At 44.2% G+C, this 71,661-nt stretch overlaps 2 protein-coding genes and 3 long non-coding RNA genes across 8 annotated transcripts in view; 4 read left to right on the top strand and 1 right to left on the bottom strand.

Moving 5' to 3' along the window:
* Positions 1-8,060, top strand: part of LOC126993729 (uncharacterized) — a 10,685-nt gene extending 2,625 nt beyond the window's left edge. The window contains exons 4-8 of one of the 2 annotated variants that reach the window (XR_007748209.1): positions 96-355; positions 762-842; positions 5,642-5,761; positions 6,325-6,585; positions 7,914-8,060. This is a non-coding gene — a long non-coding RNA (uncharacterized LOC126993729). Of the gene's footprint in view, positions 1-95; positions 356-761; positions 843-3,744; positions 3,826-5,641; positions 5,762-6,324; positions 6,586-7,913 lie in introns of both variants that reach the window. The other variant, XR_007748210.1, reaches the window with a different exon arrangement.
* Positions 8,061-11,812: 3,752 nt separating this feature from the next.
* Positions 11,813-13,850, top strand: LOC126993730 (uncharacterized). Its single transcript, XR_007748211.1, has 4 exons — positions 11,813-11,923; positions 12,144-12,198; positions 12,309-13,472; positions 13,518-13,850. It is a non-coding gene; the product is annotated as an uncharacterized LOC126993730 (long non-coding RNA).
* On the bottom strand, positions 12,662-28,700 carry LOC126993728 (lysosomal alpha-glucosidase-like). 2 transcript variants are annotated; one of them, XM_050852904.1, is made up of 6 exons: positions 28,053-28,700; positions 26,225-26,363; positions 24,562-24,647; positions 23,808-23,922; positions 20,808-21,010; positions 12,662-12,800 (listed from the first exon to the last, which is right to left on the bottom strand). In XM_050852904.1, exons 2-6 carry the CDS (start codon positions 26,252-26,254, stop codon positions 12,788-12,790), a joined length of 447 nt encoding a protein of 148 aa, XP_050708861.1. In that variant the 5' UTR covers positions 26,255-26,363; positions 28,053-28,700; the 3' UTR covers positions 12,662-12,787. The 2 variants fall into 2 exon arrangements, with proteins under 2 accessions (XP_050708861.1, XP_050708860.1); XM_050852903.1 differs by lacking the exon at positions 12,662-12,800 and adding an exon at positions 16,453-16,876.
* Positions 18,286-20,034, top strand: LOC126993731 (uncharacterized). Its single transcript, XR_007748212.1, has 4 exons — positions 18,286-18,451; positions 18,494-18,911; positions 19,119-19,445; positions 19,488-20,034. It is a non-coding gene; the product is annotated as an uncharacterized LOC126993731 (long non-coding RNA).
* A 27,133-nt stretch (positions 28,701-55,833) lies between the features above and the next one.
* Positions 55,834-71,563, top strand: LOC126993732 (uncharacterized). Of its 2 annotated transcripts, none has more exons than XM_050852906.1 (2): positions 55,834-57,406; positions 71,217-71,563. In XM_050852906.1, the coding sequence occupies exons 1-2, from the start codon at positions 55,834-55,836 to the stop codon at positions 71,261-71,263; spliced, it is 1,620 nt and encodes a 539-aa protein (XP_050708863.1). In that variant the 3' UTR covers positions 71,264-71,563. The 2 variants fall into 2 exon arrangements, with proteins under 2 accessions (XP_050708863.1, XP_050708864.1); XM_050852907.1 differs by lacking the exon at positions 71,217-71,563 and adding an exon at positions 64,887-65,251.
* The last annotated feature ends 98 nt before the right edge of the window (positions 71,564-71,661 follow it).

Here is a 71,661-nt window from a genome sequence, read left to right on the forward strand (position 1 = left end):
CCTTTCTTGGATCTCAGAAACAATGTCTTTTTCCTATAGTTAACCTGCTCTTTTTCTCAACATTGACCTTCCTCTCCCTTCCCTGTCCTCCCCAGCCTTCAGGAGACACTGCTGAGCCTGGTGTATGTCCAACGGGCACACTGGCGCTGCTTCCAGTACCAGGGGTCCTTATGCCAGCAGGAGGTGCGGGGCGAGGCTGACCCCAGCACCTTCACCCCGAGCCTCTCCTTCCAAGGCCTGGTGGGTGTCTGGCCCTTACGCCTCCAGACCAGAGACGCCATGCAGCTCCTGACACCACAGACACAGCAGCTCAGGGAGAGGATTGGTGAGAAACTGCTGCAGCTGAGGAGGGAAGGTATGTAGGAAGGAAGGGGAGGAGGAGAAAGAGGGAGCGGGAGGGAAGGAAGAGAAGAAAGGGAAAAATGGAAAGGAGGAGGAGGAAGGAAAGGAAAGGGAAGGCAAAGAGGAAGAGGGAGAGAGAAAGGGGGGGGTTGAGAGGGAAAGAAAAGGAAGCAGGGAGGAAGGGAGAGGGAGGTAAAGAAAGGGAAAGGAAGGAGGGGAAAGGAGAGTTAAGGGAAGGGAGGGAGTGAAGGAGATGTGAGGGAGGTTGGGAACATTAGGAAATGCCTTTGTACTGCAGTGGACCAATAATAATGGCTGAGGAGGAGGAGGAGAAGGAAGAGGGAGGGATGGACACCTTTCATAGGAAGCTCAGTCACAGCAAACAGGAGTCACTGAGGAGCTCTGTGCCTTGTCTTCAGAGGCCGTGGTGCTGAGTGAGTCTCCGAGGCTGTGTCTGGTGTGTGACGAGCAGGTGGAGCAACACGCAGCCTTACGGAAGGGTAAGTGCACTACACACTAAGGTGTTTTTTCATTCACAGACAAAACATAATGAAGATAGTCTAAGTACCCTGATGTACCCGAGGCAGCTCTTGGTACCTGCCAGAGTTTTTACCTCAAGAAGACCAAGTTTCCCTCACATATATATCTACTTGGACCGAATTTCTTGTCCACACCAAACCCACTTAGGCAACACATGGCATCTTTTTACCAGAGCTTTTACTTCAAAAAGACTCAGAGTTTCCCTCAAACATACCATTTATAGAGGACTTCGTGGTGCAGTGGTTAGCACACTCAGCTCACAACCGAGAGAGCCCGGTTTTCGATTCCTGGGTGGAGTGGAAAAATTTGGGCGGCTTTACCGATACCCCACGCCCCTGTCCAGCCAGCAGTGAATGGGTACCAGGTATTAATCGGGGGTTGTGTCCCGTCTCCTGGGATCTGTTCCCTTCTCCTATAATTCCTTCCCTTCTGTCTCTCTGGCATATGACCACAGATGTTGCACCGACTAAACGAAACTTTCCAACTTTCTGCATACCATTTATTTATTTTCACCCAATTCCTTGTTACATATGTCACCCATTCAGGCAGCTTTAATACTCTTTACCAGAGCTAGAAGACAAAGCTTTCCTCACTTATCTAACCAACACTTAACTACCATAACTTTGACCACACATAACCCCTTGAGGCAGCTTTCTACCCTCGTACTAGAGCAACCTTTTTTACCAGACAAGTTTCCCTCACACCACAACACACAGAGGTACACACTAATTCACCCTCTTTCCCCCTCTCCCCCCCACACAAAGGGAACATCCAGAGCAGCCAGAGTGCATCCAGTGGGTGGGAGATGCTGAGGCGTGCCGGGGTGCTGGGACGAGGCCAGCGGCTGCAGGTGGGTGGTGGAGGCACTGTCTGTATGATGTGTTTGTTCATGTTTATGTCACTGTTCCGTCGTTCACTGTTCCGTTGTTTACTTCTCCTTGTTCGCCTTGCTTAGTATGAGTCTCCCTTCACACCTGCACTGGCTAACACCTGTATAGCCACCCATAGTAAAGCATAGAGGGTATGCAGCTCTCTCTATTCCTTGGACCTGCTTTATAAACATGATGCAGTGTCAGCCAGTAGGATCAGTTGGGTTGAGTTGAGGCAAAGAAGTTGTTCTCATTGTTGGAATTAGAATTGAGGAAGGAGAGAGAGAGAGAGAGAGAGAGAGAGAGAGAGAGAGAGAGAGAGAGAGAGAGAGAGAGAGAGAGAGAGAGATATATAGATATATATATATATATATATATATATATATATATATATATATATATATATATATATATATGATGCAAAACAGATTCTGGATAAAGGAAGGAGAGATGGAGAGAGTAAATGAGAAATAGAGAGATTGATAGCTGATGTCAAAGAGATATTGATAAAGAAAGAGTCTAATCCTAATCTAACCCTTTTCTCCCTCCCTCTATCCATCCTTGCACAGCCTCGGTGGCCCAGGGGGAGGAGGTGGAGCTCATGCACAGCCAGGAACACATGGCCTTCATGTTCAGCCTCCAGGCCCAGCGAGAGGAGGAGCTGCAGACCCTTCAGGAGAACTACAATTCTGTCTACCTCCCCGCCACCAACGTCTGTGCCCTGCTCTCGGCCGGCTCACTGCTGCAGGTACGAGGGGGAGAAAGAAGTACCATAAGTGCATGTAGGAGAGAGTAATGTTGTGTTCACATTGGTAGAGAAAGAAGGAGGAGGAGGAGGTGTGTGAGACAGGAGATGAAAAGGAATGGCATTGAGTCACTCCTCTAGTCTCTGCTCATGGTTGGGTCGTTAGATTGGAGTAGGAGGAGGAGGAAGGAAAAGGAGGAGAGAAATTATAGTAAAAGCCTGTAATAGAAAATAATGCTGTATTCAAATTGGAGGAAGAAGAGGATAAGGAGGAGGAGGAGAAAGAGGAGAGGGAGAGGAAGGAAGAGGAGAAAGGAAACAATGGAAGAGAGGGAGGGAACATAAGAACATAAGAACGCAGGAGTCTACAAGAGGCCGGTAGGCCTGTACGAGGCAGCTCCTTTGACCCTAAGCTCCCGTGTATCTAACCCCACCTAATATCGCTGTCCATGAATTTATCTGGTCTATTTTTTAATGTGACAATTGTATTGGCACTCACCACATGACTGCTAAGCCTATTCCACTCATCCACCACCCTGTTAGTAAACCAATTTTTGCCTATGTCCCTGTTGAATCTGAATTTATCCAGTTTAAACCCATTACTTCGTGTCCTACCCGGTTCTCTTACCAACAAAACCTTATGAATGTCTCCCTTATTAAAGCCCTTCATCCATTTATAAACCTCGATCATGTCTCCACGCACCCTTCGCCTTTCTAGAGAATGCAAGTTTAACTGTTTGAGTCTTTCCTCGTATGGCAAGTTTCTCAACCCCTGAATCATCTTAGTCATCCTCCTCTGCACCGATTCTAAAATTTTGATATCCATTCTGTAGTAAGGTGACCAGAACTGAACCGCATAGTCAAGATGAGGTCTAACTAATGTTATATATAGTTTGAGGAAGACTTCGGGGCTTCTGTTGCTTACGCTCCTTATGTTGCTTACGCAAGGCAAAGAGGAAGAGGGAGAGAGAGAGGGGGTTGAGAGGGAAAGAAAAGGAAGCAGGGAGGAAGGGAGAGGGAGGTAAAGAAAGGGAAAGGAAGGAGGGGAAAGGAGAGTTAAGGGAAGGGAGGGAGTGAAGGAGATGTGAGGGAGGTTGGGAACATTAGGAAATGCCTTTGTACTGCAGTGGACCAATAATAATGGCTGAGGAGGAGGAGGAGAAGGAAGAGGGAGGGATGTACACCTTTCATAGGAAGCTCAGTCACAGCAAACAGGAGTCACTGAGGAGCTCTGTGCCTTGTCTTCAGAGGCCGTGGTGCTGAGTGAGTCTCCGAGGCTGTGTCTGGTGTGTGACGAGCAGGTGGAGCAACACGCAGCCTTACAGAAGGGTAAGTGCACTACACACTAAGGTGTTTTTTCATTCACAGACAAAACATAATGAAGATAGTCTAAGTACTCTGATGTACCTGAGGCAGCTCTTGGTACCTCCCAGGACTTTCTCTGCCTCTGTGGTGGATAGTGGAGTGTTTCCCATGTGGTATTGGTGTGCTGGATATCCCTTCACTGGTAGCCTGGTAACATACACTCCCATGTCTTTTTCTGCCTCTGTGGTGGATAGTGGAGTGTTTCCCGTGTGGTATTGGTGTGCTAGATATCCCCTCCCAGGGTGCAGGACTTTACATTTTTCTTCATTGAATTGTAGCAGACATTTTCGTTCCACTCCTGTAGCTTGGTGAGGTCTGTCTTCTGGCTGGAAATCTGCAGCCAAGGGGTTAACAAGTGTGCTGCACCTTCATGGGACCAAGTTTCCCTTGACCCTTTTTTGGAATTACTTTTACACAGACATTGTTGCAGTTTGAGAATGCTGCTCACTGGTCGCTTGCTTCATGTCCTACTCTCTGACCCTCACCGGACCTGCCTTTGACGTGAGAGCTCTTCATGTCCAAATACTATGCCTAGATAGATAGATAGAGAGACAGATAGATAGTGTGATAGGTAGGTACTCCCAGTTATCTCCTGACATTTGCTGTATTACCTTTCATGAATTGATAAGTTTATCTGTACTGTGTTCATTGACCTGGTAGTGAAGATGTCAGATGGAGTCTTTCAATGCTGCATCTTTTAAGGTTAATCAGATGATGACAACTATGAGCCAGGTGCCCAGAGTTTGTTTTTTCCCAAATAAATGAACAGCTATTTCGAGAGAGGTTGTTTCCCTCAACAGACAGGAACCATTCAGGAAAAGGGAGAGAAGGAAGAGGGAGAGGAAAGAAATGCAATGCAGTTTGCTTACTGTGAGACAAACAGAATAAATGGACATAACAACAGCATCAGCAAGGTTGTGTTAAAGGGAGGTAAAGTAGATAGAGTCCGTCCTTTCTCCCCCCAAAAATACATAGACACATTACATGGACCAGGAACAATTTTAGCACAATATTTTACTTATCCATAATTGCCTAAGTGGCCAAAAGAGAGATCAGTTTCAGAAGGAGAGGTGTCTTGATTGTTCTAAATACCTATTCAAACACATGCTAACCAACTTGAAATAGTGCTCCAGCCCTCACTTGGAAAGAAAGGAAGGAAGGAAGGAAAAGGAGGCCTGGAAAGATGATAGGAAGGAGGAGGAGAAAGAGGAATAATTAAATGGAGAAAGAAGGGAAGAGTCCAAGGAAATTTAAGGAAAGAAGGAATGATAAAAAGGAAACTAGGCTGGCAGAGAGAGAGAGAGAGAGAGAGAGAGAGAGAGAGAGAGAGAGAGATATATATATAAATATATATATATATATAGATAAATATATATATATATATATATATATATATATATATATATATACCCTTGATTCAGCTATTTCACCACCCCGTGTCTTTCCTCCCAGCTACAAATCAGAAAATTGACCCTCGAATGCTAAGTCCTCTGAGTATTTTTCTCCCCACACTGGTGCCGAAGTATTGCATTTTCATTCATTCACAATTACCTGACACTTTTTTCTTTTCCTGTTATGATTCCCAGTGATCAATGTCTAGATCCACACAGCCCTGTCCAGCACATGAAGGTTCACCCTGCTATCCAAGCTCCCAATGCAAGAATCAGTTATGGTCCTCAGCTCTAGTATTTCATCGTCCAGTGTCCTTCCTCCCAGCCACAGTTCAGGAGGAAGAAGTCGTGTTTACTAAAGCCACAGTGTTTTTCTTGTGTTGTTTCAGAGTGGTATGGGTGACGCAGAGGCTCTCACTCAGGTGGTGCTGCCCGTGGCCTACCAGTTCAACCCACAGCTGGTCCTGGTCACTGCCAGCCTTGATGCTGGTGCGGGGACCCACTTGGAGGTTGGTGGATGGTGTCACTATCTGTATGACTACCTGCTGCTGCCTCTTTCTCTTTTTCTGTCACTATCTGCTCAGTTCAGTTCAGTTCTCTCTCCATAATTATATTTTCAGTTCATGGTCGGGAGTTTTGGCTTCATAACAGCACTCCCTGGTGCACTCCTTCACTGTTTGGGTTTCTTGTTTTCCTCTCTTTATTCCTTTAGTGTTCTTTCTTATCCAAAATTTCTCTGTTGTTCTTTTTTGCTTTTTTTATTTATTTATTTATTTATTTTTATCTGCCTTAATAACACATCTTCAGGGGCTGCCATGTGTATGCAATGAAGCATTTTGTAGTCTCCTTATATTGTATCCTGATGTATTGTCATCTCAGACCATTGCATTCCATAGTGAATAACTCCCTTCCTCTTCCTCACCCCCATTCCTCCCTTCATGCATCTCATACCTAAAGTAACACAGCCTAACCATTGCATTCCATATTGAAGGACTCCCTTTCTCTTCCTCCTCCCTTATTCCTCCCTTCATGCATCTCATACCTAAAGTAACAGCCTCACACACACTCCCAGGTTGCTGCGTGAGTCCCGATTGCTTTGGACATATGATGGCCCTTCTGTCTGGCCTGGCCGAGGGCCGCATGGTTCTGGCACTGGAGGGCGGCTTCAACCTCACCACCATCAGCTGCTGCATGACGCTGTGTGCCAAGGCCTTGCTGGGGGACCCGCTGCCCCCCCCTTGAGCCCCAGCTGGTGCCCAACAAGAGTGCCGTGCAGACCATCAATGACGTCATCCGTACCCACAGCCGCTACTGGCCGGCGCTCTGCTTCAAGGTGAGTGTGGGGGTCTTTAATCCGACCACTGCAATTGGCACGGATTTGGCCTTCACTGGTAGCCTGGTAGCATACAGTCCCAGGTCTTTCTCTGCCTCTGTGGTGATAGTGGAGTGTTTCCCATGTGGTATTGGTGTGCTGGATATCCCCTCCCAAGGTGCAGGACTTTACATTTTTGTTAAGTGAATTGTAGCAGACACTTTTTGTTCCATTGCTGTAGCTTGGTGAGGTCTTCTTGTAGGAAATCCACAGTCAAGGGGTTAAGGGGCAGGACTGGTGAAAGTTATCCCTCATGTCCTGCTGGTGTGTTCTGTGCCTGGTAGTGTTGTCAGTACATAATATAGAAAGCTGCCTCATTTCCAGAACTATATATTGGACATGTATTAGTTATTAGATCTCTCAAAACATTTCTTCAGTTCTCAGTGGCAATAGATATTGTTGTTGTCAGACAGTAAGAAGCAAAACACATTATCCTCTCTATGTTTTGCAGTCTTTTCTTGTGGTTTGAGTCCTTGTGGTGCCTGACCCTGGGCAAGGTTACTTTCTTTACTGCCCTCACACTGCTCCTTGCCTCCCTGGAGCAGAGTCAGGGAGAGGTTGTCTACATCTACCATCAGTATAACAGTCTTGGTGATTAGTAGAAGATAATAGAAGGAATAGAAGGTTAATTTTGATTTATATTAGTTTTTTTCATAATATCTCTTCTTCCTTCTCCTCCTCCTCTCTCTCATTCTTCCTCCCTCTCTTCCTTTCTTCCTCCCTTTCCCTCTCCTCTGTCTCTGCCTTCATTACATTCTTCACCCATTCCTCCTCTCCTCTCCCCTCCAGGATTTATACCTCATCCAAATCTCTCCTTATATTAGAATCGCTTCTCTTTCCTTCCCTCCCTCCTCTCCTCCTTCTCCTCCCACTCTCTCTTCCATTCCCTTCTTTATCCACCTTTTCCCTTCTCTTTCCTTCCCTCCCTCCTCTCCTCCTTCTCCCTCTCCCTCCCACTCTCTCTTCCATTCCCTTCTTTATCCACCTTTTCTCTTCTCTCCTTCCCTCCCTCCTCTCCCTCCCACTCTCTCTTCCATTCTCTTCTTTATCCACCTTTTCCCTCTTTCCTTCCCTCCCTCCTCCTCCCTCTCCCTCCCACTCTCTCTTCCATTCCCTTCTTTATCCACCTTTTCCCTTCTCTTTCTCTCCACCACTCTTTACTTCTCTCTCCTCCCTCACTCTGTCTCCCTTGGTCCACTCTGTTCTCTCTCTCTCCTTCCCTCCATGCCTCCCTCTCCTTCCTCCTCCTCTTCTAGATTTGGATAGTAATATGTTTTAATGTATTGCAGAAAGAAGAAGAAGAAAAGAAGAGAAGGAGAGGGTATATGTCTGTGTGTGTGTTATATGGACAAAATTTAAACTGATTTCTTTCAACATATATTTTATTATTATTATTGAAAGACAAACTTTTCTTCTTCACTTCCTCCTTCTTCTTCTTCTTCTCTTTCATCTTCTTCTTCTTCTCTTTCATCTTCTTCTTCATCTTTTGTCGGGGTTCTGATAGGAAGAGAAATAATAAAAATAATGAGAAAGAATTAGCTCTATAGAGAAAGAGGGGGGGGGACCCATATATGTGTCTGTGGGGGTTGTCAACATACTGTGGGGGGGTCCTGAGAGTGAGAGAGAGAGAGAGAGAGAGAGAGAGAGAGAGAGAGAGAGAGAGAGAGAGAGAGAGAGAGAGAGAGCACAGCCTTCTGTCTCTTTCTCTTCCTTCTCCTTATTCTTTCTCTCTTTCTACTACTACTACTACTACATTTCCTCAGTAGTTAGTCAGTCAGTGTGTGTGTTTGTGTGTGTGTATCTCAATCTCAGAAGTGCCTCCATCTGTCCCTGCTGTGGCACTCTCACTCTTCAATTCCTCTTCTTCTATCTCTTTAAATCTTCACTTATATACCCATGCAGTCTTCTCCTCTTCCTTCTTCTTCTCACTTTCCCTGACAGTCCCTCTCTCAAGCCTTCCCTCATACACTCTCTTCACAAACCCATTCTCATCACGTGTCCAAACTATATCGGCGCAGCACACTCCACTTCTTTCGCTGCCACACCCACACCATACTGCTCATACACGCTTCATTCTGCCTCGTCCTGACACACCACACACACCTCTTGTATAACACCTTTCCACTGCATGTATATCCCCTTGCTCTGCTGCGTGTCATGTACAGTACTTGGCTAAAGCTGTTTCTTGATCCCCTCTTGGTCTCCGTGCTCACACTTCTTCCCTTCCTAACTCTGCCCTTCGCTGCTCTCTTCCTGACCTCACCTCCCTGTGCATCTGGCCGCCCTAAACTCATCTATATATTCCTGCACTATTCACTTCTCTCCCTCCCACGTTCCCATTCATTACAGTTTATTTATCTCCTCATTCCCTCTCACTAGCACTCCATTTCTTGTTACAATTGTCACTTTTCTCCCCTATTTCTCTCCCATTTATCTTGGTGTGTGTGTGTGTGTGTGTGTGTGTGTGTGTGTGTGTGTGTGTGTGTGTGTGTGTGTGTGTGTGTGTGTGTACCTCCTGTAATAATAAAATAATGTAGGAATGCTCAATAAAAATAAATTACAAATATATATTACTATTATTATTACCATTGTTATTATCATTAGACCCAAGAAGGAGGAAGAGGGATAGAGAGAAGGGAAAGGAAGGAAGAGGAGGAGGGAGGGAGAGGAAGGAGGCAAGGGAAAGGGAGAAGAGAAGAGAAGAAGGGAAGGAAGGTGAGGAAGGAAGAGAAGAAGAATGAAGGAAGGGAAGAAGATATGAGAAAGGAGGAGAGATGGAGGAGGAGGAGGAGGAGGAGGTCATAATCTATCTTCCTCTGCACCGTGAACCTAAAAGAACACTTCTTATGACCCTCCCTGCCCTCCTTTTTGGCCTTTGGGAACAGCTGATGTGCGGGGCAAATGCTTCCGACCTTAGGAGGGAGGTGAAAGGGAGGAGAAGAACTGGAGAGGAGGAGATAAAATGGAGAAGTGGAGGAGAAAGGGGAAGACCAGCAGCAAGAAGACATGAAATAATGACGAGGAAAACAAAAGTAACGAGGAAAAATAACAGGTTAGGGAAAGAAAACAAGGAAAGTAACAAATAAAAAAGTTAAGAAAAACTGAAATAAAACAAGAATATTAAGTAAAGGAAATAAAGAAAAGGACACTGGCCGAATCACTCCCCCAGCCGCCCCTGAGGCCTTAACACACACACACACACACACACACACAATAATTCCCTAAACAGACCCCACAGTTACAGGGCCAATGCAACATGTTTTCAGCCCCCAAACAGCCCCTTCCAAGCCCTCTAGTGTGCCCAGACCTTCCTGTAGAGGCCAGGGCAGCTCAACAGACTCTAGCCCCAGCCCAGGGACGGGTTTTAATAACACTAACAGACGTATTTTGACAACAATGACAGTCACCAAGAACCTGTAGAGTGGACAGGAGGAGGAGAGAGGAGGGAAGGAAGGGAGCAGAGGAGGAGGAGCAGAGAAAGAAAAATTGAAAGAGGAGGAGAAGGAAGAAATGATGATGAAAAGATGGAAGAAAATAAAGAAAATAAAAGGAGAAAAAATGAATAAAAAAGAAATTATGTGCTATTTTTTACCTTTGTTCCTAAGTCTTCTTCTTTTCTTCTTCTTCTTCATCTCATTCCATGGAAGAAGTTAAGCTGAATTAGTATTCGTATACTAAAAATAAGAAAACTCTGTGTCCCTGCCTCCCTGATACGTTCCCTGCCTTCTAGCACTATAGTCCTGCCGCCTCGTCCTGCCTCCCTGTTATATGTTTAAGGCCGAGATTTTTCTCTCTTTTCTACTACACCCGGTCCCACACGTCCTCTGCGTGTATTGAAACACACGAGACATTAATCAAGACAAGGAGAGGGTTTTGTTGGCTGCCCGGGATTGAACCTGTGACCAGCGTGACGGGAGAGCCACTACCTTATCAGTCGGCCAAAGAGGTACCCTGCTGGCTGAGTGGGTTATGGGAGGCTTGCCCATCAGGCCTAGTCGCTGCACTACATATGCATTAAAACAACTCTGAAAACAATTACAATTACGAAGAAAAGAATGGAATTGACGACATTCCCTCATCACATCTTAATCCTCCCTTTCAATGCCTCCTCATGTATTCCCTCCTCTCCAAACTGTAACAGGCAAGTGACAAGGGCCAGGAGGAGGAGGAGGAGGAATTAGTGATAAGGGGAGGCATGCCTGACACCACAAAACCTCAAAACTGCCAACTCTCTGAATAAGCTGAAAAACTAAAATACTGGAGCCTACATTATTCCCTCACCTCCTCTCCATCTCCTGGTTCCTTCCGTCCAGGAGAGAGCAGCGGAGTTCCTTGAGCAGGCCCTTCCACTTGTAAACCTGGGACTTCTTGGACGTGAGGCATCTTGGACAGCTCTGTGGTGAGGTGCTCAGGCTGGGAGGAGGAGAATGTGTAGGGAATGTGTTGGGGAGGGAAGGGAGGAGGGGAAGGAGGAGAGAAGAGAAGCTAGCAAGATTTTACTGTATATTAACCAGACATGGGGCGATTACTTATGTTATGTAATCAATTACGATTATGATTACTTCATATTTTCACGATTGCGATTACAATTACAATAAAATTAAGTGTAATCAATTACGATTACGATTATATGATGTATTAATCGTGACTACAGGAAGGACTGAAAGGTGAACTTGCAAATTTCACACATGTACCATACTGAATATTTAATTGGTTGAATTACTATAGATATTTAGAGTACATACTTGCTGTACGAGAAACTATTAACTAAACTTTGCTAATGTAATCACAAAAGTAATCACAATTACAGTTGTACTTTTATAATGTATTCGATTACGATTACGATTATTTTAAAAAAATAAGAGGGTAATCGATTAAGATTACTTGAAAAACTGTAAACGATTGTAATTGATTACGATTACTTGAAAAACTGTAAACGATTGTAATTGATTACGATTACTTGAAAAACTGTAAACAATTGTAATTGATTACGATTACTTGATTACGATTACTTGAAAAACTGTAAACAATTGTAATTGATTAAGATTACTTGAAAAACTGTAAACAATTGTAATTGATTACGATTACTTGAAAAACTGTAAACAATTGTAATTGATTACGATTACTTGAAAAACTGTAAACAATTGTAATTGATTACGATTACTTGAAAAACTGTAAACAATTGTAATTGATTACGATTACCCCATGTCTGATATGAACATGATTCATAACGCAGCATGACTAAAGTAAAAAGAAAGGATATATTAATTAACATGATTCATAACGCAGCATGACTAAGGTAAAGAAGAAGAGGATATATTAAGTAACATGATTCATAACGCAGCATGACTAAGGTAAAGAAGAAGAGGATATATTAATTAACATGATTCATAATGCAGCATGACTAAGGTAAAGAAGAAGAGGATATATTAAGTAACATGATTCATAACGCAGCATGACTAAGGTAAAGAAGAAGAGGATATATTAAGTAACATGATTCATAATGCAGCATGACTAAGGTAAAGAAGAAGAGGATATATTAATTAACATGATTCATAACGCAGCATGACTAAGGTAAAGAAGAAGAGGATATATTAAGTAACATGATTCATAACGCAGCATGACTAAGGTAAAGAAGAAGAGGATATATAAATTAACATGATTCATAACACAGCATGACTAAGGTAAAGAAGAAGAGGATATATTAATTAACATGATTCATAACGCAGCATGACTAAGGTAAAGAAGAAGAGGATATATTAAGTAACATGATTCATAACGCAGCATGACTAAGGTAAAGAAGAAGAGGATATATTAATTAACATGATTCATAACACAGTATGACTAAGGTAAAGAAGAAGAGGATATATTAAGTAACATGATTCATAACGCAGCATGACTAAGGTAAAGAAGAAGAGGATATATTAATTAACATGATTCATAACGCAGCATGACTAAGGTAAAGAGGAAGAGGAAGAAGAACAAGAAGAAGAAGAGGAACAAGACCAGGAGCATTATCCAGGGTCTGTGTAAAGCCTTTCTCTAAGCCCGCCCTGCACGCGGAGTTGTTGGTTGTGGCGCCACACGTCTCAGAGCCGGAGGGCTTCCTGGCCCGCCGCTGCCCCTCCATCTCCGGGGCCAGGCTCTGGAGCTTCTTCTCAGCCTACTGGAGGGATCTGAGGGGAGGAAAAAGGAAATCAATCAAAGTTCTTCCTCACTAAAGATGTCACTTAATATGAACTAAATACTGGCAGCCTCTTTGCTATTTTTTGCCTTCATTAAATTCCTGGAGGGTCTGAGAGGAGGAAAAAGGAGTATGAGTAACAGCAAAGGCACAGCTCTGCCTCACCATAAGATGTCATTTAGAGCAACTAAAAACACTGCGGCCAGCTTCCTAACTATTTCTGGCCTTTGTTGAATAATTCCTGGAGGGTCTGGGAGGAGGGAGGGGAGAAGGGGCAGAGGGAAAGGAGGAAAGAAGGGAACAGGAGAGAAGGAAGAAAGAAGGGAAGGAGTGGCAAAATCACAGCTCTTCCTCACCAATAGATGTCATTTATACCAACTAAAAAATGCTGGCAGGTTCCTAACTATTTCTTGCCCCCGACATATTTCTGATGCTGGCAGGTTCCCAACTATTTCTTGCCCCTGACATATTTCTGATGCTGGCAGGTTCCTACTATTTCTTGCCCCCGACATATTTCTGATGCTGGCAGGTTCCTAACTATTTCTTGCCCCTGACATATTTCTGATGCTGGCAGGTTCCCAACTATTTCTTGCCCCTGACATATTTCTGATGCTGGCAGGTTCCCAACTATTTCTTGCCCCTGACATATTTCTGATGCTGGCAGGTTCCTAACTATTTCTTGCCCCTGACATATTTCTGATGCTGGCAGGTTCCCAACTATTTCTTGCCCCTGACATATTTCTGATGCTGGCAGGTTCCCAACTATTTCTTGCCCCTGACATATTTCTGATGCTGGCAGGTTCCCAACTATTTCTTGCCCCTGACATATTTCTGATGCTGGCAGGTTCCCAACTATTTCTTGCCCCTGACATATTTCTGAAGTGTTCTGGGGGGAGGAAAAAGGTGACAGGAGCACTGGAGAAAGTGAAGCTCTTCCTTACTAAAAGATGTTGATTAATAATAACAAAAAAAAATCATTGGCAGCTTCTATGTTATTTCCTGCCTCTGTTAAATTGGTAGGGAGGAGGAAGAAGGTGGTGTGTGTGTGTGTGTGTGTGTGTGTGTGTGTGGCTGGAGGGAGGCAGCTATTAGCAAGTTCAGAACAGCAGTGACTATGAAATTAAGGCACTGAAGATAGGAATTAAAGAAGAATGAGTGTGATGGCAGTGACTTAGAGAGGACTGAGTGAAGCAAATGGCAGTCAGGACAAAATGCAGAATTAAGGAAGGACAAGTATTTCAGAGTTTACCAGGGAAAGGGATGGAAAAAAGTGATGATTTTGGTTAACTCAGGCATTAGGAAGTTAAATAGCAGAGGAATGAGCTTGAGCAGAAAGCCTCGGGCACTGCAGAAGGCAGGAAGGAAGCAGCTGTTAGCAAGTTCAGAACAGCAGTGACAATGAAATGAGGGCACAGAAGACAGCACAGGAAGGGAAGAATTTGAGTGTGGTGACAGGGACTTAGGAAGATGAGTTAGGACAGATTGTAAATGCTTCATGTGGAAGAGTGCAGCAGCTGAGTATTGTAAAGGATAGGGAAAAGTTGCGTGAAAGGCTGCGTCAAGTTGGCAGACGATGAAGTTAAGGTCCATATTGTCAAACTCCTCACAGACTTGCTCCATCTATTTCAAAAGGCTCTCGCAGAGGTTGTTGGGGTTTCCATGGGCGGTTTCCTGAGCCTGGTGGTAGTTTTGCATGGCTTCTGTGCCTTGAAGGAGAAAACACCCAAGACAACCCAGTTACTCTTCCCTGTGGGCTTGGGAAATAGGTGCAGTGGGAGCCTGATACATTTAGGAAGACAGGGACACAGAGATACAGACAAACAGAGATGCAGGCTGATGCTGCTGATAGTTTGACACGGCTTTTGCACCCTGAACGGAAAAACACCACCCAGGAAAACACGGTTAGCCTTCTCTGTGGCCTTGGGGAATAGTAACAGTGGGAGCCTGATATGCTTAGGACCATAGGCTGACTTACAGCACCTCATTTTGGGTGTTGATGACATAGAATCTCTCTCTCTCTCTCTCTCTCTCTCTCTCTCTCTCACACACACACACACACACACACACACACACACACACACACACACACACACACACACACAATTACACTGGAGTGAAAAACAGTATGCACATGGAGGAAGAAGAGGAGGAGGAAAAGGAGGTGAAAAATTGATAATATGAACTCCAAAAATATATCATCCATGTAAAAGTTAATCTAAATTCAGCCTTTAAAAATTGTAACAATTCTGCCATACATCAATGCACTCATGTTATATTAAGTGTTCTCTTCACAGTGTCCTCATGATATCAGGCTGTGTGGTGGACCGTCCCTTCCTGAGTGGACAATAGTCACGTGGCAGGCTGGGCCAAGGTGCCAGAAGAAGACATTAAGTTTTTGAGAGATGGGATGAGAAGTTTTCAGGTAACAACTTGAGATAAGGACAGAGCAAGGGTGTTTGCTGTAGAGGAGAGGGCACAGCTGCATGTCACCAAAGAATAATCTTGATAGGGGAATGCTTTGCCTGGGATTCTTACACACTACTGACCCTCACACACCAGCTATTTCTTAAGGCAAAAAGAGAGGTAAAATGCATTCTCAGGAGTGGTTACTAGAGTTCATGGCACAGCAGCCTTGTCAAACTACCACCAGGGTCACAAAACTACCCACGGAAAGGCCCACAACTCCTATAAAAGTCAAATCACATGTGTGTTTGGGCGCTGGAATCTCGAAATAACATGGCCCATTGCTCGCTCAGAATAGATGGCATCACTGTAGACACTCGCCTGCCCTGTGCCATGACGGGCTCGGGCTGATCATCAGGCCCCTAAAGAAAGCCTACCAGCTGTAGGCCAGGATGTAAAATAAATAAATAAATAAATAAATAAATAATTAATAATAATAATAATAATAATAATAATAATAACAATAATAATAACAATAACAATAATAATAACAATAACAATAATAATAATAACAGTAATAATAATAATAATAATAATAATAATAATAATGATAATAATAATAAAACTAAATAAATAGATCAATTGATAAATCAATAAATAAATTCCAGCAGCTGCGGTGGAGTGCCACGTGTTGAAGCAGTGAGAGCACACGTGGCCCGTCCAGTGGCCCCCTTAGTGGCCCTGGCCGGGGAAGGACGAGCGGGAAGTGATGAACGGCCGCCTGGCTCCCACACCCTGCAGGGGTCTGGCAACAAGTAATGGCCATATTGATAGTAATAATAAACAAGTATTGGTATGTTATAAGAAAGAGGACTGGCGGGCACTCCTGAACTTGGTAGCTGCATGCCTCAACCCCTACCGTCCATAATTTTAAACACTGGCTCATCCCTATGCTGCCCTAATCCCTTATGCAAGAGTCAGCCAGCCAGCATCTTCATTCTTTCATCCCTTTGGCTGGTAAACTCTGAAAGAAAAACAGCCTTCCTTCATCTGTATTTCCTCTTGCCAATGACTTGGGTATATCATTAATACACTGTAACGATGCTGTGAAGGAAACGAAAGTGCAGGGGCCCCAAGACTGTTCCGGGCTAACAGTTCTCCTTCTGAGCCAGGTGTTTTGCTCCCCCCCCTTTCACAGTGTAGTCGGGAGAAGCGATACACAAGATGTTAACTCCGTCTTTAATATGCACTTCAGCTCGCACAGCCCACGGGAGACAGGTAGGCAGGCCGGCGTGGTAAGGCCATCAAGGGCGGCCCGGGTATTTGGTCTCGGGGCCAACAGTGTCTTCCCCGGGTAGACCGCGGCGGTGCTACGGCTGAGTGATGGAGGGCAGTGCCGGGCCGGGCGTAACGCGGCAGCAGCCTCGTCAGGTGGAGGACTCGTTAGGTGGTGAAGGGGAGCCAGTGCCTAGCGAGCTGGCTCGACCGAGTCCTGGAGTCGTCTCCCGTCCTCAGCGCACCAACGTCCGAGGTTGCTTCGGCTGCTGACGTCAGGGCCCCCCCACTCGCGCCGGTGGAGCTCGGGCAGGGCGTTCGAGGCGTTCCGCTGCGGGTAGTGTGAAGCCTCGCTCGGGATGAGTGTAGGTCGAGCGAGGTGTTCCGGGGCTATGTTGGAGTTGAGGAGTTAATAGTGGTCTTCCCTTTACAGATGCTAAATGCACACCACAAACTTACTGCAAGCCAGTGGTGGGCACCGATCACTTTTTTGCTGTTCCGATCCCCGATCATCCGATCAGTTTTGGGAACTGATCCGATTCCGATCATCCGATCATTTTTTAAGTACTGCTGTTCCGATCACCATTCTGATCATCCGATCACTAAAACTTATTATAATTACTATTATTTTTTAAATAATAATTACAAGAAACACCTATTATAGGCATTCTTTAAGTAATAATTTCCAATAAGTAATAACTTAATTATTTGCAGATAAATATTTTTATTTTTCCTCTTTCTTCTGGTATATAGGACATGGTAAAGAAAAAATGTGATCTTAACGTCTTATTTAATGCATTTATATAAGCCTACTTTTTTATTCAATTTCTGAATGTATGAAAAGGGAATTATGTTCGCTATTTTAACTTTTGTTTGAAGTTGATTTAGATTTTTGACAAACATTTTTCAACTTTATAAATTTTATCATCGATATCTAGGAAATATTTTTTACTATTCTATAATAAAACGAGCGATAGTGATCATTAATCTCCTATCCTTCCTGATTAAATAGCTTTCTGAATAAAAGATATTGGTCCATAAATAAATTAATTACAAGAAAAACATTAGCAATAAGGTTTTGATTATAAGTGAGCCGGTGCTGTGTCATCTGCCGTCCACGTATCCTAAAACGTCCCATCCTGATTAGCGCATGCGCAGAACACAATGTTTACAGACACAGTGTTGATATCGTAGTTTGTCCAGGCAAGATGGCGGCAAGACAGCATGGCAGCTTTTATGGGAAAATGGCCAAATTCATTAATGACATGGACCCCATAATTCAGATAGCCTACCATTAAATGGAGAGAATCTGAGAAACATGACCATCAATCAGAAGAGAGTGTAGGTTATCTCATTTATCACATTTACCGACATACAAGGGGTGTAGGTTATCTCATTTATCACATATACTGACATACAAGGGGTGTAGGTTATCTCATTTATCACATTTACCGACATACAAGGGGTGTAGGTTACCTCATTTATCACATATACTGACATACAAAGGGTGCAGGTTATCTCATTTATCACATTTACTGACATACAAGGCTTCAGGTTACCTGATTTATCACATTTACTGACATACAAGGGGTGCAGGTCATCTCATTTATCACATTTACCGACTTATAAGGGGTATAGGTTATCACATTTACTGACATACAAGGGATTCAGGTTATCTCATTTATCACATTTACCGACTTATAAGGGGTGTAGGTTATCTCATTTTACACATTTACCGACATACAAGGGGTGTAGGTTATCTCATTTATCACATTTACCGACTTATAAGGGGTGTAGGTTATCTCATTTTACACATTTACCGACATACAAGGGGTGTAGGTTATCTCATTTATCACATTTACCGACTTATAAGGGGTGTAGGTTATCTCATTTATCACATTTACTGACATACAAGGGGTGTAGGTTATCTCATTCATCACATTTACCGACATACAAGGGGTGTAGGTTATCTCATTCATCACATTTACTGACATACAAGGGGTGGAGGTTATCTCATTCATCACATTTACTGACATACAAGGGGTGTAGGTTATCTCATTCATCACATTTACTGACATACAAGGGGTGTAGGTTATCTCATTCATCACATTTACTGACATACAAGGGGTGTAGGTTATCTCATTCATCACATTTACTGACATACAAGGGGTGTAGGTTATCTCATTCATCACATTTACTGACATACAAGGGGTGGAGGTTATCTCATTCATCACATTTACTGACATACAAGGGGTGCAGGTTATCTCATTCATCACATTTACTGACATACAAGGGTGTAGGTTATCTCATTCATCACATTTACTGACATACAAGGGTGTAGGTTATCTCATTCATCACATTTACTGACATACAAGGGGTGCAGGTTATCTCATTCATCACATTTACTGACATACAAGGGGTGTAGGTTATCTCATTCATCACATTTACTGACATACAAGGGTGTAGGTTATCTCATTCATCACATTTACTGACATACAAGGGTGTAGGTTATCTCATTCATCACATTTACTGACATACAAGGGGTGCAGGTTATCTCATTCATCACATTTACTGACATACAAGGGTGTAGGTTATCTCATTCATCACATTTACTGACATACAAGGGGTGCAGGTTATCTCATTCATCACATTTACCGACATACAAGGGGTGTAGGTTATCTCATTCATCACATTTACTGACATACAAGGGGTGCAGGTTATCTCATTCATCACATTTACTGACATACAAGGGGTGTAGGTTATCTCATTCATCACATTTACCGACATACAAGGGGTGCAGGTTATCTCATTCATCACATTTACCGACATACAAGGGTGTAGGTTATCTCATTCATCACATTTACCGACATACAAGGGGTGTAGGTTATCTCATTCATCACATTTACCGACATACAAGGGGTGTAGGTTATCTCATTCATCACATTTACCGACATACAAGGTGAACAGGTTATCTCATTTATCACATTTACCGACATACAAGGTGAACAGGTTATCTCATTTATCACATTTACCGACATACCTCATTTGCCTCATTTACTGACATACAAAGGGTGCAGGAAGAAACTTTCATATTTCAAGCAATTTTCAAATTAAAAACATACGTCAACATTTACTTTTAAAAAGATAAAAAAAAAACTCAGGTGGGACATATCGCGATAGGCAGTCGACAAAGACACGGTACTGTGTCGCAAATCATCCACCCTTTGTTTGCAAACAAATCCCGAGCATGAGCAGATTGGATGGGGTGTCTTAGGATACGTGGATGGCAGATGACACCACACCGGTTAAGACACGTAGCAATGAGCTTAAGTTGGATAAGTTCAGGTTCAACAAAGACATAGGCAAGAATTGGTTTACCAACAGTGAAGTGGTGGATGAGTGGAACAGACTTAGAAGTCATGTGGTGAGCGCCAACACGATAGATACATTCAAGAAGAGGTTAGATAAGTTCTTGGATGGGAGGGGTATAGGACGTTAGTTTGGTGCCGTGGTCTGGGCGGCTTGTTGCGTTGTCTCACGAGACCTCCTTCCTCCTCCTCCTCTTGTTGCGGGGGCCGGGAGCCCGACGGGTGGGTGGGTGGGGGGTCAAGGGAAGGCAAAGCCCTTCCCCCAGTTAAGAAGGTGGGGGGATCGAGGCGGGGCGAGGCTCCCCTTTAGCTTAGGTCTTGTTGGTTTCGAAAAGGTACTGACGCTGCCGCCATTAGAGGGTGGTAACACTGCAGCAGAAAATGCATAACGGACAACTGGGGCAGGTCACTCGGTTACTGGAGTGAGCGGAAGCCCACTACTGCAGCCCACTCCACACTCTCATGGCATCGTGTAACAAGTCCCGCCATGCAAATAAAGCGACTTTGCGCTTGCGCGTCTCGTTCGCGATACCTTACCAGAATTAAATAAATTAACGATCAATAATTATCGCTTAATTTTATAAATAAAGACGCTTATTGAAGTAGCTATTTAGCAACGTGTATAAAAATAATTGTAAGAAGTCCGCAGTCACTTGTTGCCATGACAACGCTGACCACTTTCTTTTTGTGATTGGTAATCGGAAGTTAGTTTGTGAAGTTCCGATCTCCACAGTCCGATTACCTTTTACAAAGATGATCCAATCTTTGCATTCCGATCGCCAATTGCTGTTCCGATCAGATCGGAAGATCGGACGATCGGACTGATGATCGGAAGTGCCCAGCTCTGCTGCAAGCACATCACTAATGTACTGTGCCCATACTGAATGCATACCACAAACTTACTGTGAGCATATCCCTCCCTGCACCTAAAACTCTGAGCATCATAGACTTACGCGTTGGTGGCACTCGTCTCTGACAATCCGTAGAGGTTGTGGAGGTTGTAGTGGAGTCCGATGTAGTGCCTTGCCGACATGCAGACCGTGTGGCAGAAGAGAGAGTCTCTGACCACTGGCGGCAGGAAGGGCGGACGCTCCAAGTTGTTCTGCTGACAGCTGTGGTGACTCCTGGACCAGAGGTTTGAGGGTTCATTCATGTCCTGAGAGTGAGGAGTGAGGAGGAGTGGAGTGAGGAGGAGTGAGGAGGAGTGAGTGAGTGAGTGAGAGAGAGTGAGAGTGAGTGAGAGAGAGAGAGAGAGAGAGAGAGAGAGAGAGAGAGAGAGAGAGAGAGAGAGAGAGAGAGAGAGAGAGAGAGAGAGAGAGAGAGAGAGAGAGAGAGAGAGAGAGAGAGAGAGAGAGAGAGAGAGAGAGAGAGAGAGAGAGAGATTTGAAACATTTATTTATAGCTATTAGTTATACAAAATTATATATGTTATATGCATATATATATGGACAGAGCTTTAAGCTGTACAACTAAAGCTAGCCTGTCTAAAGCATAGCTTTTTAGGCAAGACATATATAATTTATTTGAAAATTAGTGGCTGTGACAACATTAATAATAATTGTAGTTAAGATGAAATGATTATGATAACTTTACATAATGTTAAAGTAATAGAATCATATATTGAGCATGCGAGATAACACAATAGAATAAACGTGTACATACATACATACACACACACAGACCTATATATACTCATACACACACACACACGCATACACACAAGCATACACATATACATATGCGCACACATACACATGCGCACACATACACACGCATACACCCATTCATATACATAAGTAAATTGCACATATGTTGCATTAATTGATTAACATAATATTTTAAAGTACATACACATATGCACATTTATAAGGAAAAAGTGAGTTAGTTAATAGGTCATTATAATATTAGTTTTTGATCGGCTTTTGAATGTGTTGAGGGAAGGAGCTTCTTGAATTTGTGGGGATAGAACTCCAAATTACAGGACCCAAATAAGTAGTTGAATGTTGGAATTTTGAAAGACGATGAATAGGAAAGATCAGATTGTCGCGGTGACGGATACTTAATCATGAGATGGGAGGAGCTCACGCATTTCATTCCTATTTTTGTACATGAGTGTAGCTATTTCCAGTTTAGTTATATCATCCAGTTTTAGAATTTTGGTTTCCTTGAATAGTGGACTAGTGTGTGCTTAATAGTTGCTGTTAGTAATAATTCTTACAATTTTTTGGAGCTGCAATCTTAGGGGGGTTAAATAGGTGGTGTATGTTGTACACCAAATGGGGTTGCAGTAGGTAATTAGTGAATAAATGTGTGCACAGTATATTGACTTTAATACATTTTGAGGCATGAGATCCTTTATTTGATAAAGTAAAGCAATGTGTCGTGATAGTTTCAGTGTAAGGTTATGTATGTGATATTTAAATGATAATGAATCATCATAATCTACACCAAGAAATCTCACTCTATCCATTTTATAAATTATTTCATTATTGATTTTTAAATTAATCAAGTTAGACGCTTTTTTAGTAGTGAATAGCATAAAGCAAGTTTTCTTTGTATTAATTGTAAGTCTGTTACATAGACACCATTGGTATAGTTTTTCGAGTTCATGATTTGCATTTAGTACAAGTTGATCTTGGTTCGGACCTGTTAAGTAGAGTGTCGTGTCATCGGCAAACAATATACTTTTAGCTTTAAAGAAAAGATTTGATATATCATTGATGTATATTAGAAACAAAATTGGGCCTAGAATGCTTCCTTGAGGTACACCAAGTTTTACAGTGGTAGTAGATGATTTTTCGCCGCTAAATACAGTACATTGATGTCTATCTGTTAGGTAATCCTTGAACCAAGAGAGTATTGGGCCTCTGATCCCATAGTGGTACATTTTGTTAATAAGAATGTTATGGTGTACTGTATCAAAGGCTTTAGCAAAATCTATAAATATGGATAAGACATGGAGTTTTTTGTCAATTGCAGAAAGTACATCATTAGAAAATACATTTAAGGCTGTAAAAGTGCTGCAGTTCCACCTAAAACCATACTGAGAAGGGTTTAATATATTCTTAGTTTCAAGATAGTCAAGTAAATAAACCTTCATTAAAGTTTCAAATATTTTAGAGAAAATTGTAAGTTGAGATATTGGTCAATAATTTTTAGGGTCATCATCGGGACCAGACTTGTGGATAGGTGTAATTTTTGCAGTCTTCAACAGAGATGGAAAAGTTCCAGTTGTAACAGATTGATTAAAAAGTATAGCCAAAGGGATTGAAATGAAATGAGAGTTTCTTTTAATATAAGAGGGTGATATATCATTAATGCCTGATTTTTTATTGTTTAATGACTTAATTACTGTAGCCAAATCAAAGGTGGTAACAATAGGGCACATCATAGAATTTGGAAAGTTACCTTTAAGATAGTCTTTCGAGTATCTATTGAAGGCTTCCGATATATCTGACGGATCACTTAATACTGAATTATTATACTGCAATGACTTGATATTGTTTGCTTTGTATGTATTACCTTTTAATTCATTGACTGTTTGACAAATCTTTTTGGTATTTCTGCAAAAATTTGTAAATATTTGGAAATAATAGTTCATTTTGGCAACCCTAATATTCTGAGTAAGGTAATTTCTATATTGTTTAAAGGTCTCATAAGAAACTGTTCCAAGTTTATACATTTTAAACAAGTTACATTTATGTTTGATAGATTTAAGTATTCTGCCTGTAAGCCAAGCATTATGAAGTCTTTTTGTAGTTACATATTTTGTTTTAATGGGGAAACTTTTATTGTAACATTCATAAACTCTTTCATAGAAAAGATTAAAATTATCATTTGAATTTTCTAGATTTAGTAGTTCCTCCTGGTTTATTTCATGTAGCTCATTGGTAAATAGATTATGATTATTGGTGTTGAAGACAGTGATCAAAGTCCCTCTCTCTCTCCCTCACCTTCCACGGCAGCAGGGTGAGGAGGAGGAGGAGGAGGAGGAGGAGCTCAGTGAGTATGGCCCACCAGGGAACACTTGGGGCTGTGGCCAGGGGTGGCCACATCCCTGCTGTGGACCTGTGGAGGGTTACAACAGGTCAGGAAGGGTCAATGTGTGTATGTTTACCTGTGTTTGTATATGGGAAAGGGTTACAATCCTCTACAATACATCTTTAGGGGTGAGAAACTTGCCATATGAGGACAGACCTAAACATTTAAACCTGCATTCTCTAGAAAAGCAAAGGGTGTGAGGAGACTTGACGGAGGTTTACAAATGTATGAAGGGCTTTAATTAATAAGGGGTGTTAATAAGACTTTGGTGGTGTGAGGGTCGGGTAGGACACGTAGCAATGGGTTCAAGTAAGATAAATTCAGGACACAGGAAAGAAATGATTTACTGACAGAGTGGTGGATGAGTGGAACACACCTGGCAGTCATGTGGTGGGTGCCAACACAAGATACATTCAAGAAGAGGTTAGATGAGTTCATGGATAGTGAGGAGCTGCCTTGTATTGGCCTATCAGCCTCTTGCAGACTCCTTATTATCTTGTGTTATGTTATATCTCAAATGCATGAGTAGACTGATGGATGCCTCCTCCTCATCATATGCTAGCCTACTCTTATGGCTTGAAATAACACAAATAATGAATGCCTGACTCAGCGATGGGTTAGCTCAGGCAGGGGTTATGTCCCTCACTGACAGACGGACTGACTAACCGGGACTTCCTTGGGGTCACTGTCGTGCGGTAGAGCGGTGACTCACTGGACCACACGACTGGAGACAATGACGTCCTGATGGGGCACTGGCGGGGCGACGCGGGGCAGCAGAGGACACGGCACAACAGGGCAGGGATGACAGGGAGGATTGAGTTTAGTTATGCACACGGCAGAGGTCAGAGTAAGTGTTCATTGATCCGTTTAATTTGTCAAGCGTAAGACTACCTAAGCCTTTCCTTGGGCATGAAAACAGTATTGCCAGCTCTCCTCACGAAGAAATGCCAACTATTACCAGCTCAAAAACAATGTCAGCTTTTAAACTGTTTTCTGCCTTCCTTACATTCCATAGAGTTCATTTCCATCACTTTTTGGGGTCTGTTTGCTATTACTGACAGGGACAATCAGTGTGTTGGGTGTGGCCATTGACCCACAGCAGAGGTTCATGGGAAGCATGTAGGGAACAGTGCCTGGCTGACTGACATTGCTGGGACTGATCTCAAGGCCTGGGTCAATATCCTCAGAGAGTTCAGGCCTCACACACCAACAATGGATAAGACTCTCTGGGTACTTCCATGGGTAGTGGTACGAGGCTAATTATAATTTGACAGGGCTTTGGTAGAGGTTGTATTAGTAGTAATATTTCCATGGGCAGTTTTATGAGCCAAGTGATAGCATGACAAGGCTTTGGTAGAGGTTGTGTTAGTAGTATTTCCATGGGCAGTTTTAAGAGCAAAGTGATAGTTTGACAAGGCTTTGGTAGAGGTTGTGTTAGTAGTATTTCCATGGGCAGTTTGAAGAGCAAAGTGATAGTTTGACAAGGCTTTGGTAGAGGTTGTGTTAGTAGTATTTCCATGGGCAGTTTGAAGAGCAAAGTGATAGTTTGACAAGGCTTTGGTAGAGGTTGTGTTAGTAGTATTTCCATGGGCAGTTTTAAGAGCAAAGAGATAGTTTGACACAGCTTTGGTAGACTCAAGGATAATTTCTGGTAAACAAGAGAAACTGTTATGTAATGTATCAGTCTTTTTAAAATGCATAATGAAAATAGTTACAAATCACCAAGGATGAAGTATAAAATCACTGTTGAACAACTCAGCTGAGTATGTTGGGGATGTGTCTGGAACAAGAGGTTCACAACACACTGCTTGAAACTTGCTTTCCAAAGGAATGTTAAGGATCACTGGATCTCAGAGTGGCATTCAACAGTAAATCATCATGCAGTACTTATGTGACTTATAAGGACAGTTTCTCTTTTCAAAGCTACTTAATAAGGTTACCAAAGCTGTACAGAATAAGTCTTTGTAAATTTAGAACTAATAACCACAGATTACCCATTGTTGTAAGAGGCAGGTTTACCAGAACCCCCAGAGAGGAGTTTTGTGGCAAATGTGGCAACAAGTCTAGGATTACCCATAGTAAGTAACAATAGTCTAGGATTACCCATAGTAAGTAACAATAGTCTGGGTAGTGATGCCGGGGTGCAGAGATATAACCAACACCATACCTCTTCTTTGGCTCTGAAAGGATATGATGACCTGACTTGGCAACAGAAAATGGGAGTAAAAACATGAGTAGGAGATTGCGAGCTAAGATAGTGGTGCTGATGAGGCCGAATTAATACCAAGAACTCAATTTCTTTTTTACCTCTGAAATGACATATACGTACCGGGTCAACAGTTAGTGATCCCAGTGGCATGGCGGAGTGTCTTGCAAACACTTTTAGCCATATATACACAGCCTCGCCCCCAACCCTTCCTGCAGCTCACCAGATGTCTAATACTCAGTTTTCTTTTATTCTGCCATCTCTGGAAAGAGTTAAGTTGGCTATTGACAATTTGGATAATAACACTAGTATGGGTCCTGATGGCATTCATCCTCTGGTTCTGAAATCTTGTCAATATCATCTGGCTTACCCTTTACACCTTATTTTTACAAAATTATTAAATACTGGACAAGTGCCCTCAGCATGGAAAAGTTCTAACATAGTCCCTATATTTAGGAAAGGTTTGCACTCGGACCCTTTGAATTACCGTCCTGTGAGTCTAACATCTATATGCTGCAAGATGCTTGAAAGAATTATTGTGGAACAACTTAATCTTTACTTGGATAATAATTTAATTTTGTCTGATGCCCAGTTTGGCTTCAGAGCAGGAAGGAGTGTCAAGGATCAGTTACTCTTGACTTATGATGAAATTAGTCAAAAGTGTTGATGCAGGAGGTACAGTTGACCTAATCTTACTTGATTTCTCAAAAGCTTTCGACACAGTTTGCCATTCCATTTTGATCACAAAGCTACATCACTTGGGTATTTCTAGTAACATATTGTCTTGGATTCATAACTTTCTTACCGGCAGGAAAATGTCAGTTGTTGTTGACGGTTAGTACCTGCAAAAGTGTGTTAAGTGGTGTTCTGCAAGGTTCAGTCCTGGGTCTCGTTCTTTTTCTTATTTACATTAACCACCTGACGGCATCACTTAGCTGCCAATATAAGATCTTTGCTGATGACTTGAAAATTTATATGAAGGTTCAGAGTAATAATATTTCCTCCACAATCAACTGTATAGCTACTTTCCAGCAAGATATTGATGTACTGAATGGAATGGCAAAATCATGGGGTCTTAACCTCCACCCAGACAAATGTGTGGCTTTGAGATTTGGCAGAGATCTCCCTCCTGCTGGCCTTTTCGACCAGTACTTCACTAGTGATATTCCTATCCCATTTACCACTCTGAGCAGAGATTTAGGGGTAATGTTTGATACTAAACTGAAATTTCGTGACCATATTCGTTCTGTGGCTTCCAGTTTACTGAGATCAACACTGCGTCGTAGAGGCTTGATCCTTGTTTACCTTTGGTACAGGTGTACACTGCTACCTTACTGTACCCACACCTCACTCATCAGTCGTCTTCTCCAACGAATCCTTTGATAGCCATTCTGAATTTTGCTTTGACTCTCATTCGACCGGCTTAGTCGCCGCACTACACTACCACCTGTCATCCTCGTCCATGTAGCTATCCAGTCTAATCTTAAAACAATCTATCGTCCCTGCACTCACTATGTGATTGCTGAGTCTATTCCATTCCCCATCACCCTATTACTAAACCAATGCTTGCCTATTTCCCTCCTAAATCTATACTTTACTTATTTAAATCCATTACTGCATGTTCTATCCTGCTGGCTAATTCTCAGTACTTTACTTATATCGCCTTTGTTGTAACCCTTGACCCATTTGAATACTTTTATCAGATCTCCCTGCACTCTCTTGAGACATGTCACCTTGTACATGACCTTGTTCTCTCCCTTTACTCCATTCCATCTAAAAGGAAAACTCTAGAAGTGCACTCCACACTCTCTTTCCCTCTCCTCCATTCCATCTACAGATAAAACTCTAGAAGTGCACCCACCCACCCACTCTCTCTCTCCTCCTCCACGAAGGTCTGTGTACACTTGAGGGCCTGGCAGGCAGAGTGGGGCTGAGGGTGTCACAGGCTGACCTGAGGGTGTGGAGCCTGGCTGGGGCTGGTGTGGGGCCCTGAGTGGAGTCGTGGCAGGAAGTGTTCTGCTGTGTGGGGCGCCGCGCCCTGGCCAGGGTGGGGCTGAGGGTGTGGAGCCTGGCTGGGGCTGGTGTGGGGCCCTGAGTGGAGTCGTGGCAGAAAGTGTTCTGCTGTGTGGGGCGCCGCGCCTGGCCAGGGTGGGGATGAGGGTGTGGAGCCTGGCTGGGGCTGGTGTGGGGCCCTGAGTGGAGTCGTGGCCGGAAGTGTTCTGCTGTGTGGGGCGCCGCGCCCTGGCCAGGGTGGGGATGAGGGTGTCACAGACCACGCGGCCAGCCACACACCACTTCTTCTTCTTCTTCGTGGGTGTTTTATGGGGTTAGTTAGGCTGTGGGCCCACAGCCTCTAGAGCCCCGTCAGTGGTAGTTGTTATCAGGAGTCGTTGGTTGTGTTGGCCGTCCTGTCACCTGGGCGGGAGTTAGATACTGTCGAGTTGCCCCGACTTCTGCAGGAAGGTTTTCGTGCACTTGAGGGCGTGGAAGGCAGTGTTGGGGCTGAGGGCGTCGCTGCCCAGCAGGTCCTCTAGGGTTGGCCTGTGAATACGGAGACTGGTTAAAGCCACACACCACTCTGTTTACATGTAGGGCGGCATAGTCCTGATGATGATGATGATGTTGTTGTTGTTCTTGCCTTTGTCCTTGCAACGGCGCCTGCTGAACGATGTTTAGAAAAGAGAGAGAGAGAGAGAGAGAGAGAGAGAGAGAGAGAGAGAGAGAGAGAGAGAGAGAGAGAGAGAGAGAGAGAGAGAGAGAGAGAGAGAGAGAGAGAGAGAGAGAGAGAGAGAGAGAGAGAGAGAGAGATTTACATAGATTTACATAGAAAATCAGACCACACAGACCCCATGGTTCAGACTAGGTGGTCTGTCCTTAAACCTAAGTGAATCTACACTAATCAGATGGCTCCAAAACGTTGCTTTTCTACTCTAGTTAATATTAAGTTCAAGGAAGTGACGGTCGAGCTTGTCTTTAAAGGAGTCAATCGTGTTACACTGGACCACTGATGGTGGAAGCTTATTCCATTCTCGCACTACAACGTTGGTGAAGAAAAATTTGGTGCAGTCTGAATTTACTTGTCTACATTTGAGTTTTGTGCCATTGCTCCTCGTTCGCAAAGTGTCATCGATCATAAACAATTTTGTTCTGTCTACATTCATGAAACCATTAAGTATTTTAAAACATTCGATCAGTTTTCCTCAGAGGCGACGTTTCTCAAGAGAGAACATGTTAAGGGTGGAAAGCCTTTCTTCGTAGGATTTGTTGCGCAAGGAAGGGATCATTTTTGTTGCTTGACGCTGAACACCTTCTAGTTTAGCAATGTCCTTTGCATGCTGGGGAGACCAAAACTGTACCGCATATTCCAAGTGGGGTCTGACTAAACTATTGTAGAGCGGAAGTATTACACCTTTATTCTTGAATAAAAAGTTTCTTTTAATGAAGCCCAACATTCTGTTCACTTTATTTGCTGCATCGATGCATTGCTGTGAGAATTTGAGGTTTGACGCGATTTTAATCCCCAGGTCCTTAACGCATTGAACGCTTGTGAGTTTAACGCCGCGTATTTCGTAATCGAACTTCTTATTTTTTGTTCCAACTTGAAGGACCTGGCACTTGTCTACGTTAAAGGGCATCTCCCATCTATCCGACCAAGCTGAAATTTTGTGCAAATCCTCTTGGAGGCTTTGTCTGTCTTCGTCAGTGAGAATCGAGTTACCAATCTTTGTGTCGTCTGCAAATTTACTAATGCGATTATTGAGTCCAACATCCACGTCGTTGATGTAAATAATGAAGAGCACTGGGCTAAGAACCGAGCCCTGAGGGACGCCACTAGTGATCGGCGCCCACTCTGAGTTAAATCCGTCAATAACAACTCTTTGTTGTCTGTTGCTCAACCAATTCGCGATCCATTGGTTTACTTGACCGTCAATGCCTATTTGCTTTAATTTATAAAGTAATTTATGATGTGGGACTTTATCAAACGCTTTCTGGAAATCAAGATAGACTACGTCCACTGATTTGGTTACGTCATAAATTGAGAAGAGATCGTTATAAAAGGTCAGTAGGTTTGACAGGCAGGATCTTTTGTTACGGAAGCCATGTTGTAAATCCCCAATTAATGAGTGGCTTTCGAGGTAACTCACAATTTTGTCTCTAATTATGCTCTCGAGTAGCTTACCTACAATTGAAGTTGGACTAATGGGTCGGTAGTTACCTGGTATTTTTTTGTCTCCTTTCTTAAAAATCGGTGTCACGTTAGCCTTTTTCCAATCCGAAGGGACGATGCCTTGTCGCAAGGACATAGTGAGGTACGAGAGTATTTCGCTCTTTGTTTCTTTAAGCAGTATAGGATATACTTTGTCGGGTCCGGGACTTTTATTTGTTTTAAGTGAATGGAGAGCTTTAAGGACTTCATCGGTTGTTATTTCAAAATTAGGCAGTGCATGCTCGAGATTTACAATAGTACTGGTGTTGTTGGTAGCGAGAAGAAGACTGTTAGTATTAAACACCGAGGAAAAGTAATTGTTAAAGAGGTTTGCAATGTGTTGGCTGTCAGAGAGAGAGAGAGAGAGAGAGAGAGAGAGAGAGAGAGAGAGAGAGAGAGAGAGAGAGAGAGAGAGAGAGAGAGAGAGAGAGAGAGAGTAAAAAAGGGGGATAAAGAAAGAGAATAAGTAAGACATTAGAGAACATATCAAAGAGGAGGTAAAAGAGGGTGTTATGTGGTGATGAGGATAGGAGAAAGAGGAAGGGGAGAGGGGATCGAGGAGAGTAATAAAGAGATTGATTGATAGTTTATTGTTGCAAGTAAACAACAATGGAGAAGGGAGGAGGATAGCTGGGCACGATAACAGAAAACCTTATTCCGGATAACCGATAACTGATAATGGAAAACCTTATCGGTGATAACCGATATTCGTTAACTGGAGACACAAATATAGGCGATAACCGATAACCAATACCGATATAAATCCACAATTCCGATAATAGCTAGCGATAAGTCCGAAAGGCGGTGGCTGAACTGGTAGCGTGCTGGGCCCACATTCACCGCGTGATGGACGACGCGGGTTCGAATCCCCACGCTACCACCTCGGATTTTTCAATCACCGCCGAGTGGCTCAAAACTACCCACATGCTGTCCTGAAGACCACCCATCAACAAGGACTCTAGAGGAAGCCGTCCAAGCGAATCAAGAACGAGTTCCGGGGGGGCAGCATGAGCCAATGCAAGATGGCGCCACTATAAACACTCGCCTGCGCCAGAACGGGCTGGGCCGACCATCAGGTCCCACCGGGAAGAAGCCTACCGGTGCAATAGGCTGCGACGTAAAAAAAAAAAAAAAAGGCGAAAACGATACTATATTGATATTTCAAATAAAAAAAAAACATAGATGAATTCAAATTTTCATTATCTGTATTTTAGAAAACTTACAAAACCTGAAAACCACACGTTGACACGTACCTATGGATGGTAATACTAGAAACACCTGAACCGGTGTTGTGTTATTTGGCGTCCCCACCGTCAAAAGCTGGCGCTTTTGTTACAGAGCTCCGAGGTAGGTGTGAAATCAATGAAGTTCAGTTTCCCACTGAGCACACACAGAGGCAGCCTGACAGGTTGATGCGTGATGACTGGTGCAAAGTGAACCTGTTCAAACATGAGAAGGAATGCTATCCCCCAACAAGCACGTTTCATTGGCAATAATATCACATTAATGTGTGTTCCCAAATGGGAACCTTGGCAGTTAATGGGTTAAATAACATACAAACATAAGCGCAGAGAGAGAGAGAGAGAGAGAGAGAGAGAGAGAGAGAGAGAGAGAGAGAGAGAGAGAGAGAGAGAGAGAGAGAGAGAGAGAGAGAGAGAGAGAGAGAGAGAGAGAGAGAGAGAGAGAGAGAGATACACACCACAACAAAGAACAAAGCAAACTTTAACTAGGAACACACACACACACACACACACACACACACACACTCCCTCCTCCCCCATCAAGGCAAAAGGAATAAAACAACACAGCAAAGTGGGAATGGGAATATGAAACGACGCTGCAGAGAGGGAGGAATAGGAATAGGAACAGGTGGTTTGGCGGGAGTGGGAAAGGAAAGGCAGAACGTTAGCAGGAATAGAAGTTTGGAATACCGTGACACAACTGGAAGATGAACCTGGAATGTAGGAATCAAGAGGAATAGGAAGCAATGATGCTTGTTGAACGGAATGGCGAGACGCTGCGTAAAGTAGGAATGGAGATGTGAGAAAGCTTGGAATACCGTGACCTATGCAAGATACATCAGGAATTACTGGAACAATTGGAACCGAACCTGGAATACGAGGAAACGAAACAGACATCAGTAATAATAATTGCAAAGGAAGTGAAAAGGTTGAAATAGGAGGAGACTGAAATCCGTGAAATTTGCAAGATATACATTAGGAATTAGTTGAAAAATTTGAACATGAACCAGGAATACGAGAATACGAAACACACGTTAGTAATAGGTATCAATGAAGCTTGTAGGAATAAATGACTGGAAAGCCGTGAAATATGAAAAGTAGTAGTAATAGTAGTAGTAGTAGTAGTAGTAGTAGGAGGAGGAGGAGGAGGAGGAGAAAGAGGAGTAGGAGGAGGATTGAGAGAGGGAAAGTGAGAGAGAGAGAGAGAGAGAGAGAGAGAGAGAGAGAGAGAGAGAGAGAGAGAGAGAGAGAGAGAGAGAGAGAGAGAGAGAGAGAGAGAGAGAGAGAGAGAGAGAGAGAGAGAGAGAATTATGAACTATATCATAAACTATTACATGATAATTAAACTATTCTAAACGATATTATCCAAACTTATTCACTCATGTATTCACTCTCTTCCCCTTTCCCTCACCCTCCCTCTTCTCCAGGGTTGTTGATTTTATAAATATTTTTTAAAATAAAAAAACGGATTTTTTTATTTAAATCAGATTTTTTTATTTATATCGAATTTTGTAATTTCTTTTTTTATAAATGAAAATAATTAAATGAATGTAAACCTCAATATTCTCTACATTAGTTTGCAACACTTGTTGGAGTATTCTTGTATTATATTCCATCTTTATGAGTAACCCGGCTGGCTGTTTGAGCCGATCCTGAGACTGACCAGCCGCAGCCAGCCAGCCACTGGCCAGCACAACTCTGTCTACTCTCTTAACAGTCTAACCAGATCATGTCATGTTTTGGACATGTCCTCACGGATGTTGCACAAAGAAACATGACAGTAGCTTCAAATGGAAGTATCAGAAAAGGCTGTGGATGATCCATGTATGTATGTGAAGTGATTCTTTGAAAAACGGGCATATGTTTCAAATATTTCCTTGACTGCCACTTCCTATAGTTGGTGATTTTTGTCCCTTTTAATAGGTTTTCTTTAGTTCATTTGAGTGTTTGGAGGGGCCCAAGACTACCCACATGCTGTCCTCATGATTGCCCATCAACCCAGACTCCAGCGAAACTCTCTAAAGAGGATCAAGTGAAGTTCGGGAGGGGGGGATTAGTCAAGCAAGATGGCGGCAATATAAAACAGTTGCCTGCGCCACCAATTGGCTGGAACCATCCAAAAGAGTAAAGATGAGGGCATATGCTGTAGCTGAGCATGGCCGCAGTGCTCATCTCCGTAACATTGGCCCTTGAGCCATTGGTGGGAAGAGCCCATCACCCCGGGACAGGGTCAGCGTGACATCCGGGTTACCACAGTGTACCTTCCCCGGGCTTCCCCAGGTTCCCATTTATCCACCAGCCCAAAATGGAAGATGACCAGCTGGGTGAGCTCCACGCTGACTGCCCAGGTTGGGATTCGAGCCCAGGGCCGCGGAGTCATTGTTAGGCACGCACCACTAGACCATGGAGGCACAAAAAAAAATATCCACGGGGTGAGAAACTTGCTAGATGAGGATAGACTTAAGGTGGAAAGTCATTTTTACGGTTGAAAAAATCATTTTTTTGAAAATTTCCATATGAACTTGCGCGGCTCGTGCGGAGGTACTGCGCCGCACTGCCAAGCGTTAGAGCGTCATGGTGGCCTTTAATTAAATACCTACTACCCTACGCACGGGGGATTTAAACATATTCTGTCACTTCTCTTTGTGTATCTTCAATTTGCATCCTCTTTTTCCGATTTTTTTCGTGATTATATGTAATTATGGTACTGTATGATAGTCTCTCCACATCTCCACGCGAGAAGAGTGAGTGAGTAGCGGGGAGGCAGAGTATTGATTTTGTGGCGCGGGAGGGTACACACGCTCCGCCCTCACACGTGCATTTCTCCTTGGCCTGCTTATACCGTCTTCCAGTGGATTTTCAGACACTATGGGGAAGCGGAAAGCTGTGGCTACATCAAAATAAAGCAAAGTTTGCTGGCCTAAAAAGGGTAAGATTTATGTCTCGGCTCATAATACTTGAGCACAACTTGGGATATGAGGCAAATAGATACATTGCCTATATAGGCTTCCCTTCAACTCCTGAGGCGACAATAACAAGAAAACAAATGGATAAAGCCAGGATTTCTCCACACCAACCAAAAAAAGAAGAGAAATGAAAGAAAAAGCCGCGAGTCTGCAGATTATCAGGCAGGTGGCTTTGATGCATAAACCTGGCGACAATGAATGAGTTGGGTGGCGCCCAATGATACCCTCCCCTCTGAGGGATTGATATTTTGTCTTTTAGAATACATTGTGCATTCCTACATGTATTATAAGATACAAAAGGGGACCAGGTGCCTAAATCTACTTAGAGGAAAAGCAATTGTGAGCACACCCTCCCCGTAGAAGTGACCTGAGATGACCTGAAAGAGCTTCCTTGGAAATCTGACCTCTTGAACATTACCAGAGGAGTAAGATAAGGAACGAGACAGTTGTGTTGTGCTAGAAAACATCTCTGTACCATACATTGTCACCTAAACATAAAAGTGCGTTTTTCTCAAAATGAAAATTTTAATGTAAAGAATTATATATCTCGACCAGTATTTGGACGATTTTTTTTTTCAGCATAATACTCAGAAAATAATTATCTACAAAACTGCATATTGAGATTTGGTAATGTCGAGGTTTGTAGGATCTGTGATTTTTTTTTCGATAGTTTTTACAGAAAAAAAATTACCGCTTGAATTGATTTTGTTTTGTGCACTTATTATTTGCGATATACAAATGATAATATGTAGTATTGTTCCTTTGGGTGTCATTTAACCCGGCAGCGTCGGTGGACCCATTTTTGGGCTCCCGCGATTCGGTCCGCTGAAACGGCGGACCCAGTTTTGGGCTCGGCTCAAAACACCTAATTCGAGCTAATTGTAGGCGGTGGTGGCATAGAGCAGCCCACCATGCATGAACTGGGTCATTGTGGTGGGTGATTGATCTTGAGGTTGGCTTATTTGTCATAGGTAGTGCTGTAAGGTCATGGCAGACTGAATTAGCTATCCATACAGTAATCACTTGTCAAATCCTCTAAAGTAGACAACAAGTGACTCTCGGCTAGATGCCACGTGTCACGAGACTGTTTATTTTGTAACAAACACCACCCAACAAGAATGGAGTTTGAGTATAAGTAAATATTTTTAACGGCTTTATGATCATGAGAGGAGTACTCTGATGTACGGTCCATGCTCTTTTCTTAGTCTCAAAATGCAGTGTAAGGTTACCGTTTCTCGGGCACTTCTCGGCTTTCCCATAGCCGAAGCCCGAGGGTTAAATCTTAGATAAAGGATAATAATTTTTTTGAGCATGTGTACAACTTAAAAAAAAAAATCCTTCAATTTTTATGAAAATTATATTAGGGGTACCTCACTGTCTAGTGTTTAAACTGTAAAAAAATCATTAGTCTAGACGAAAAATTACGCCCACAGGAGATCAAAATGTTCGAACACGACCGTAAAAATGACTCTCCCCCTTAAGAATCTAATGCAGTCAATGTTAACAAGATAAGAAACTGTATGGAGTATGCATCTCATGTGTGGGGGGGCTTCATTCACACAGCTCTCCTGGACAGAGTGGAGGCTAAGGCTCTTCGTCTCATTAGCTCTCCTCCTCATACTGAAAGTCTTCTACCTCTTAAAGTCCGCCGCCATGTTGCCTCTCTTTCTATCTTCTATCGATATTTTCATGCTGACTGCTCTTCTGAGCTTGCTATACTGCTACTACACTAAACACGCGGTTGTGGGCGGAGCAAGAGTATGGGATCCCTTGTACAGCCTTGCCGCGTGTCTCCCAGCCCGCGATGTAGAAATGTTCTAATTTAAGTAAAACCATGGCAAATGTGATCAGCAAATATGCATACACATTTAATCTTAGTATTATAACGTATGGAAGAACAGTTAACTTATTATGGATAAGATATTTGTAAGCATACAAAGAAACGTGGCATACATATTTTACAGTGTTGCTAAAAAATGCTATACTTATTATTGAGTTTCCCTTACGTTTTGGGATGGGTAAGGGGTTTCACAATTATATTAAGATTATATCGTGTACGTTAAAATAAGCTGACATAGGTATGAAAAAAAAACATTAAAATCCTCGCGGCGGTAACACTCCTTGCCAACACCCAGACACGCCCGCCATCCACACAGGTGGAGAGGTCAGGTGACTCCACTCAGGTCAGTCGGCGTCCTTGACCAGACACGATCGATATGGCTGCTCCACCAACACTCCCCCAGCATCTACATAGCCAAACAAAACAAGTTATCTTCAATGTCCGCCAGTATTTTGAACAGGAGAAGCAGAATGGAAGCACTCTTGAAGCCCTGTCAAAGGTTACTCGTCGCACAGCTGTAGCAACTCATGTCAGCGAAAGACCTGTGGAAAAAAATAACAAAGAAGCGAGAGAAAATGTTGAGAATCGCGCTCCCAAGTTTACATCTCCCAAGAAAAGGCAGCGATCAAAACCCATCATGGACTTCTTTGATAACACTAATGAAGATGTACTGCACAGAACAGTTTTGCAGTTCTACGCAAGAAAAGAAATCCCCACACTCGAAAAAATTCATGAAGAAAGGAGGGAGGGAGGAATTAAGAGAGAGAGAGAGAGAGAGAGAGAGAGAGAGAGAGAGAGAGAGAGAGAGAGAGAGAGAGAGAGAGAGAGAGAGAGAGAGAGAGAGAGAGAGAGAGAGAGAGAGAGAGAGAGAGAGAGAGAGAGAGAGAGAGAGAGAGAGAGAGAGAGAGAGAGAGAGAGAGAGAGAGAGAGAGAGAGAAGGAGGAAGCAAGAAATGTGTGAGGGAGGAATTAAGAGAGAGAGAGAGAGAGAGAGAGAGAGAGAGAGAGAGAGAGAGAGAGAGAGAGAGAGAGAGAGAGAGAGAGAGAGAGAGAGAGAGAGGTGTGGTTAAAACGTGGCAACGCTGTACTGCCGCTTATTCCCTAGAGGCCTACGTCACTGCCGCACGTTTGAGCTGGTAGTAGTATAACTGCATGCCTCCCCTCCTCCCGCGACCCCGCTGTACGCGACTTTCTACTCATGCTCATCCCTATAGTACTGTCCAAACCCCTATGCAGGAGTTAACCAGCATCTTCATTCTTTCATCCCTTACACTGGTAAACTCTGGAACAGCCTTCCTTCATCTATATTTCCTCCTGCCTTTGACTTGAATTCTTTCAAGAAAATTGTATCAATTTATTTACACAACCTTCAAATTTCTCTTTCACGCATACAGGCAGACAAACACATCTGGATCACGGGTGATTTCAACCTCCCCGACATTGACTGGACTGCAATATCCCCATTTGACCCTCCCGATGCTGACGAACTATTCCCCACACAAACAGACTCCATCTACACGACACATTCGTTGACATCATAATTACATTTTCACTCTCACAAACAGTACTCCAGCCAACACGAACACATACTGTAACGCGCCCCGCTGGCCACGGTGGCCCTTTGACCACAGCACACACACTTGACCTTTTTCTCACCAACAACATTCTTAACATAACAAACACTCAGGTTGTTCCAGGACTTAGTGATCATGACATACTCATCGTTGACGCTGACCTCCGACCGATAGACATAAACAGAGACCCAGACAGATATTCCTTTTTTCAAGGGCTGACTTAGACATGATCAAACAAGACCTAACTGCCTTCAGCACCGACTTTTTTGCGACAGACCCACACACAAGACTTCCTTCCACCAACTGGAACAACCTGAAACACACCATACACACCTCAATGAACAGACACATACCACAAAAAACATTTTCTAACAGGTACACACTCCCCTGATTTTCCAGGGATCTACGCAGACAACATCGCAAGAAACAAAGACTCTACAGACGCGCGCAGACATACAACACAACAGACAATTGGACCGCCTACAAAAACCACCAAAAGACATTTTCCAAAAACATAAAAGTAGCGGAACGCAAACCCATAGCAACTTACCCCAGAGACAACGTAAGAAATAACAAAAGAAACTTTTTCAAATTCTTTAAGATGCGCAGACATGACACTAACACGATTACATCACTTAAAGACAACACTAACACATTAGTAACCAGCCCACAACACAAAGCACAAATACCCAACACACAGTTCCAATCGGTATTCACACAAGAACACAACCTGACACCAAACATGCCACACTGCCCCTTCCCCCCATAGCCCCCCTTGACATCACGACTAACGGAATACAGAAATTCCTGGAAGGACTCGACACAACTAAATCCACACGCCCCGACAACATTCCCGCCTTCATCCTTAAATCCTTTGCCCCCATCCGTGCCCCCATCCTTCAGGCCATATTCGCCCAATCACTGTCATCCACCTCATTACCCTCTGACTGGCTTTTGGCAAACATTAATCCTTTATTCAAGACAGGTGACCGGACTGACCCAGCCAATTATCGCCCCATCTCACTAACATCGATTCCATGTAAAATTTTCGAACACATAATACACAAACACATAATGAATCACCTTGACGCAAACAACATCCTTACTGACTCACAACACGGCTTTCGACCCAAACGCTCATGTGAATCGCAACTCATTACTACATATCACGACATGACGAGGCTACTTGACCGACGTGACATTAAACAAGTTGACACTATTGTTTTAGATTTTGCCAAAGCCTTCGACAAAGTCCCGCACAAAAGACTGACATTAAAATTGAAATACTACGGTATTCCAGGACCTATTCTTCACTGGATCACTGCATTTCTTACTAACAGGACTCAACGTGTTCTTCTTGACGGATCTTCATCCGACACTGTCCCTGTTTCTTCAGGTGTCCCACAAGGCACCGTTCTAGGCCCCTTCTTTTCCTCCTGTACATTAACGATCTTCCACTGTCAACGCCTAACTCTTCCACTAGACTATTTGCTGACGATAGTTTACTGTTTAAAGCAGTAAAGACTACTGACGACTGCAGACTACTACAAAACGACTTGGACGCCCTCGAGCGGTGGGAGCGCACCTGGCATATGCACTTCCGACCAGACAAATGCAAACTATTAAGATTCCCCAGAGCGCAAAACCCCATCCATCACACTTACACTCTCCATAATTCAGATTTAGAATCAGTTCACACACACAAGTACCTTGGTATCCATCTCTCAACTAACTTGAAATTCAACACCCACATAGACCATATCAGTGCCACAGCCAACAGAACACTGGGGCTCCTGAGGAGGAATTTACATAACTGCACACCTGACATTAAACACATAGCTTATGACACACTTGTGAGACCAACACTTGAATACTGCTCCACGGTGTGGGATCCTTACACACACAGAAACATTGAGAGGTTAGAACAAATCAACACCAAGGCGGCTAGGTTCATTACAAACAATTACACTCGAACGCCTGGCATCACAACACGGATCAAACAACAGATAAACATGGAACCTCTTCACATACGCAGACAAGCACACAGACTTACACTTATGTACAAGATCACAAACACTCACATCGACATTGACCCACAAACATACCTACACAACGCAAACAGTCAACGTACTCGTAACACACACATATATAAATACCAAACATATCACACTAACACTGACGCATACAAGCACTCATACTTTCCACGCACCATACGTGACTGGAACAGCCTCCCGCAACAGATTTTAGACTGCGGTACAATAGACTCATTCAAAAAACAAATACACACTCACTTGTCACCACAACACACCAACACTAACAATTACACTTGAATCACTTCCCTCCCCTGCACACCCGGCTCCCCCGTCCCCCCAACAGCCAACAAATATGCGTGTTATGCACCTGTACGGGTGCCCTGCGCATTATTGTCCAGATCCAGATCCAGAATTAAGACACCTCTCCTCCCGAAATTGACCTCTCTTTTGGCCGCTCATTACTTATGTTTTTGTGGGAACAGCGATTAGCGGGCTTTTTTTTTACAGCTTTGTTCGCTGCCCTTGAGCAGTTTCTTTAGCTGTAATAAAAAAAGAACAAATGAACAGAGGTTGCTAACCCATGGTTGCCCTGCACACATTCTGAATGTTTTGGCTCATGATTTGGAAATTGGTAACATAGAAGAACATGTGGTTCATGTTGTAAAATACTTATAAAACCATCACTCTGCCTCAGCAAGATAACGTGAGAAAGGCGGTCAACGTCTTGTTCTGCCCCAGGACACTAGACGGACCAGGCGTGGCTGACTGAAGATGTATATCTATATTAGCTCAGGTAAATTTGTGAAGTTGACAGGGAAAATATTGATATCAAAGCTAGAGAGTGTTTTATTTGTTTATTTTTCCATTCTATATTGTTGCCCTGCAATAAGATCAAGATTTAAATCAATGAAAAAAAATATATAAATCTTGATTTAAATCAATGACTTAAAAAAATAGATAGTTCGACAAGACTTTAAGCGTTGTGAATTTTGAATGTAGCTCAAAATAGATGTTCTGGATCGTTATCCACAAACATTCACATTCAATAAGGCTTTCATAGCGGTTGTGGGTGCTTCTATGGGTAGTTATGTGAGCCTAGTGATAGTTTGAGAAGGCCTCTGCACCGTGAATGTGAAAAACACTTATGAGCCAAAAGCGACGCAAATGTAAAATGATTTACTTCGACCTAAAACAAAAGCACCGCTTGAGAAGATTTGAGCAGAAGAAAATAATCAGTCATTTGCACCGTGTTATACTAAATATGATTCCTTGAGTCAACGAAACACGCTCTTGACTGATTGGTGCTAGCGTGGTGATGAATCTATTAGCACCATCACCACCACCACCACCGTCACCACCACCACCACCATTTCCTATTTTCACTACCATCACTTCAACTACCAAAAACAACCACTATCTCTACCACCATCACCACCACCACCAGCACCACCGAAGTCAACAGTTACTATCATTCTCTTGTTTCCCCGTCAAGGCGATTTTTCCTTCACTTTATCGACGCGGCCATTCACGGGCGAGGGAAAGGTAGTCCGATGAAGAGCCCGCTCGAAACTGTGTACACAATTACACATTTTGCCCCCGCCGCCGTCGGAAGCATTGTTGATGTGGTATCCAGAAACTGCTCAAATATTAGCCAGGAAAGAGCGGCGAGGCGGGGCGCGGGGTAGTCAACGGAGGCCGAAAAGTGACCAGGCTGGCAGAGTCGCCGCCGAGTTTGGGATTTTTTTTGAAGGCTGTTATGACTGTTATTATTGTTATTATTATTGTTCCGCCCGTTTTGAAGAGTGTGGCGGAGGCGGGGACAGTGTGTGTGTGTGTGTGTGTGTGTTGCCTCACGAGGTGTCAAGTAGAGTTCAAAGGCTGCTGCTGTGTCACGCTATCAACATATACAAGTCACTGGACGCCCCCGGACACACCGAGATGCCCGTGTCAGCTGACCATCACCGGAGCGACGGCGGGGCGCGGCGAGCACTGCACACCCTGCGGGGCTCCATCGCGCTGCCTCGCCTCACACTGTAAAATGGCCGCCCCAAACACTGCCCCGCCACGGCCGGAGCTCTCACATGCTTACCGCTGCTACGTCATCTTCATACTGATTTTTTTTTTTAAACACAACGTCCACTAGGAGGAGTGCCAACAGCCCGCAGACACAGGAAAGCCGCCTACGCTAGTGTAATACGTGTGAATGAGTCACAGCGTAACGGCCATCACGTCACGGGCTGCCGCTGCCGCCCCGCCCTCCGCCACCGCCGCCACACCGCCCCGGCCCTTCGCTGCCCTGCCCGTCCCCTGCTGCTGCCCGGCGGGGTGCCTCCATTGGCCTGAAGCTCACATTACCTCGTCTCGGTGTGAGAGGCGCCAGTACCGGCACAGTATAGGGCGACAGATAAAGCACAAAGTGGCCTCTGGTGACGTGCCCGCCGCCGGGCGACACCCGTCCTTCTCTCGAGCCCCGCGCCCCGCTCCCTGCCTCTCATTCCGCGGCCCTGGCCTCTCCTTCCCCTCGTCACCGTACTGTGGGCATGGTAACAGTCACTTACGACTGCTGGCGGCTCGTCCGTGCATGAAGGGTGGCAGGAACAATGACGCTGAGGGGAGAACACAATGCCGGGGTTGGCCGCGAGCTGACCAATCACATCACACGGGTTGCACTCACGCGGGCGCCGCCGCCCATTCCAACAAACCCTCTTCTCTGCCTCCCGCCCGCTGTGCCCCACGCCGCCGCTGCCTCACGTCACTAAATCATTTACTCAATCCTCTCGTCACCTCATCTCCGCGTGAAGGGCGCCGGTAACAGCTGCGTATCCCTTAGAGCAGGGATTGGGGAGGGAGGGGAGGAGGGACTGGGTGCGCGCGGAACATGGCCGCCACGCGCTGGGACCCATATCATGGAGGTAGACCCATATAGCCTAGTCAAGCCCCGTTATCCTGCCCTAGCGACTCCACGCCCCATCTTCCTCGTGTCCAAATGAAAGGGTTAACCAGAATCTCCACTCTTTCGTCCCTTCCAGTAGTAAACTAAACAGCAGCCTCCCTTAAACGGCGTATTCTTAATTAAACTTTTTGCTACAACTGTCGGCTTCATACTCTGTCAAGATAGTCGAGTCGGGAGATGGGTCCCCATGCACCATGGTGACATATTTTCTCACTTACATGTTTGTAATCCTCGAGGTGTCTAGTAAACAGATTTTTATGTTCCCGTCATGAAACTTGTCCCAAGGGGTTCTTTAGCGGCCATCTTGGATTTCCGACGATAATCAATAATCGCATAACTTTTGAGCTAGTCATCATGCAGAGACAAATGAACAATTTTTTCTGGGTAAAGTTGACTTGAGAAATTGATTGATGGGGTTATTTTTGTGATCAGGTTAAGTTGAACACATTAAAACTCGGTAAATATGCAAAAAAAAAAAAAAAAAAGATCAACACTCATACACTTGCAAATGAGTTATTTGCATATATACAAAACTATAATAATCCGATGAGTTCTGCAATCACCGATAATTGCTAGTAATTAGGAAAAGAAATAAGATAAGCAGGTAGTTACTGAGCCTACCTGCCTACATATTAGACTTAGTCCTAACCAATAATGGGAACTTGCTACGTGAGTTGGAGGTGGGCGGAGAGTTAGGAAATAGTGACCACAGAACGGTTCGTTTTAGCTTAGACTGGGCGGTGACCGCGAACCAAACCCAGTGTTAGTGCCAGATTTCAGAAGAGCAAATTACGAGGGGCTTCGAAGACATCTTGAAGGGGTAAACTGGGATAATCTAGGATTCATGAGGGCCAGAACTGTGGATTGGAGAGCCAGGAGAACCAGGTAGAAATGTCTTACAATAATTTAGTTAGAGTAATAGTAGAGGGGCAAGGACAGCATATACCACAGCGAACACTTAGAAAAGAAAACAATGATCCTATGGATGACTCGTGGACTAAAACACGAGATTGGGTTAAAGAAGGAATTTATCAGAAAATAAAGAAGGGTGAAACACATCTCAGGGGCCGGTACGTCGAACTATCTAGATTAGTTAAGAAAACACCAGGATAGCAAAAGGAACTATGAGATCAAAGTAGCAAATGAGGCGAAAAGTAATCCTAAGGGCTTCTTTCAGATGTATAGAACAAAAACACGGGAGAAAATTGGGCCGCTGAAAACAAACACAGGGGAGCTAGTAGAAAATTACGAAAATATGAGCACATTGTTGAACGACTACTTCCTTTCAGTATTCACACAGGAGGATCGAACGACTATACCGGAAAGAGTTCAGGTGTACGAGGGCGGGATGGCGATAAATTGAGGGATATAATCATTACCAGGCAAGTAGTTCAGGATGAGATAGATAAGCTTAAGAAGAACAAGTCGCCAGGTCCTGACGGGATATTTCCGAGGGTATTAAAGGAATTAGGTGATGTACTCAGTGACCCACTAACCGACATCTTTAAGATGTCGGTAAATACTGGCTATGTGCCGAGCCTATGGAAAGTAGCTAATGTGACGCCGATTTTTTAAAAGGGGGACAGGTCAGTTGCTTCAAACTATCGCCCAATTAGCTTAACATCGGTTATAGGCAAGATGCTGGAGTCCATAATAGCCAGGAACATTCGGGAGCATTTAGAGAAACATAGCTTATTTCACGACTCGCAGCATGGGTTCACAAAAGGTAGGTCATGCCTCACCAATCTCTTGTCCTTCTACAATAAAGTATTTGAGGCGGTTGACAGAGATGAAAATTATGATGTAATCTATCTTGATTTTAGTAGAGCGTTTGACAAAGTTCTTCACCAACGAATGTTGCTTAAATTACAGGCTCACGGAGTAGAGGGTAAAGTTTTGAACTGGGTCAAGGCGTGGCTTAGCAATAGGAAGCAAAGAGTGCAAATCAATGGTAAAAGATCTGACTGGGGATGTGTTACGAGTGGGGTCCCACAAGGTTCGGTATTAGGTCCACTTTTGTTTATTATTTATATCAATGACTTAGATGCAGGAATTAGTAGTGATGTTAGTAAATTTGCAGATGATACCAAGATCGGTAGAGTAATTGAGTCGGATCAGGACGCTAGTATTCTCCAAGGTGAACTCAACAGATTGTATGACTGGGCGGATAAATGGCAGATGGAGTTCAATGTAGGGAAGTGCAGTATTCTGAGTGTAGGTAGGAACAACCCTCACATAACTATCGCTTAAATGACACTCTCATAAGCAGGTTTGGGTGCGAGAGATTTAGGGTCTTAGTGAGCTCTGATCTCCGTCCAAGGGCACAATGCATTCAAGCTAGAAATCGAGCTAATAGGGTACTGGGATTTATTTCAAGGAGCGTAAGCAACAGAAGCCCCGAAATCTTCCTCAAACTATATTTAGCATTAGTTAGACCTCATCTTGACTATGCGGTTCAGTTCTGGTCACCTTACTATAGAATGGATATCAAAATGTTAGAATCGGTGCAGAGGAGGATGACTAAGATGATTCAGGGGTTGAGAAACTTGCCATACGAGGAAAGACTCAAACAGTTAAACTTGCATTCTCTAGAAAGGCGAAGGGTGCGTGGAGACATGATCGAGGTTTATAAATGGATGAAGGGCTTTAATAAGGGAGACATTCATAAGGTTTTGTTGGTAAGAGAACCGGTAGGACACGAAGTAATGGGTTTAAACTGGATAAATTCAGATTCAACAGGGACATATGCATAAATTGGTTTACTAACAGGGTGGTGGATGAGTGGAATAGGCTTAGCAGTCATGTGGTGAGTGCCAATACAATTGTCACATTCAAAAATAGACTAGATAAATTCATGGACAGCGATATTAGGTGGGGTTAGATACACGGGAGCTTAGGGTCAAAGGAGCTGCCTCGTACAGGCCTACCGGCCTCTTGTAGACTCCTGCGTTCTTATGTTCTTATGTTCTTATCTTATATACTTTCACTGCCAGATAAATGCTACTCTTGTAATAATATACTTTGACTCATGAATTCGAGCCTTAATAGAACTGTCGAGGAACTGAAATCTATTTTAAAAGGAGTGAAGGTTATGCAAGAGGCAATTATCGAAGCGTCTCGTTCTCGTGCACAGTTCCTTTTAGTCACATCCACTTCATACCTTTTCTTGATTTTATGAGCTCGAAAAGGAGGTTGCAGGTCAAAGGGGCGGGAGCAAGGAACGGAGTGAGAAGGGCGTTAGTAGAGGAAAAAAGGTGAAGTGCAAAAGGAAGAAATGAGAGAGACAGGAGGAGAAAATGGAGGATTTTGACAAGGAGAAAGGTGTTGGTAGAGGAAGAAAAGGTGAAGGTTAATAGGAAAGAGGAAAGAGACAGGGGAGAAGATAAGAGGTGCAGACAAGCAGAAGGGTATTAGAAGCGTAAAGGAATGATGATAATGGGAAAAATAAGACGATAGAAGGAGGAGGAGGAGGAGAAGGAGGAAGAAAAGAAACAGAAAGAAAAAGAAAACAAAGAGAATGAAAGAAAAACAGAGAGGAGAAAGAGAAAGAAAAAGAAAGTGAGGAAGAGAAAAAAAGAAAAAGTGAGAGTAAGAGGAAGAGGAAGAGGAGGAAGTGGAGATGGAGGTGACGGTGGTGGTTGAGGGAGAAGAGGAAGGGATGCGAGACGGTACGGCAGACGCGAACGAGATAATTAGAGAGATACAGGTGCGCCCGGTTGTTAGCTGAGATTAGGAGAAGCCTCGGAAGATACAGGAGAGAGTGAGAGGTGAAGGGTGCGATGAGGGTCGATAACAGGTGCGAAGGACGGTAGGGAAGGCCGGGAGGGACATGCAGTTAGGGAATACAGGAGAAAGAGGAGGCGGGGCAGGAGGTGAAACACGAGAGGGAAAAGGGTGTGATACAGAGCGATAATGTGTCAAAAGGCAGAGAGGAGGCGGGTGAAAGAGGAGGCATGGAAAGGTTAAGGATCTGTCAGAGGGTGAGATAAAGAGAATGGAGAAAGAGCAGAAGGTGGAAATTGATATATAGAGGCCTGTAGGAGCTAAGTAGAAAGGCGTGCAGTCCCGGGGAAGTGAAGAAGGCTGAGGGGCGTGCAACTTGTGCGGGTGAAGAGATGGAGAAGGAGCAGGAGGAAGAGGAGGCGGCAGGAAGAAGTGCATGCAACTATTATTTGGCAGATGAAGAGATGGAGGAGGAAGAGGAAGAGGAGAAGATAGAAAGCAGGTGGAGTCAGAAAGTGATAGAAGCGTGTTGGGAGCTGATGTAGAAAGGCGTACGGTGAAGAGAAGGAGAAGGAGCAGGAGGAAGACGAGGCGGCAGAAAGAGTGAGCAGGAAACAGAAGTACATGCAACTATTTTTTGGCAGATGAAGAGATGGAGGAGGAAGAGGAAGAGGAGGAGAAGGTACAAAGCAGGTGGAGTCAGAAAGTGATAGAAGCGTGTTGGGAGCTGATGTAGAAAGGCGTACAGTATAATTATCATCATAAGTGTTTAGTTAGACATTCTCAAGTCAAGGTTCTTTTACAGGGTACGAGCAGAGAACAAATTGCGGTCTGGTAGCCTGTATCATTAAGGAATTGCGAAGATACAGATTCGTAATGATCGGCGCTCTCGTAGAAAATTAGCAGGCAAATTAATAAGAGGTCCTGTCTAGTGAAAACGAATCAGATTAACGCGCCTGTATATGATTTGAAAATGGTGGACGTGCGGAGGAGGCAGCGGTGATGGCTGACAAGTTGAAGGTTGATAGTGACCAACCGCGCAGCATAGACCCCCCACCCCGACCTTTGCAACACCTCCGCGCACCTGGCTCATGTCCCCCCAATCCAACACACCTGCCTGAACCACTCCACAGACCAACCCAACTCCCTTCATCACCCCCTCCGATACCCACCCCCAGTTCTCCCCCGACTCCCTAACTCTTCCCGCATGCTCACTGCCTAATTTTCCCAGGATTTCACTCACCTCCAATTCGCCCCTCTTCCCCCCCTCATACCCTTTATATACCCTCCCCAAACTCACCGCCGCAGTTCTCCTCCACTTACCCACCCCTCAACTTGCCCCCACGCATTTATCACAAGTCTTCCACGCGTCCCTATACCCAAGTTAACTCTCCCTGCAGGCCCACTCTCTCCACTCTCCTCTGTTTTCCCCCCTTCCAACGTTCCCCTGCATTCCTACCCCCCGACACTCTTCTTTTTATGCTTAGTACCCTCCAACACCCCCTGCATACTTACCTCAGACTCCTCCCCGCATGTCCAATCTAATGCTTCTCCCTCGCGCTCCCTCCCACACCCCAATCAACTCCCCCGCACCTCCATCTCCAGTTCTCCCCAGCATGCCTGTCTGCAACCCTCCCTCCCTCCCCTTCCCCAGCCCTCCTCTGATTACTGCTCCCTTGACCAGCACAGTAACCCTAAGCACGAGTACTTCACCTAATGTTTGCCAGCCCCCTTGTGTTTGTTTGTCTTGAGGATGAAATATGAAGATTTAATCACTCCGACGATGACTCAGCCGCCCCTTCTTTGTTTGCCTTGCTCTACATGTCGTTTGTTCCCCTGATGTGCGAGGCGACTTAAGCACAAATACAGTTAGCCAAGAGAGAGAATCCAAGTAGAGAAACAGCTACTCAAGAAAGATAACTCACACACAAGCAAACTAGCTCGGGCTGATGGGCAGTAAAAGTATTGATTTTCGCGTATACAGATGCACTAAAAACTCTGCACAGCATTTTCAAGTCGATACAACACAGCGAGGGAGACAGAGTGATTAAAGCAGGAAAACAGTTACCCCAGACAGAGAACCTTGCCCCAAACCACGAAGTAATAGGATAACCGGCTGATGCTTACGTCACTTATGTAAGCAGTATCTCTCCCTCCTAGTTTTCGCTCATTCTCAATATATAGCGCTGGTAAAGTGGGGGATATTTTAGGGGAACGAATATAGTATGCTTCACCTCACACCCAGGCGGAATACGTACGAGCTCGCGTGCGCTTGTTAATGGATAGCTGAAAAATGACGTACCGAAATATACTTCCCAGCACCACTTAAAAGTATTTACTGCCACTCGCGAGGACGTTGATGAGCTTGAAACACCCAAAACGTCTTACCCGTACATTCCATAAGTTCCCCCGAGTAGAAGGCACGGCTTGGTGTGTTCAGGGGTTTGCGTGCGAGTGTTAATGACTCGTTAATATGCAAAATAGTTCTCGTGCATGCTTAGGCTTTCTCCCCGCCCAGTGCAGGTGAATATGTAGAGGAGTGAGTTGAGGGAAGAGAGAGGAAGAGAAAGACGAGGAAGAAAGAAGAATGGAAGGAAGGAATTTAAGAAGAAGAGAAAAGGAAGAGTGAGGAGTGAGTAGAGGGAGGAGAGGGAAGAGGAAGAGAAGAATGGAAGGAAGGAATTTAAGAAGAAGAGAAAAGGAAGAGTGAGAGGAGTGAGTGGCGGGAGGAGAGGGAAGAGGAAGAGAAAGACGAGGAAGAAAGAAGAAATGAATGAATGAGTTTAAGAAGAAGAGAAAAGGAAGAATAAGAGGAAGAAGAGCAGGAAAATGAAGAGAAAGAGGACGAAGAAGAAAGACGAGAAAGAGGAAATTTAAGAGGAAGAAGAGAATAGGAAGATCAAGAGGAAAAAAAGAGGAAGAGAAGGGAAAGGAAGAAGACGAAGAATACATGGATCAACATCGACCTATTCCATGTGTTTGTATCGTGTTTGAGCCCGATTTCTCACTGCGTCGCGTTTGTTTGTTTGCATATCTTGGCCCCCGTATTATGCCTTGCCTGTTGAAGTAATGCTCGATATACCACAAGTCTGCCCTTCCATATGAATGCTTTTTGTCTCCCATTTTCTTTAAGTAGCTCGATCTATCTGGTCTTTTCCATTATAGTTCGTTTTGTATGCTATATGAATCCATGGTGATGCCCTTCTCTCACGCCCCCTTCACAAGCTCCCCACCCTTAACTCTCCCCTCCCTCCACAAGCTCCCCCTCTCTTATCCTTCGCTCCCTCCCCCACAAGATCCCCCTCCGCCCTTACCTCCTGCAAGCACCGTGACTTTTCCGTAACCTTGTAACTATGCATTAAAATCGAATTTCCATCAAGCTTCAACCGCAATCGCATGTCGTTTCATTGTCTCCGTCTTAATGCCACGGCGCCCTTCCTCTTTCGTCTTCCTTCTGCTCAAAGCTGTACTTTTCTTCCCTAACGTGTCTACTCTTCTCTCTTCAATAGTTGCCCTGTCTTCTTTCTTCCTGTCACTGCTTGGGCTTAGCTTCTCCTTTCTCTTCCTCTCGCTGTTCGCTTTCACCTCTTTTTTCTCGCTCTCCGCCTCTCTCCATCACCGTGCTTGTTCTCTGCTTTCTCTCTCTCTCCTCCTCTCTCTCTCTCACTCAGCTTCCCTCCATACTGAGCTTTTATCTGTCAGTTCCCCGTTTTTTCCTCTTCGCGTTCCACAATTTAATTTCTTCCTTCTCTTTTATATATATTTATTTTCCTTTTTTCCTGTTTCGTTCTTTTTCTTCCCATCGGCATATTCAACTGGTCGTTTGTTCAACTAACATTTTTTTTTTCAACTCGTTATGTTTAATTTTTGACCTTCCTGACTGCCGCCACCTCTTATTTCTTAACTACCATACTCTTCCTTGGCTTTCTCTTCCTCTTTCTTCTCCATTCACCCATAGATCGCAATATGTATAATTATCGTGTTTGTCATTTCCTTTTAATTTAGAAAACTAATTAATGGGGATAGGCAACATCGCATAACAAGACTAAGAGACATCCATTGACCTTGAGCTACACACCAGACGTCTCCCTCGCATATATATTTGTTTATTATATTAAAAGCACAAATCTTTGCTTCTCAAACTACCCTCCTACGGTTTCTATCTCAATTTTTTTTCTCTGAGTGATCTATCATTGCTGTAGTAGGCGGTCACTGGTCTTCCCCTAAACCTGTCAACAGTGGTGTCCCTCAAGTCTCTGTCCTATCTCCCACTCTCTTTCTGTTGTTCATTGATGACCTTTCCTAAACGAACTATCCTATCCATTCTTACGCCGATGACTCTACTCTGCATTACTCAATTTCTTTTGATAGAAGACCAACCCAACAGGAACTATATGATTCCAGGTTGGAGGCTGCTGAACCCTTAACCTCAGACCTTACTATCATTTCTGATTGGGGCAAGAAGAACCTGGTGTTCTTCAACGCCTCAAAATTTCTTCACCTATCAACTCGACACAATCTTCCAAACACCTATCCCCTATTCTTCGACAACACTCAGCTGTCACCTTCTCCTACACCAAAAATCCTCGGTCTGTCCTTAATTCTTACTGTCCATATACAGTGGCTTGTCCGCCCTCGCATGGAGTATGCATCTCAAGTGTATGGGGTCTCCACTCACACATCTCTCTTGGACAGAGTTGAGTTAACGGCTCTTCGTCTCATCATCTCCCTTCCTCTTACCGATAGTCTTCTACCTCTTAAATTCCGCCGCCATGTTGCCTCTATTTATATCTTCTATCAATATTTTCATGCTGACTGCTCTTCTGAACTTGCTAACTGCATTCCTCCCCCCCTCCCGCGGCCCCTATTCACTCGACTTTCTACTCTAGCTCATCCCTATACTGTCCAAATTCCTTCTGCACGCAAGAGTTAACCAGAATCTTCACTCTTTCATCCCTTACACTGGTAAACTCTGGAACAGTCTTTCTTCATCTGTATATCCCCCTGCCTATGAACCTCTTTCACGAAGAGTTTATCAAGACACCTCTCCACCCGAAACTGACCTCTCTTTTGGCCACTCTATACCTTTGTCTGTTGTGGGAGCGGTGAGTAGCGGGCTTCTTTGCTACACTCTTTTTGTTGCCCTTGAGCCATCTCCTTTGTTGTTGAAAAAAAAAGGATACATGGTCTACCTTATTGTCTGGGGATTGTGAAAGTGGATCTGAGACGTCGGAGGATTAGTATGCAACAATTCAGTGGACACGTTTGTGGGTTGAGATAGTTTGATAAGAATAACTGTATATGGATAAGCCTTGGCAGGATACAACTAGAGTGGTCGTAGGAGAAAACAAAAATTCGAGAGATACGAGGCAATTAAGTTAACGAAGGAAAGGGTTTTGGAGAGCACCAGGCTGGACAGGGCAGAGTTGAAGATTTACATAGATTTACATAGAAAATCAGACCACACAGACCCCATGGTCCAGACTTGGTGGTCTGTCCTTAAACCTAAGTGATTTTACATTAATCAGAAGACTCCAAAACGTTGCATTTCTACTCTAGTTGATATTAAGTTGAAGGAAGTGACGGTCGAGCTTATTTTTGAAGGAGTCAATCGTGTTACACTGGACCACTGACGGTGGAAGCTTATTCCATTCTCGCACTACAACGTTGGTGAAGAAAAATTTTGTGCAGTCTGAATTTACTTGTCTACATCTGAGTTTTACGCCATTGTTCCTCGTGCGCAAAGTGTCATCGATCATAAACAATGTTGATCTGTCTACATTCGTGAAACCATTAAGTATTTTAAAACATTCGATCAGTTTTCCTCGGAGGCGACGTTTCTCAAGAGCTAACATGTTAAGTGTAGAAAGCCTTTCTTCGTAGGATTTGTTGCGCAAGGGAGGGATCATTTTCGTTGCCCGACGCTGAACACCTTCTAATTTAGCAATATCCTTTGCATGGTGGGGGACCAAAACTGAACCGCATATTCCAAGTGGGGTCTGACTAAACTGTTGTAGAGCGAGTAGTACATCTTTATTCTTGAATACAAAGTTTCTTTTAATGAAGCCCAACATTCTGTTCGCTTTATTTGCTGCATCGATGCATTGCTGTGAGAATTTGAGGTTTGACGCGATTTTGACCCCAAGTCTTTGACGCATTGAACGCTTTTGAGTTTAACGCCGCGCATTTCGTATTCGAACTTCTTATTCCTCGTTCCAACTTGAAGGACCTGGCACTTGTCTACGTTAAAGGGCATCTCCCATCTATCCGACCAAGCTGAAATTTTGTGCAAATCCTCTTGGAGGCTTTGCCTGTCTTCGTCAGTGAGAACCGAATTACCAATCTTTGTGTCGTCTGCAAATTTACTAATGCGGTTATTGAGTCCAACATCCACGTCGTTGATGTAAATAATGAAGAACTGGGCCAAGGACCGAGCCCTGAGGGACGCCACTAGTGACAGGCGCCCACTCTGAGTTAAATCCGTCAATCACTACTCTTTGTTGTCTGTTGCTCAACCAATTCGCGATCCATTGGTTTACTTGACCGTCAATACCTATTTGCTTTAATTTGTAAAGTAATTTATGATGCGGGACTTTATCAAACGCTTTCTGGAAATCAAGATAGACTACGTCCAGTGATTTGCTTACGTCATAAACAGTGAAGAGGTCGTTATAAAAGGTTAATAGGTTTGATAGGCAGGATCTTTTGTTTCGGAAGCCATGTTGTGAGTCCCCAATCAATGAGTGGCTTTCAAGGTAACTCACAATTTTGTCTCTAATTATGCCCTCAAGTAGCTTACCTACAACCGAAGTTAGACTAATGGGCCTGTAATTACCTGGTACTTTTTTGTCTCCTTTCTTGAAAATCGGTGTCACGTTAGCCTTTTTCCAATCTGAAGTGACGATGCCTTGTCGCAAGGACATATTGAATACGGTTGTGAGAGAGGAGAGTATTTCGCTCTTCGTTTCTTCCAGCAGAGTTGGATATACTTTGTCAGGTCCAGGACTTTTATTTGTTTTAAGTGAATGGAGAGCTTTAAGGACTTCATCGGTTGTTATTTCAAAATTAGGCAATGCATGCTCGAGATTTACAATAGTACTGGTGTTGGTTGTAGCGAGAGGAAGACTGTTAGTAATAAACACCGAGGAAAAGTAATTGTTTAAGAGGTTTGCAGTGTGTTGGCTGTCAGTCACTAGTGCACCGTCGCTGTTTGTTAAAGGTCCAATACCACTTTTGATCGCCTTTCTGTTGCAATATTTGGCTGCAATATTCTCTTCATATCTACGCTTTGCCTGACCTACTAGTCTTTTTACTCGTCGCCTGGCATCATTATAAAGTCCAATGTTTTCGGGCGTGCTTTGTTCTTTCTTTAACCTGTAAAACAATTTTATCTCAATGACTGATTGTTTAATTTCGCTATTAAACCACGGTGGGCTTTTATTAGTGTTAATTCGCTTCTCGCACAAGGGGACGAATGTGTTCTGCTGAGTGAGTAAGTGATTTTTAAAGCTTAGACAGGCTTCCTCTACGTTGCCGTCATCTGATAGTTGTATTTCTGTTAGTTTTCGTCGGATTTCTACGAAGTTAGCTCTTTTGAAATTGGGCACCTTTACTTTATTTTCAGTCACTGATGATTGAGCTTTAATGTCGACGCGCACTAATTTATGATCGCAAGAACCGAGGTGTTCTCCTACCGTGACACTACTGACAAGGTTATCTTGGGTCGTTATAACAAGGTCGTGTATATTATTTTGTCGAGTTGGCTCAGAAACCATTTGGCTTAGATAATTTTCTTCTAGAAATTCGATCATTCTATGTGACTCGCCTTCTGTACCTGACAGTGTCGCCCAGTCGATATGGGGGAGGTTAAAGTCTCCTAATATCAGTGAGTCGCTGTTATTAAGTGACTGCCTTAAGACGCTGTACATTTCAAGGTCGTCATCGAGTGATTGCCCGGGAGGTCTGTAGGTGACAGATATATTATTTAAATTGACTTTTGCAATGTTTACTCGCACGCACAAATGTTCAACGTTACTGTTTCCCGGTGTTTTGTCAGTGGGTTGCAAATAGCTTTTGACATAAAGAGAGAGAGAGAGAGAGAGAGAGAGAGAGAGAGAGAGTCAGCAGGTGGCAGTAAGAGGTGGTGTCAAGTGTGTGTGTGTGTGTGTGTGTGTGTGTGTGTGTGTGTGTGTGTGTGTGTGTGTGTGTGTGAATATTTGTAGTTCAATGCTAACAAGAGACAAATCCATCACCAAGGCTCCTGGAGGGCAAGGCGGGACGATCCAGTAGTTAACAAAGCCTCACGCCGCTGAACGCGTCATCTGTGAAAATTCAGAAGAAAAAAACTACCCGAGAAATCGTATTGTTGCAGCAGCTAAATATTTGTAACTGTAAATATTTTGTACGCCTCCCTTCATTGCCAATAATCAATATAAGGGAAATATATTTGTGTGACATGTTATTATTCTTGTAAGATTAATAATACGAAGTTCTTGCTGGGCTTGTGGCAAGAATTTTCGGCCGAGTGGTTCATTGGGTAAGGTGGGCACGATGCGGCCAGTCCCAGCTCACGGCGGCTTCTCGGTGTGATGAGATGTGTGTTGCGGCGCCGGCAGGTTTAGGTGAAGGTGAGGGGATGAATTATGAGGGTTGGTGTGAGTAGAAGGAGCTAGGAGCATGAGGGCGTGGGTGCGGGGTTGGCATGGGCGTAATACTTGTTGCAATCATTCGGCCAGGGATGAGGGAGTGGGTTGTGTGGGTTGGTGTTGGTGGCATGAGGGCGTGGGTGCGGGGTTGGAATGGGCGTAATACTGGTAGCAATCATTCGGCCAGGGATGAGGGAGTGGGTTGTGTGGGTTGGTGTGGGTGGCATGAGGGCGTGGGTGCGGGGTTGGAATGGGCGTAATACTGGTAGCAATCATTCGGCCAGGGAAGAGGGAGTGGGTTGTGTGGGTTGGTGTGGGTGTCAGGAGGAGCATGAGGGCGTGGGCGTGGGATGGGCGCACTACTCCCAGCAACATTTCGTCACCTGCATTACGTCCCATCGCCCCAGCGTTACACTCTCAGCCTTTTCTTTGAGCGTCCCCGCCAGTGGTCGGTGTAGCCAAGGCGGAACACGACGAGGAGAAGCCATCCCAGAAGAGGACAACGTTGATGACCTGCACGTTCCTGCTAAAGATTGTTCATTTACATTAAAATGACTCAGCAAAAACAAGTGAAGAAGTCTTGGTGCTGCGGGTGCTTCGGCTGGCTCTTCGCCAGGCGGAAGCGCCGCAGCCCCTCCGAGGAACCTGACGACATCGTCGAGGAAACCGAAAACGCGGGTGCCCAGGCCGATGCAGGGCAACAGGCCCTGGTCTGCCTGAAGAAGGCTGCTCAGCCTCTCTCAGTGGTGGAGGAGGAGATCCCCTCCGACACCCTGCTGGATGCTGATGGGGTGGTGGGGAAGGGCGAAAAGGAGGCCACTGGCAGGAGGCGTCAGACTCTCATCATCACAATCCACTTGGTGAAGAGAGAGAAGGTCCACAAGCCAGTGGATGATACAACAGTCGCACAAAAAGACTGCACGCAATTGGAGAGCCATGGCAAGAGGGTTCAAACTCTCGTAATTACTCTGCACATGGTCAAGAGAGAGAAAATAAAGGAGGTATACGATGAGCTCCCCTCCGGGCACCAAGGCACGGCTGGGGACGCTCCTTCCAGCAGGAGCAAGGCCGTTACCGGCCCACCGGAAAAGATGCCCCTTATCAGCAGCTTCAAACAGCGGGACGCATCTCAAACACCGGTCAAGAAAATGATCAGGTTCAACTTCCAAAACCTGAACACTTTCGTCAAAATTCGTGAGCTGTACTGTGCCTACGACTACTTCAAATATGGCTTCCCTCACTCCAGCATTCGTCCTGAGCTGAAAAGCTTAAAGGAGAGAGCAGTGGAGCCACAGGAAGAGCCAGCAAAGGAAGCAGTAAACAAACTGCCAGAGGCTAAGAAAACAGTTACAGAGGAAGCAACAGATTCAACCAACAAAATCAATGAGCCACAACATCTCACAGGGATCCTCAAGAAAGGAAAGACGGCCAGCACCGCTCATAAATGTGTGCGCTTTAACTTCCAGAACCTGAACACTTTCGTCAAGGATCGTGAACTGTACTGTGGCTACGACTACTTCAGGTATGGCTTCCCTCTCTCCAGCATCCGTCCTGAGCTGGAAAGGCGAAAGGAGAGAACAGTGAAGCCGCAGAAAGGGTCAGCAAAGGACGCGGTAAAGAAACACAACACACGACACCAGCAAACAGTTGGAGCAGCTCGCTGTGCACAAATGAATACCACTACTGAAGGGAAGTCTCCTAAAGGTATCCTGAAGAAAGAAAAGATGCCACGGTCCACCTGTCCAAGACATGTGCCCTTCAACCTTGGTAACCTCCGCGCCCCCGTTAAGGAACGTGAGGTGTACCGTGGCCACGACACCTTCAGATACGCCGCGCCGCTCCAAGTCACTCAGCCTCCCAACTTTACCTCGAGGCCTCACCAGCAGCCCGTTAGATCCGCCTCTAACTCGCTGCGTGGCGCACCTCGGCACTTCGAGAGGCCGGCACAGCGGAGCAACGACTCCTTCCAGCAAAACAGTGGCTGGTATGCTGCACACAACTACACCAACAGCCGCCACTCACAGCACCGCCAGCACAACGCCAGCAGCCACGTCCCGCCAAGATACGAAACAAGGCATTTCTACGAGGGACAGACACATCGGGGCACCAACTCCCGCAGCAGAGGTCGTGCCAAGAGGTGCAAAGCCGAGTGGTGGCGAGTTTCTGTGAGCACCAGGCGAGTACAGCGTCGTGATCAAACTCAAATGTTCAGCGACGTACAGGTGACGTACATTCCGGGTGCATTTCTCAACACCCGCTGAACAGTAACTGTCGCTGACTGGTGATAACAGAGACTGAGGAGTGCCAAGAAGCACCACAATCACACTGAGAGGAACGGCTCGCCAGCTGACTAAAATCACCATGCAGAGGAACGCATCCCATGGAACGGTGCCACTTCTACGGAACAAATTGTTCAAGAGTGTCGCATCTGTGGGGAGTGTTTGGACGCATGTGTGTGCTTACATTTCTTATCTTATATTTCAAATGAAAAAATAGAAAATATTGTCTTACAAAAAACCTTAGGTAGGGATAGCGGGGTCGTGTTGCACCTCAGAACAAGAAACGTTATGTAAGGAGTTGTCTGAACGACCACCTGTTTTAAAACTATATTTAAATGAAAGGTATTAGAATGCTCTTGCCTGTATGCTTCAGCTCAGTGTGATGACCTGAGTTTATTTTGTCTCTCATTCTCTGCGGAATGATTATAGCTTCCAGGTCTGAGACGCGTGCCCAGAGCGTGACGGAGGTGAGATCGGGATGGAGCCACACATTCCGCGTTATTCATTTATCATGGCAAAACTCCCTGGTTCAGTCACGCTTGTTCGCGTGCTATCAACGATTGAGGCAGCTCACAGAAGGTGCCGGAGCCTTAGAACTTTTGCTAAAAATGGTCTTCACATTTATGCCAAGAATCGTGCCAAATCTGTTCTCCGACTTGCCAATAACTCCTTCATCAATAAATCAAAATATTGAAATTTTGCTAACAAAATTGTTTCCATTTACCTGAAAATAGCTCCCACAAAACTCTCTCTCTCTCTCTCTCTCTCTCTCTCTCTCTCTCTCTCTCTCTCTCTCTCTCTCTCTCTCTCTCTCTCTCTCTCTCTCTCTCTCTCTCTCTCTCTCTCTCTCTCTCTCTCTCTCTCTCTCTCTCTCTCTCTCTCTCTCTCTCTCTCTCTCTCTCTCTCTCTCATCAAGTGACGATGTCAACACACCAGTCTGGCCGTTCTAATTCTTCACTGACTGGATTTAATCAAAGTCGAACAAAATCAAATGAAAAAATAATAAAAAAATACGTCCACATGGTACACACTTATGTATCTTCGACCTTTTATGCATGTAAACACAGATAAAATTGACGAATTTTACGAGAAGTGGAACCTGGCATCCCACACACGGCTCTGCTGTGTGATTGGCTGTCAGGCCACGAGAAGGCAGGGCGGAGGAGAGCTGTGCAAAATGTGACACTAAAGGAAGACGCGATCAGCCACAGTGAATTTTACACACACACACACAGACACACACACACACACACACACACACACACACACACACACACAAACACACACAGACACACACGCACGCGCGCGCGCGCAATGGAAGAATAGTAACTGAAACATGGTATAAGTAAGCCGTAGACTTAAACTCAAAATAAGCATTCCAACAAAAAACACTATCAGGAACACTGCCGCTACCACCACTACTAATCACCCACCACTTGAATAACGACCATTAGCACCATCATGGCAGGCACTTCAACCACCAGGACTACCAAATCCCCCCCCCCCCCCCTTCTTCCCGGCATCACCACTGCAGAAGAAAAGTAAGAGAATAGGAGGAAAATTATGAAAGTGGAATGCAAAATCGAAGGAAAAGTTTGTGGGCAGGAAAGAGGAGGAGAAGGAGTAGTATGGAAATAATAAGTATGAGTAACTGAAAGTTTTGAAGGAGTAACAGGAAGAAAAGAAGCAAAAGAAGAAGGACGGAGAAAAAAAAGAAAGGAAAAAATATTAGATGAAGTAAAAGCAAGACTTGCAAAAAGGAAACAAAAGATGAACAAGAAAACGGAAGAAGGAAATGTAAGAAAAATGTCAAGGAATTATAACTAAAGAACGTAGAGGATACAAAAAGGAAGTTACGAGGAAGGCGATGGAAGAATTAAAGCAAGGCAGAGTAGGGAGAAGGGATAAGAGGCGAAATAAGACTTAGAATATATGAAAAAGTAAGAGGATATGAAAAGAAATAGAAAAGTTGGAAGAAAACAATAAAAAGGAGGAAAAATAAACACGAATGGGAAAGAAGAGAAACAAAAGAGAGTATTTAAATGGGTAGAAATTGGGAAGATTAATATTATGAAAATGTAAAAACGCAGAAAAGCAAAACGAGGAAGTAGAAGTAAAAAAAAATAATATAAAAAAGTGAAATGACAGGAAGGAGGAAGATGAAAGGCAAGAACAATAAAATGGAAAGACAAAAAAGACAAAACAGACAGAGACGATAAAAGAGAGAGAAGACAATGGGTGAGAAATATACGAATGAGGCTGAAAAACAAAATATAAAGACGGATGAGTAAAAACATGGATGGGGAGGAGGAGTAAGAGGGAGAGATGAAAGGAAAGAATATGGGAGTTAAAGTTTAGTGAGATAATGAGGAACTGAAAGAGGGGTTGGAAGAAAGAAAAGATGTAGACCAAATTAAGAATGGATGGGAAAACAAACAGAAGAAAAAACAAGATTAAAAGGAAAATTTGGAGTAGGACAATGAGGAGGAAGTAGAACGTGAGGACTGGAAGGAAGTAGAAGAGGAAGAGGAAGAGGAAGTGACTGAAAGAGGAGGAAAAAGAGGGGACTGAAAAGAAAGACATGCGAAAAGAAAAGCTTAAAGGCAACATTAACCCGGTAGCCGAAAGGGATCAGTTAATGGTCCCTCTAAGAAAAAAAATGAGAAAAAAATCATCACTCCATAAACTATTTCTAATATATATCAAAGCATTTTCAGTTTATGTATCATCTATTTTGGGAGGTCTATATCATGGAACAAATTTGGCCGTCGCTGCTACACGGTAAAGCCACAAATTTGTCCGGTTAAGAAAGAAATGAGATGGAGGAAAAAAGATAAGATAGAAAGCAAAATTAGGAAGGAAAATGAGGAAGAAGAAGAGAGTGAGGATTAGAAGGAATTAGAAGAGGAAGAGGAAGAAGGAAAACGGAGACTCAAAAAAGGGAAAATCAATGGGAAACAGTTTAATGTGAGCAGAATGTTATGCGAAGACCGTCAGAAAAAGCGAAAACAATAAAAATAAGGAGAAAAAAGTAATAAAAGAGAAAAAAAGGAAAGGAAAAAAACATTGAATAGAAAAGAGTGGAAGATGAAAAAGGAAAAAAAAGATGAAAACGTAGAATTAAAACTGGGAGAGAATGATCATAAGCAGGAGTAAATTAGAAGATGGGTGAGCGGAATAAAAGCAGACTAGACAAAAGAGAGAGAGAGAGAGAGTCAGCAGGTGGCAGTAAGAGGTGGTGTCAAGTGTGTGTGTGTGTGTGTGTGTAAGTAAGTAAGTAAGTAAGTAATGTTTATTGCCATAATATACACACATTGATATATACATATAAATATAATTATAATTCTGGCAACGAATCTAGCCTGTCAAGCCGAAGCTTCCCGACAGACTGTATATTTATTTCATTGCACTATTAATATCTTTCTAAAGGTTGCAGATAGCTCCCAACCATAAAGCTAAATACAAATATACAATAAATAACAACATTAACTATAATACCAGATGAAGTTATAATAGTTATATCTAAAATGTTAACTACAATAACAACTACAACAGCATCAACAATAATAATAATAATAACAATAATAATAATAATAATAATAATAACAATAATAATAATAATAATAATAATAATAATAACAATAATAAAAATAATATGGACAATAGTACTATGCAATTCACTGATTAGATTTAATAATGTAAATTTGTGTTCATGTTTCAGGAATAAATTATAATTTTAACCGTGATTGTTTTGGATTGCAAATACGTAAGTGTGTTTTTACTGACTTTTTAAATAGAGAGAAATTATTACTATTAAGGAGATTTTTTATTTCTACTGGCAAAGAATTCCAAACTTGAGGTCCTGAGCATAAAATACTATTTCTGAAAAGAACTGTCCTGAACTGTGGAGAGATAAGGTTTATATTGTTCCTGCGCGTATTATGCAATGTATTAATAACTTGAAAAGGATGAGTTCCATGCATCAGTGCGAGGTTTTTATAAATAAATAATAGTAGAAAATAACAATGAATGTTTTTGAAATTAAGAAATCTATGTGTGGAAAATACGTTATGTGTGGAATCAAACTTGTTCATATAAAACATACACCTAAATATCTTATTTTGAGAAACCTGAAGATTTTTAAGAAAGGAAGGCCACGTACACGCCCACACAGATACACAATAAATGAGATGCGGGTAACAAAGTGTATAATAAATACTGATAAGTGTTTCTTGTGTAAGGCTATTTCTTATTCGATACAGTATGCCACATATCCTAGATAGTTTATTTGCAACAGAATTAATTTGGTATTTCCAATTGATATTTTGATCTATGAAAACGCCCAAAAACTTAGTATAAGAAACTCGTTCAAGTACTTTTCCTTCAAGTGTTATAGGTGGCATGTTAGTAGTGACTGATCGGTTTTGAAAGATAATGTATTTTGTTTTAGTGATATTTAACCTTAACTTATTATGTTTAAGCCACATATTAATTGAATTGAGCTCATTATTAATGTTTATATGCAAACTATTTATATTTTTATCATCTAATAGTGTGTGTGTGTGTGTGTGTGTGAATATTTGTAGTTCAATGCTAACAAGAGACAAATCCATCACCAAGGCTCCTGGAGGGCAAGGCGAGACGATCCAGTAGTTAACAAAGCCTCACGCCGCTGAACGCGTCATCTGTGAAAATTCAGAAGAAAAAAACTACCCGAGAAATCGTATTGTTGCAGCAGCTAAATATTTGTAACTGTAAATATTTTGTACGCCTACCTTCATTGCTAATAATCAATATAAGGGAAATATATTTGTGTGACATGTTATTATTCTTGTAAGATTAATAATACGAAGTTCTTGCTGGGCTTGTGGCAAGAATTTTCGGCCGAGTGGTTCATTGGGTAAGGTGGGCACGATGCGGCCAGTCCCAGCTCACGGCGGCTTCTCGGTGTGATGAGATGTGTGTTGCGGCGCCGGCAGGTTTAGGTGAAGGTGAGGGGATGAATTATGAGGGTTGGTGTGAGTAGAAGGAGCTAGGAGCATGAGGGCGTGGGTGCGGGGTTGGCATGGGCGTAATACTGGGAGCAATCATTCTGCCAGGGATGAGGGAGTGGGTTGTGTGGGTTGGTGTGGGTGGCATGAGGGCATGGGTGCGGGGTTGGCATGGGCGTAATACTGGTAGCAATCATTCTGCCAGGGATGAGGGAGTGGGTTGTGTGGGTTGGTGTGGGTGGCATGAGGGCGTGGGTGCGGGGTTGGCATGGGCGTAATACTGGTAGCAATCATTCGGCCAGGGATGAGGGAGTGGGTTGTGTGGGTTGGTGTGGGTGGCATGAGGAGCATGAGGGCGTGGGTGCGGGGTTGGCATGGGCGTAATACTTGTTGCAAACATTCGGCCAGGGATGAGGGAGTGGGTCGTGTGGGTTGGTGTGGGTGGCATGAGGGCATGGGTGCGGGGTTGGCATGGGCGTAATACTGGTAGCAATCATTCGGCCAGGGAAGAGGGAGTGGGTTGTGTGGGTTGGTGTGGGTGGCAGGAGGAGCATGAGGGCGTGGGCGTGGGATGGGCTCACTACTTCCAGCAACATTTCGTCACCTGCATTACGTCCCATCGCCCCAGCGTTACACTCTCAGCCTGTTCTTTGAGCGTCCCCGCCATTGGTCGGTGTAGCCAAGGCGGCACACGACGAGGAGAAGCCATCCCAGAAAAGGACAACGTTGGTAATCTTCACTTTCCTGCTAAAGATTGTTCATTTACATTAAAATGACTCAGCAAAAACAAGTGAAGAACTCTTGGTGCTGCGGGTGCTTCGGCTGGCTCTTCGCCAGGCGGAAGCGCCGCAGCCCCTCCGAGGAACCTGACGACATCGTCGAGGAAACCGAAAACGCGGGTGCCCAGGCCGATGCAGGGCAACAGGCCCTGGTCTGCCTGAAGAAGGCTGCTCAGCCTCTCGCAGTGGTGGAGGAGGAGATCCCCTCCGACACCCTGCTGGATGCTGATGGGGTGGTGGGGAAGGGCGAAAAGGAGGCCACTGGCAGAGGCGTCAGACTCTCATCATCACAATCCACTTGGTGAAGAGAGAGAAGGTCCACAAGCCAGTGGATGATACAACAGTCTCACAAAAGACTGCACGCAATTGGAGAGCCATGGCAAGAGGGTTCACTCTCGTAATTACTCTGCACATGGTCAAGAGAGAAAATAAAGGAGGTATACGATGAGCTCCCCTCCGGGCACCAAGGCACGGCTGGGGACGCTCCTTCCAGCAGGAGCAAGGCCGTTACCAGCCCACCGGAAAAGATGCCCTTTATCAGCAGCTTCAAACGGCGGAATGCATCTCAAACCCCGGTCAAGAAAATGATCAGGTTCAACTTCCAAAACCTGAACACTTTCGTCAAAATTCGTGAGCTGTACTGTGCCTACGACTACTGCAAGTATGGCTTCCCTCTCTCCAGCATTCGTCCTGAGCTGAAAAGCCTAAAGGAGAGAGCAGTGGAGCCACAGGAAGAGCCACCAAAGGAAGCAGTAAACAAACTTCCAGAGGCTCAGAAAACAGTAACAGAGGAAGCAACAGATTCAGCCAACAAAATCAATGAGCCACAACATCTCACAGGGATCCTCAAGAAAGGAAAGACGGCCAGCACCGCTCATAAATGTGTGCGCTTTAACTTCCAGAACCTGAACACTTTCGTCAAGGATCGTGAACTGTACTGTGGCTACGACTACTTCAGGTATGGCTTCCCTCTCTCCAGCATTCGTCCTGAGCTGGAAAGGCGAAAGGAAAGAACAGTGAAGCCACAGAAAGGGTCAGCAAAGGACGCGGTAAAGAAACACAACACACGACACCAGCAAACAGTTGGAGCAGCTCGCTGTGCACAAATGAATACCACTACTGAAGGGAAGTCTCCTAAAGGTATCCTGAAGAAAGAAAAGATGCCACGGTCCACCTGTCCAAGACATGTGCACTTCAACCTTGGTAACCTCCGCGCCCCCGTTAAGGAACGTGAGGTGTACCGTACACGACACCTTCAGATACGCCGCGCCGCTCCCAGGCACTCAGCCTCCCCACTTGACCTCTAGGCCTCACCAGCAGCCCGTTAGATCCGCCTCTAACTCGCTGCGTGGGGCACCTCGGCACTTCGAGAGGCCGACTCAGCGGAGCAACGACTCTTCCAGCAAAACAGTGGCTGGTATGCTGCACACAACTACACCAACAGCCGCCACCACAGCACCGCCAGCACAACGCCAGCAGCCACGTCCCGCCCAAGATACGAAACAAGGCATTTCTACGAGGGACAGACATCGGGGCACCAACTCCTGCAGCAGAGGTCGTGCCAAGAGAGGCGCAAAGCCGAGTGGTGGCGAGTTTCTGTGAGCACCCGGCGAGTACACAGCGTCGTGATCAAACTCAAATGTTCAGCGACGTACAGGTGACGTACATTCCGGGTGCATTTCTCAACACCCGCTGAACAGTAACTGTCGCTGACTGGTGATAACAGAGACTGAGGAGTGCCAAGAAGCACCACAAACACACTGAGAGGAACGGCTCGCCAGCTGACTAAAATCACCATGCAGAGGAACGCATCCCATGGAACGGTGCCACTTCTACGGAACAAATTGTTCAAGAGTGTCGCATCTGTGGGGAGTGTTTGGACGCATGTGTGTGCTTACATTTCTTATCTTATATTTCAAATGAAAAAATAGAAAATATTGTCTTACAAAAAACCTTAGGTAGGGATAGTGGGGTCGTGTTGCACCTCAGAACAAGAAACGTTATGTAAGGAGTTGTCTGAACGACCACCTGTTTTAAAACTATATTTAAATGAAAGGTATTAGAATGCTCTTGCCTGTATGCTTCAGCTGAGTGTGACTACCTGAGTTCTATTTTGTCTCTCGTTCTCTGCGGAATGATTATAGCTTCCAGGTCTGAGACGCGTGCCCAGAGCGTGACGGAGGTGAGATCGGGATGGAGCCACACATTCCGCGTTATTCATTTATCATGTAAAAATTCCCTGGTTCAGTCACGCTTGTTCGCGTGCTATCAACGATTGAGGCAGCTCACAGAAGGTGCCGGAGCCTTAGAACTTTTGCTAAAAATGGTCTTCACATTTATGCCAAGAATCGTGCCAAATCTGTTCTCCGACTTGCCAATAACTCCTTCATCAATAAATCAAAATATTGAAATTTTGCTAACAAAATTGTTTCCATTTACCTGAAAATAGCTCCCACAAAACTCTCTCTCTCTCTCTCTCTCTCTCTCTCTCTCTCTCTCTCTCTCTCTCTCTCTCTCTCTCTCTCTCTCTCTCTCTCTCTCTCTCTCTCTCTCTCTCTCTCTCTCTCTCTCTCTCTCTCTCTCTCTCTCTCTCTCTCTCTCTCTCTCTCTCTCTCTCTCATCAAGTGACGATGTCAAGACACCAGTCTGGCCGATCTATTTCTTCACTGACTGGATTTAATCAAAGTCGAACAAAATCAAATGAAAAAATAATAAAAAAAATACGTCCACATAGTACACACTTATGTATCTTCGACCTTATTATGCATGTAAAACACAGATAAAATTGACGAATTTTACGAGAAGTGGAACCTGGCATCCCACACGCGGCTCTGCTGTGTGATTGGCTGTCAGGCCACGGGAAGGGCGGGGCGGAGGAGAGCTGTGCAAAATTGTGACACTAAAAGGAAGACGCTATCAGGCCACGGTGAATTTTACACACACACACACACACACACACACACACACACACACACACACACACACACACACACACAAACACACACAATGGAAGAATAGTAACTGAAACATGGTATAACAAACCCGTAGACCTAAACTCAAAATAAGCATTCCAACTAATAACACTATCAGGAACACTGCCGCTACCACCACTACTAATCACCCACCACTTGAATAACGACCATTAACACAATCATGGCAGGCACTTCAACCACCAGGACTACCATATCCGCCCCCCTCCCCCCTTCTTCCCGGCATCACCACTGCAGAAGAAAAGGAAGAGAATAGGAGGAAAATGATGAAAGCGGAATGCAAAATCGAAGGAAAAGTTTTGAGCAGGAAAAGGAGGAGAAGGAGTAATATGGAAATAATAAGTATGAGTAAGTGAGAGTTTTGAAGGAGTAACAGGAAGAAAAGAAGCAAAAGAAGAAGGACGAAGAAAAAAAAAGAAAGGAAAAAATATTAGATGAAGTAAAAACAAGACTTGCAAAAAGGAAACAAAAAGATGAACAAGAAAACGGAAGAAGGAAATGGAAGAAAAAATGTCAAGGAATTATAACTCAAAGAACGTAGAGGATACAAAAAGGAAGTTACGAGGAAGGCGATGGAAGAATTAAAGCAAGGCAGAGTAGGGAGAAGGGATAAGAGGCGAAATAAGACTTAGAATATATGAAAAAGTAAGAGGATATGAAAAGAAACAGAAAAAGTTGGAAGAAAACAATAAAAAGGACGAAAAAATAAACACGAATGGGAAAGATGAGAAACAAAAGAGAGTATTTAAATGTGTAGAAATTGGGAAGATTAATATTATGAGAATGTAAAAACGCAGGAAAGCAAAACGAGGAAGTAGAAGTAAAAAAAATAATATACAAAAGTGAAATGAAAGGAAGGAGGAAGATGAAAGGCAAGAACAATAAAATGGAAAGACAAAAAAGACAAAACAGACGATACAAACAGAAAAGAAGAAGGATAAAAAAATATACGAATAAGGCTGAAAAAACGAAATAAAAGGAAGGATAAGTAAAAACACGGATAAGGAGGAGGAGTAATAGGAAGAGATGAAAGGAAAAAAAAACAAAATGGATGACAAAATTTAGATTGAGATAATGAGGAAGTAAAAGAGGGTTTGGAGAATGGCCGCGCGGGAGAAAAGATGTGAGCCAAATTAAGAATGAGAGGGTAGGCAGGAAAAAAAAAAGATTAGAAGCAAAATTTGAAGTAAGATAATGGGAAGCAGAAGAGCGTGACGACTGGAAAGAAGTAGAAGAGGAAGAGGAAGAGGAAAAGGAAGTGATTGAAAGAGGAGGAGAAAGAGGAGATTGAGAAGATTGACGTGCGAGAAAAAAATGTGTAAAGGCAACATAAAAAAAAAATTAAAGGGATGAAAAAAAAGATTCAAAGCAAAATTTGGAGTACGATAATGAGAAGGAAGAGCGTGAGGTCTAGAAGAAAGTAGACGAGGAAGAGGAAGTGATTGAAAGATGAGGAGAAAGAGGAGATTGAGATGGAAGGAAAAAAAGATATGAGATAAAAAGCAAAGTTGGAGTAGGATAATGAGGAAGAAGAAGAGGCGAGTCAGGAGTAGAAGGAAGTAGAAGAGGAAGAGGAAGTGATTCAACTGAGATTGAGAAGGTTGACGTGGGAGAGAAAAAGTGTAAAAGGAAAATAAAAAAAGAAATGAAAAGGAATATAAAAAGAACATGATTAAAAGCAAAATTAGGAATAGGATATAGAAGAAGAAGAAGAGCGTGAGAACTGGAAGAAATAGGAAGAAGAAAAGGAAGAAGGAAATAGGAGAATCAAAAAAGGAAAATCAATGGGAAACAGTTTAATTTGAGCAGAATGTATTGCAAAGACAGTCAGAAAAAAAAAAAATGAAGAAAAAACATAATAAAAAAGGAAAGAGGAAAAAAGGGTAAAAATTGAAAAAAAAACATTGAATAGAAAAGAGTGGAAGATGAAAAAGGAAAAAAAAAAGATGAAAACGTAGAATTAAAACTGGGAGAGAATGATCATAAGCAGGAGTAAATTAGAAGATGGGTGAGCGGAATAAAAGAAGACTGAACAAAAAAAAGATGAGAGAGAGAGAGAGAGAGAGAGAGAGAGAGAGAGAGAGAGAGAGAGAGAGAGAGAGAGAGAGAGAGAGAGAGAGAGAGAGAGAGAGAGAGAGAGAGAGAGAGAGAGAGAGAGTCAGCAGGTGGCAGTAAGAGGTGGTGTTAAGTGTGTGTGTGTGTGTGTGTGTGTGTGTGTGTGTGTGTGTGTGTGTGTGTGTGTGTGTGTGTGTGTGTGTGAGTTCAATGCTAACAAGAGACAAATCCATCACCAAGGCTCCTGGAGGGCAAGGCGGGACGATCCAGTAGTTAACAAAGCCTCACGCCGCTGAACGCGTCATCTGTGAAAATTCAGAAGAAAAAAACTACCCGAGAAATCGTATTGTTGCAGCAGCTAAATATTTGTAACTGTAAATATTTTGTACGCCTCCCTTCATTGCCAATAATCAATATAAGGGAAATATATTTGTGTGACATGTTATTATTCTTGTAAGATTAATAATACGAAGTTCTTGCTGGGCTTGTGGCAAGAATTTTCGGCCGAGTGGTTCATTGGGTAAGGTGGGCACGATGCGGCCAGTCCCAGCTCACGGCGGCTTCTCGGTGTGCCGAGCTGAGTGTTGCGGCGCCGGCAGGTTTAAGTGAAGGTGAGGGATGAATTATGAGGGTTGGTGAGTAGAAGGAGCTAGGAGCATGAGGGCGTGGGTGGGGTTGGCATGGGCGTAATACTTGTAGCAATCATTCGGCCAGAGATGAGGGAGGTTGTGTGGGTTGGTGTGGGTAGCATGAGGGCGTGGGGGCGGGATTGGCATGGGCGTAATACTTGTAGCAATCATTCGGCCAGGGATGAGGGAGTGGGTTGTGTGGGTTGGTGTGGGTGGCATGAGGGCGTGGGGGCGGGATTGGCATGGGCGTAATACTGGTAGCAATCATTCGGCCAGGGATGAGGGAGTGGGTTGTGTGGGTTGGTGGGTGGCATGAGGGCGTGAAGGCGGGATTGGCATGGGCGTAATACTTGTAGCAATCATTCGGCCAGGGATGAGGGAGTGGGTTGTGTGGGTTGGTATGGGTAGCAGGAGGAGCATGAGGGCGTGTGTGTGGGATGGGCGCACTACTCCCAGCAACATTTCGTCACCTGCATTACGTCCCATCGCCCCAGCGTTACACTCTCAGCCTTTTCTTTGAGCGTCCCCGCCAGTGGTCGGTGTAGCCAAGGCGGCACACGACGAGGAGAAGCCATCCCAGAAGAGGACAACGTTGGTAATCTTCACTTTCCTGCTAAAGATTGTTCATTTACATTAAAATGACTAAGCAAAAACAAGTGAAGAAGTCTTGGTGCTGCGGGTGCTTCGGCTGGCTCTTCGCCAGGCGGAAGCGCCGCAGCCCCTCCGAGGAACCTGACGACATCGTCGAGGAAACCGAAAACGCGGGTGCCCAGGCCGATGCAGGGCAACAGGCCCTGGTCTGCCTGAAGAAGGCTGCTCAGCCTCTCGCAGTGGTGGAGGAGGAGATCCCCTCCGACACCCTGCAGGATGCTGATGGGGTGGTGGGGAAGGGCGAAAAGGAGGCCACTGGCAGGAGGCGTCAGACTCTCATCATCACAATCCACTTGGTGAAGAGAGAGAAGGTCCACAAGCCAGTGGATGATACAACAGTCGCACAAAAAGACTGCACGCAATTGGAGAGCCATGGCAAGAGGGTTCAAACTCTCGTAATTACTCTGCACATGGTCAAGAGAGAGAAAATAAAGGAGGTATACGATGAGCTCCCCTCCGGGCACCAAGGCACGGCTGGGGACGCTCCTTCCAGCAGGAGCAAGGCCGTTACCGGCCCACCGGAAAAGATACCCCTTATCAGCAGCTTCAAACAGCGGGATGGATCTCAAACTCCGGTCAAGAAAACTATCAGGTTCAACTTCCAAAACCTGAACACTTTCGTCAAAATTCGTGAGCTGTACTGTGCCTACGACTACTGCAAGTATGGCTTCCCTCTCTCCAGCATTCGTCCTGAGCTGAAAAGCCTAAAGGAGAGAGCAGTGGAGCCACAGGAAGAGCCACCAAAGGAAGCAGTAAACAAACTGCCAGAGGCTCAGAAAACAGTAACAGAGGAAGCAACAGATTCAGCCAACAAAATCAATGAGCCACAACACCTCACAGGGATCCTCAAGAAAGGAAAGACGGCCAGCACCGCTCATAAATGTGTGCGCTTTAACTTCCAGAACCTGAACACTTTCGTCAAGGATCGTGAACTGTATTGTGGCTACGACTACTTCAGGTATGGCTTCCCTCTCTCCAGCATTCGTCCTGAGCTGGAAAGGCGAAAGGAGAGAACAGTGAAGCCACAGAAAGGGTCAGCAAAGGACGCGGTAAAGAAACACAACACACGACACCAGCAAACAGTTGGAGCACCTCGCTGTGCACAAATGAATACCACTACTGAAGGGAAGTCTCCTAAAGGTATCCTGAAGAAAGAAAAGATGCCACGGTCCACCTGTCCAGGACATGTGCGCTTCAACCTTGGTAACCTCCGCGCCCCCGTTAAGGAACGTGAAGTGTACCGTGGCCACGACACCTTCAGATACGCCGCGCCGTTCCAAGTCACTCAGCCTCCCAACTTTACCTCGATGCCTCACCAGCAGCCCGTTAGATCCGCCTCTAACTCGCTGCGTGGCGCACCTCGGCACCTCGAGAGGCCGACACAGCGGAGGAACGACTCCTTCCAGCAAAACAGTGGCTGGTATGCTGCACACAACTACACCAACAGCCGCCACTCACAGCACCGCCAGCACAACGCCAGCAGCCACGTCCCGCCAAGATACGAAACAAGGCATTTCTACGGAGGGCAGACACATCGGGGCACCAACTCCCGCAGCAGAGGTCGTGCCAAGAGAGGCGCAAAGCCGAGTGGTGGCGAGTTTCTGTGAGCACCGGGCGAGTACACAGCGTCGTGATCAAACTCAAATGTTCAGCGACGTACAGGTGACGTACATTCCGGGTGCATTTCTCAACACCCGCTGAACAGTAACTGTCGCTGACTGGTGATAACAGAGACTGAGGAGTGCCAAGAAGCACCACAATCACACTGAGAGGAACGGCTCGCCAGCTGACTAAAATCACCATGCAGAGGAACGCATCCCATGGAACGGTGCCACTTCTACGGAACAAATTGTTCAAGAGTGTCGCATCTGTGGGGAGTGTTTGGACGCATGTGTGTGCTTACATTTCTTATCTTATATTTCAAATGAAAAAATAGAAAATATTTTCTTACAAAAAACCTTAGGCAGGGATAGTGGGGTCGTGTTGCACCTCAGAACAAGAAACG

This window comes from Eriocheir sinensis, unplaced genomic scaffold, assembly GCF_024679095.1.
Source record: "Eriocheir sinensis breed Jianghai 21 unplaced genomic scaffold, ASM2467909v1 Scaffold660, whole genome shotgun sequence".
NCBI lineage: Eukaryota > Metazoa > Arthropoda > Malacostraca > Decapoda > Varunidae > Eriocheir > Eriocheir sinensis.

Coding starts and splice junctions, on each gene's coding strand:
- LOC126993732 (XM_050852906.1), top strand. CDS start 55,834: ATGACTCAGCAAAAACAAGTGAAGAAGTCTTGGTGCTGCGGGTGCTTC. Junction 57,407..71,216: donor CACCAACTCCCGCAGCAGAG/GTCGTGCCAAGA, acceptor CCCGCAGCAGAG/GTCGTGCCAAGAGAGGCGCA.
- LOC126993728 (XM_050852903.1), bottom strand. CDS start 26,254: ATGCCACTGGGATCACTAACTGTTGACCCG. Junction 24,648..26,224: donor GATCACTAACTGTTGACCCG/GTACGTATATGT, acceptor TCGCCCCGCCAG/TGCCCCATCAGGACGTCATT. Junction 23,923..24,561: donor GTGACCCCAAGGAAGTCCCG/GTTAGTCAGTCC, acceptor AACCCTCCACAG/GTCCACAGCAGGGATGTGGC.